The sequence below is a fragment of the Miscanthus floridulus genome, chromosome 8 (assembly GCF_019320115.1).
Source record: "Miscanthus floridulus cultivar M001 chromosome 8, ASM1932011v1, whole genome shotgun sequence".
In the NCBI taxonomy this organism is placed as follows: Eukaryota; Viridiplantae; Streptophyta; class Magnoliopsida; order Poales; family Poaceae; genus Miscanthus; species Miscanthus floridulus.
Window position 1 is genome coordinate 8,300,334 of NC_089587.1, and position 68,099 is coordinate 8,368,432.

The 68,099-nt window shown below is 43.6% G+C and overlaps 1 protein-coding gene, 1 long non-coding RNA gene and 3 pseudogenes across 52 annotated transcripts; 3 read left to right on the top strand and 2 right to left on the bottom strand.

Annotated features, from left to right (window-relative positions):
• Nucleotides 1–10,278: 10,278 nt before the first annotated feature.
• Nucleotides 10,279–24,696, top strand: LOC136475634 (auxin-induced protein X15-like). Of its 50 annotated transcripts, none has more exons than XM_066473200.1 (13): nucleotides 10,279–10,605; nucleotides 10,789–10,924; nucleotides 11,070–12,320; nucleotides 12,924–13,179; nucleotides 13,288–16,217; nucleotides 16,359–17,955; nucleotides 18,042–18,321; nucleotides 18,401–18,497; nucleotides 18,588–18,720; nucleotides 18,817–18,898; nucleotides 19,534–19,610; nucleotides 19,907–23,495; nucleotides 23,691–24,129. In XM_066473200.1, the coding sequence occupies exons 3-4, from the start codon at nucleotides 11,175–11,177 to the stop codon at nucleotides 13,029–13,031; spliced, it is 1,254 nt and encodes a 417-aa protein (XP_066329297.1). In that variant the 5' UTR covers nucleotides 10,279–10,605; nucleotides 10,789–10,924; nucleotides 11,070–11,174; the 3' UTR covers nucleotides 13,032–13,179; nucleotides 13,288–16,217; nucleotides 16,359–17,955; nucleotides 18,042–18,321; nucleotides 18,401–18,497; nucleotides 18,588–18,720; nucleotides 18,817–18,898; nucleotides 19,534–19,610; nucleotides 19,907–23,495; nucleotides 23,691–24,129. The 50 variants fall into 50 exon arrangements, 49 of the variants coding, with proteins under 49 accessions (XP_066329297.1, XP_066329298.1, XP_066329295.1 ...); XM_066473201.1 differs by having other exon boundaries at nucleotides 19,541–19,610; XM_066473198.1 differs by having other exon boundaries at nucleotides 16,359–16,414; nucleotides 16,861–16,904; nucleotides 17,040–17,955; nucleotides 18,817–23,495.
• Nucleotides 24,697–26,358: 1,662 nt separating this feature from the next.
• LOC136468523 (uncharacterized) lies at nucleotides 26,359–26,911 on the bottom strand (annotated as a pseudogene).
• Nucleotides 26,912–28,838: 1,927 nt separating this feature from the next.
• Nucleotides 28,839–38,041, bottom strand: LOC136475639 (protein SEMI-ROLLED LEAF 2-like; annotated as a pseudogene).
• Nucleotides 33,780–36,612, top strand: LOC136475641 (uncharacterized). 2 transcript variants are annotated; one of them, XR_010763232.1, is made up of 3 exons: nucleotides 33,780–35,163; nucleotides 35,261–35,472; nucleotides 36,409–36,612. It is a non-coding gene; the product is annotated as an uncharacterized lncRNA (long non-coding RNA). The 2 variants fall into 2 exon arrangements; XR_010763233.1 differs by having other exon boundaries at nucleotides 33,780–34,834.
• A 9,162-nt stretch (nucleotides 38,042–47,203) lies between the features above and the next one.
• Nucleotides 47,204–49,162, top strand: LOC136471048 (probable cysteine protease RDL3; annotated as a pseudogene).
• Nucleotides 49,163–68,099: the final 18,937 nt, after the last annotated feature.

Sequence of the window (68,099 nt, forward strand, 5' to 3'; positions counted from 1 at the left end):
TATATCAATTAAAAAATAAAAACAAAACTCACGCTCAAAGTCAAAGAGATAAATTATGGATGTTTGAATTTTGTCATCCATTATCTACCGGCGTGCCTATAAAATAGACTGAATAAACAATTAAACATAGATAGAAAACTAAATTAATGAAAGGGTCATTGCAAGACATTAATCATCTCATAGCTTCGGACAATATCGCAAAGCTACTAAAACTGTAACCGTACCCTCACCTCAAACATTGTCCAGATAAATGGATTACAATGAAAGAAATGGATATCGGAGATTTCTTCCAGCCAATATAAAACATTATCTTAGCCGCATCACGGAAATATATATAAAGTAGAGTTTGTGAGCCTGCGACGCCGCGCACTCCGTGACTATGTTAAATTCATAAACTTTGTTTTTTGGATTAAATAAATGTCACTTTAACGTTGGTATTTAATTTTTACAGTATTGTTATCTTATCGTACGATCCGCGTGTTTTTAGTATAAATTATTAGTTATCCCGTAACAACGTACGAGCACGCTACCTAGTATATAGTAGAAAATACATAATAAATTAGTGGTATATGTATTGCTTGGACGATGCTTGCTCATGTGAACAAATCGACAGCCTCCTGACATCGGTATTTTATAGCAAAACGAGGCATTCTCGTCTCGTGTGTCTCGACTTTTCCGTCGTCACGACAAGCGTCTACCCCCGGAGGCAAAGCTCGCGCTAAGCTCGGTGAGGGCAACCCCTCGCTATAATTACCTCGAAAAGTAATGACCCGACCAATACGGCCTCTTTGCAGAGTTCGATCAGGCCAATACGACCTCTTCGCCGAGTTTGGAAAGTAATGTGATGAAGCCAATACGACCTCTTCGTCGAGCTCGGAAAGCAATCTGATTAGGCCAATATGACCTCACCGCCATCGTAAAAATAATAGGATCAGGCCAATACGACCTCTCCGCCATCGTAGAAATAATAGGGATCAGGCCAATACAACCTCTCCGTCATTGTAGAAATAATAGGGATCAGGCCAATACGACCTCTCCGTCATCCTAGAAATAATAGGGATCATAACTAGCTTGGAGTAATGCATCTCACGTAAACTGATAAAGCAGCTCATCTAAACTTGTCAACGCATCAGATTAGATGCTCACCAGGAAACGTAACAACCGGCATGATGCTTGCTTCTCGGCAACTTGATGCAGGAGCAGGGCGCGGCGTGAGAGCCTATGCGTTGGCTTGCTTCTCGGCGACTTGATGCAGGCGACGGCGTGTTATGCGTGACGAGAGAGTTTGGCAGAGGTTCGGCGTGAATGCGTGGAACCGAAGGGGCCCTCCTGTTGGCCAGAGTGCCGGTTTATACAAGGGGAAGGCAGGAGGCGATTGGCCTCCTCGCCAAGCAAACACGTTTAGATTAGATCGAAAAAGAAAGATATTTCTCTAACCAACAGCCCATGAATCAGGAATTTGCTTCCTAACGACTTATCCAACCAGGCCCATCAGCTTAGCATACGTGTGCATGTACACGTACACGATCTGTATTTGACCATAAATCATATTATTAAATTCCATGCGCTCTCCGACGGAACTTCATTAGTAAATTAAGTTCAACGTTGGAGATGCATGGCCCACGTGTCATAGGCTTCTCCACAATTAACAACTTTATAAACACACATGCCTTTGGTATTGCTTCAAAATAAATGGCATATATCATTATTATTTTTTTGATAAAAATAATCATCAAACAGTATAGACTATGTCTATAGATGCTACACAAGTTTGCATGTACCGAGCTCTATTTATTTTTCATCTGGGTGGTTATTCTTGTCTCTCTCTTTCCAATACGACTCATTATTAGTGTACCTGCAAGTTTGCATGTACCGGGCTTCATCGGATGGATATATATGACTGGCGTAGAGAAATATATTGGATATCTCGTTCGGTTATGGGATTGTACGGACGTACGCGGACTCCCGAGATCTGGGCGTAGCCGCGTAGGGGAGCAGGCCGATTTACACGGAAATGTATATAAAGTGGAGTTTGTGAGCCTGCGACGCCACGCACTCCGTGACTGTGTTAAATTCGTAAACTTTGCTTTTTGGATTAAATAAATATCACTTCAACGTTGGTATTTAATTTTTACAGTATTGTTATCTTACCGTGCGATCCGTGTGTTTTTAGTATAAATTATTAGTTATCCCGTAGCAACGCACGGACACGCTACCTAGTATATAGTAGAAAATACGCAATAAATTAGCGGTATAGGTATTGCTTGGACGATGCTTGCTCATGTGAACAAATCGACAGCCTCATGACATCGGTATTTTATAGCAAAACGAGGCATTCTCGTCTCGTGTGTCTCGACTTTTCCGTCGTCACGACAAGCGTCTACCCCCCGGAGGCAAAGCTCGCGCTAGGAAAATATATTATCAATTCGCCGAGCTCGGTGAGGGCAACCCCTCGCTGTAATTACCAGCATCCTGAGCTCGAAAAGTAATGACCCGACCAATACGGCCTCTTTGCGAGTTCGATCAGGCCAATACGACCTCTTCGCTGAGTTTGGAAAGTAATGTGATGAGGCCAATACGACCTCTTCGTCGAGCTCGGAAAGCAATCTGATTAGGCCAATATGACATCACCGCCATCGTAGAAATAATAGGGATCAGGCCAATACGACCTCTCCACCATCGTAGAAATAAGCCATTGTAGAAATAATAGGGATCGGGCCAATACGACCTCTCCGTCATCGTAGAAATAATAGGGATCATAACTAGCTTGGAGTAACGCATCTCACGTAAACTGATAAAGCAGCTCATCTAAACTTGTCAACGCATCAGATTAGTCGTCCTATGCAGGAATGCACATGCTCGCGACCATGAGAGGTGGAGATGCTCCTTTTGCGCTCTCTCTCTCGACCGTGAGAGGTGCAGCAGGGAAGGTAAAGCACCTCACTGAGATTCTCCACTTCTTGCTCTCTCTCTCGACCGTGAAAGGTCCTTATTTGATTTTGATAATTAAATAATAACCTTAGGTGGACTAATATATGTTTAATGTAAGATACACGGGTAATTAGTCCACATGTACATGTAACACCCGGTTTTAAGAACAAAACCAGATACACACCATATGTGAGCCATGGAAGTCAAATCTCACATATAGCTACAAATAAGGGTAATATCAAAAGACAATGCTTAAATATATAGCGTATTAGTATAAAGAATATAACCTCAGAGTATAGACAGCGGAAAGACAATTTCGATCTTCGGGTGAAGACTCTAACTCCACAGGGACAACTGACTGGTTGACCACAAGCTTAATTCCTCCAAACTCTAGCAATCTGGTACCCATCCGGGATTTTTATCCAAATATTTAAAAAAATAAAACAAGCGTAAGTACATGTCGTACTCAACAAATATAACACGGGGTTCATGAGGCTCAAAAGGCTGACACTGATTTAACTGCGATTAGCTTTTAATGAATCATCTTTTAACAATTGAGTAGCAACAAGTTTATTCACAAGCCCATATAAACACATGATCAGGTAAACATGAATAATGAATAGCATAAACAATTAACCATTAATAGACATCTTCATCACCCATATCATTAGTGTTCATCATCTATTCTGTAAGGGTTCCAAGGCCGCTCGTGACCATGAGCACGGCTGATATACCAGTTTTATACTCTGCAGAGATTGTACACTTTCATTGTGAGTCGTGATTTACCCTTTCACCCGAGGTAGCTAATCTCTTGACCCACTTTCAAGGAAGATCGGCAGGATTCATTATGAAGCCTTTCAAAGGTTCGTCTAACAAGTTAGGGCCATTAGATTCACTCAACAAACAGATGTAGAGCCCCCCTTCCCGATGGCACATTGACACGCAGTCTATACACATGGGGATAGATGCCGCACTATACCCGATTCGTCAAGTCATTCTTACGTCAATAAAGGTAACCACTAACAAGCTCGAAAATGTCCTCATACTGAGCTAAAGCCAGAGCCATATAGCCCTCACAACTGTATTGTAAGTCCCAGATGATCACTTACAGATAAGTTCTTAGGGAGAGGAATCTAGAGCACCATGAAATAGCCCAATGCTCTAGCCCCCTTGTTCCATGTTGCTAAAAAGCATCTTTTAGTGTTTATTGCATATACCATTAGTCAAGTTATAAGATCATGATCGTAGTTGAGCACTAGCATCAAGCTACCCAATGCAATACCCCATAGGTATCAAGGCACAAGGTACAAAGTACTAGAAAATTCTTAGTGGTAGTCAAGGTAGACACATGCAGTATGAATTAAGTGATTAAAGGTGAATAGGTAACAAGGATGGTCCCATGCTATACTTGCCTTAAACACCGATCCTTCGGTAAGCTTTAATCTTCAACGTTCTTCTTCTTCTTTTGAACGTGTATATCTCACCGACTGGACATGATCATATAGCACCACACAAACATCCGTGCAATCATACACGAAGCAAACAATAGATCTAAATTAGAACAGTATACCAAACACAATAAACAACAAGTAAAAATGTTTTAAATATGTTCTACACGTCGCTACGAACATACAGACACGAAAAGCACACTAATCAAAACTACGGTGGTAAAGAAGCGAATGCAGGGTTTTATAAAAGAAAAGAGAAGACTATAAGCTTGATTTATGTTAATTAGGAAAAACTATGTGAGTAGCATTAATTTAGATTAGACAAATTATATTTTAATATAAAAACCAAGTTGAGGTTGATCATATTTTATCATATAAATATTATCACATAATTTACTTTATCTTTGCAAAAGAAAAGAAACACGTGAGAACATCTAAATGAGTTTATATGACCATGTTTAGCCTAAACAAAAACATATTTAATATGACATTAATCAAGTTAACAGTTACTTACAAAAGACCGATACTATCCTATTTTGCTTTTATTTAAAAAAAACGTGTTTGCATAAACATTAATCAATTTAATATTTTAAATTATAAAATTCACAAGTATAGCACATGAAGACGTCAGTACTAGTACGTAGATTAAGCCAACAAAAATCTAATGTAATTTGGATGGACTGACATGAGGCCACGTCCAATTAAGATCAGTGCTTGTGAGTAGAAAAAGTACGTCCAGTACTTGGATAAATATAGCAAAAAAAAAGTGTTGAGCTTGTACGGAGCTGGAATAGGCGGACTAAAAATTGCTAACAAATAATATGATCACGATCTGCTCTAGGAATAGATTATAAGGATGCGGACGGCGATTGAGTGTATGATTTGTAGATAGCTAGTATACTCACATGTAAACGGTGGGCAGCTGTGCTCCGCTCATATGCAGATTTGCACGTAAGCATGCATCTGCATGTGTGCTTGCTATGGCAAGAATAGAGGCATGAGCCTGGCTTGCTCGAGGATGGCAGCAGCTGGCAAGGACGATGCTGGTGCCCAGAGGTAGATGGCCGGCGCGCAGAACAGCAAGCATGGCAACATATATGCAAGAGTTGATTTCCCGACAAACAGGGTGGCCAAGCTGGCCATGGTGCTTAGCGGCAGGACGAAACAATGGTGACTGTTCTGGTTGGAGGCCGGTCGGACTCCACGCCGGCAACGAACTCGATCGGGTGCCAAGGAGATGAGAACGATAGCGGTGCTTCTTCTCGACATGGTTTTCTCAGGCTTGGGTTTGGGCGTTGCTGCAGCAAGGTTCACGGTCAGCAACGGGAGAACACGGAGGCAAACATGAATACAGGGCCGAACAGTAATATAGGATCACTTTGAGCAGGACTAGCCTCACCTCGCCAGCAATGAACGGCAGCGGCTCGGCTACACAGTACAGTGGCGATGACCACGACGACGGCGAGAGAAAGAGAAGAAAAAAATCGAATTTACTACACAAGGTATTTGCTAAACTAGGGGCTCCCCTTACGGTAGTTTTGGTGTGCTTTGCCCAAGGGGTTGGTGTATATTTATTGGGAGAAAAACTCCCTACATCTATATCAACTAGCAATATGATACTAATTGATGTTGCACCCTCCACATTTACTAATTGGCCTAAATAATCATTAAAGCCCATTAGTAAATAAATGCATGGCCTTTAGGATTTATTAGGATTATTGCACCTGGGCTTTGAGCGTTGCAAATAATGAGAGATTTATTATTTTCGAAATTAATTAATTTCGTGGATAAAATAATTCTAGAAAAGTCCAGAATTGATATTTAAGTCACGAAAAATACTCCGAGACCTCTGAAAATTTGGAGAAAATTCTCAGAGACACTTTGGATCATGATGAACCCAAATAAAGTATTTGGAGCTCATAAAAATATTGTTGGGAACTTGGAACATAAAAATTAAGGTAAAGGAGATAGGAATTAAATTCCAGAAAGAAGCTGAAAAATTCTTAGAGATAGATATTCGTCTCCTAAACGTAAAAAAACACACATTTTGCACGTAGAAACACGAGGTGCGACTGGCATGAATGCAACAAACACGTTTCTACCTTATGATAGATTTTAATTTAATGAATTTTTTTATTTTCCTATGTTTTCATGAGCACATAAATTCTCAATTAATTCATTTTAGCTCTATTTCTAAAAAATCAAATTTTAGGGTGTTACAGTACATGTGTGTGAGTAACATATACCATGGAGGTGAGAATGGTTCGAAGATGTTGCAAAGCTCACACATACGATGAAGGAGCTCATTGCATATGAGACATGACATTAAGTCATGTGATCAAGATGGAGAAGATCAAGACATGACTTGGCTCGACGGACCAGTTGTAAGTGTGAAGAGTGAGTTGAGTGATGACTTGGCGTCGATGGACCGAAGCAACGGTAAAGAGCAAGTGAAGTCAAGATCGATGAACCAATACGATCACGTGATGATATGAAGTGGATCATATCATTGTTGATCATGTTGATGCATGTGTTGCATGGACATTGAAGGAGATGGAATGGAATGTGCAAGATAAAGGTATAACCTAGGGCATTTCATTTCATCGGTCATAGTCGTGTAGAGAAGTTGAAGACCGGGTTTAGGATAGATGGCCGTACTATTAAGAGGGGCAAACTTGTTTGCATATTGGTCATCTAGTGCCACTTAAATGATCTAACTTTGTATACATGTTAGGATCGAGTGGCGTTGAGAAAAGAGTGTTAATCCTTTAGGAAATATTTGTGAAAAGCTAACACACGTGCACAAGATGATGATCACTTGGTGGTGTTAGCACAATTGTAAAAGGTGCTAGAAAAGTTGAAGAATTGGAGGCGAAACCGGGCTCGGGGTGCTGCCCTTAGGGGCACCGCCACCCCTATGGCGGTGACCGGCTAGGAAGCCAAGAGCAGCGGGTTGCTCTGGGGGCACCGCCACCCCTTGTCCAGTGGCACCGCCACCCCTAGGGCGGTGCCCACCTGGACATGGCCGAGGAGAGCTGGTGCAGGGGATGGCACCGGAAGGGCACCGCCACCCTGTCCGGTGGCACCGCCCCTTTTCAACAGAGAGCAGGGGAAACCAGGACAGGCACCACCGTCCCTGGGCGGTGCACCGCCCTAATTTTCGTGAGAGAAGAGATTTCGGGGTGTTGGCCGGGGTGGCACCGCCACCTATCCGGTGACCGTCTGACCAGTCAACTAGCCACCTGGGCATCTCATGATTTAACGCCGAGCCTTGGATCTATTTTTTAAAATGAGTTGAGGAGTCTATCCATAGAAATCAGAGCTGCTGGCCGTCTTTAGTCTCAAGGCATACCACGGCCCGGAGCTCCCTCCGCGCTGGGTGCGGCTCTGCTGCTTATCTGTTCCTGTTCGTGTGGAAGCATGTATACATGCCCGAGTTCATGCACCAATCTCGTAGCTTGCATGTCTTCCAATAATTAACTTGCGTACGGACTATTTGTTGCTTTGCTGATGGAAATACAGTAATAAACGTAACCGTTTACGTGTCCGCCCATATTCTCTCGTTGATCTGCTTGATCGTCATGCTCTCCGTGTCTCATTCACGCTCGGTCATCGTGGTCAGTCCCGGCGAGAGTCTCACAAGAGTTTCATTTACATTTAATAACCTGTCACATATACAATTTTGATGACATGGTAGCGTTTTAATAAAGAGAGAAGAATTGAGTTCTATGGGGATAAAACTATTTTTGTATGATTACCAACTCTCTATGAGTCACAGAATTAAATGTCTATGAAGCCATCGAATAAAACTTTGCATTGAGAGTTTCATCCAAGTTTTATTTCATTCTATATGACATGTCAGTCTTGAAAACAATGAAATGAACGTTCCAGATTCTAACACACCCGTATTTTGGAAACAGTGTAGAAGAATTTTATCCCTATAAAACTCTCTCTACTTCCATAAAACTTTTATCCTTTTAGAGATTGGCCTGGGACTGACATGAAGGACTTGAATCATCATGGGACCGAGTAAATTAATCCTACTCAGGCTCGGCATCATGATCGTGGTGGACTCGGATTAGCATGGGACCGAGGGTTGCCTCGAGCGCAGCAAATTGATCTGGGAGAACCGCAGACGGATTGCAATTTGGAACCGCACGGTGATGACCTTTAACCTTTTCGTTTGGCTTATAAGCCATATTTTTTTCAGGCAACGAATAATATTTTTTTCTCACAATAAATCAATTAACAGTACTTTTAGCCATGACTTATCAGCCAAGCGAACAGAGCACCTAATTCCGCCTCATTCCACGTGCAGCAGCCACCAGCCAGAAATTTTTCACCGCCTTCGCTAGAACCGCAGCGGCTCTTGACTTGGTGGCTCGCCGAAAATCGTACTTCTGGTTCGAACTTCAACTTCGCCTTGGACATAGATTTTTTTTGATACAATCGCCTTGGACATAGATTGATCCCCGCCGGAACACGATTTTGATTTTGAGGTTCGTCAAACTCTTGGTTGCAAAATTGCCAAAAGCCTCTACCTGGCATAATCCATTTATTAACTGCATATTTCATATTCATTCATTTAATTTGCTAGAGATATAGCAGAACGCTTATTTCTTTTTAATAGGAGATTCAACCTCAATTGCTTTCTTCATTGACTTGATATAATTGTTACAATCGACTTTTGTCATGGACTTTTTCTCTGGATCTGGGTTCTCATCAGAGAAACATTCACAATTATAGAGGCAGCACTGTCGATAATTATTATTTTCTCTAAATATTCTCACAATATGAGATTATATTATATCTTTGCCATTTCTCGAACAAAAGATAATTCATTGTTTTGGGTTCTAAACACTGATGATGTGTGCGCATAGTGTGCGGGTTCCATCTTCATGATGACCTTCTTCGTGAGGCGCATCCTTCTTCGTGAGGTGATCCGTGATTGACGGACGCACACGGACATCCTGCTCGAGCCCGCCGCCGCCGATGTAATGGCCTCCTTGCCTCCCTCCCGTCCGTTCCCCGCGGACTCTGTGCCGTGAGGCGAAGAAGGAGATCATGGTGGCGTCGGCGCAAGCACGTGAAGGAGTCGAGTGACGTGGACTCGCTGGATGCGGGAAGGGGCGGCCACGATGCCTCTCTCAATCTGCTTCTTCCTGGTGCGCCTCGCCGTCTCCGGCGAGAACTAGCTTGCCTGCGAACACGACCACAAGAAGGTAAGCCTTCGATCAACTCCCTCTGTTTCTTCCCAACCGGGAATCCGCGATTGCGTGGGTTTTGGTTTTGGGACTGCTTGTTGTTGCACGCGTTTCTCAATGAACGTATTGCATCTTGATTCTTGTTTCACCCTGTTCGAGTCTGCTGGAATGGCGTCGAAGGGTGCTGACAATACATCATTTGGCTTCAAGTTTGGAGGAATATTTTCTCTTATGATCATTTTTCTTCTGTAAAAGTAATATTTGACATTGAAATATTTATGGTGCCAAGCGCCCAGGGACGCGCCATTATCACAATATGAGAGAAGAGAAGGGAGTAGTGGCGGACCCAAGATTTCAAACTTGGGTATGCCCAAACCCCAAGCTAAAGAAAATATATTACAAATTGAGCCAAGATCAAAGAAGAACTATATCATACATATGAGCATCTTATACATATGTGGCAAAATATTGGGTATGCCCGGGAATACCCGGGCACAACACCAGGTCCGCCCATGAAAGGGAGAGTACATTTCTATACCAGAAATAACCCTAGTACAGGGCAACACTAAAAAAAAAGAGGGAACACTCCACAATCAGCGATGCAATGGTAGGACCCGCCGGCCGAATCAACGGCCAGGATAGACCGTGCACGCGCATATACTTGCGGCGCTGCTTTTCCCGTCCGCAGACCCGCACCCATCCGCTCTTCTTCTTCCGCACCCCTCCCTACCCTACCGCAAATACGCGCAAATCCACTTCTTCTCCCCTTCACTTTCTCCTCTTCCCAAATCTATTCTCCGGAAGTACCTCAACCGAATCGAGCTTCCTTTGGCCAAATCGCGACCCAAGCAGCCAGATCGGCGAATCCATGGCCGCCACCGCCGCCGCTTGGTGAGCTCCGATGTTCGCAGTGCCACCCGTGGACGCTGGGCGCGTGTTGCTGAAGGTCGCCGTCTAGTCGGACCGGGGGCGCTGTGCCTTTGCTGGGTACGCCGTTGGTCCTTGTCTGGGTCGCAGCCATGGTTCGTTGCTTTTTTTATTCGATTTATTTATTTAGAGTTCATTTTCGATTCGATTTTTGGATCTTTGGCCGTTTTCTTTTTCCCTTCTCTTTGGCGGGCGCTCCTATTATCCTTTGCAGGCTGTACAGATTTAACTCCACCGCTTTTATATTCATATTCATATTATATTATTATCCTTTGCAGGCTGTATGGATCTAAGTCTCCGCCGTATAAGTAAACTTGAATCGAGCGTGGGGCATATGGACTCCGAAGGGAGCGCGGTAGAACTGATGGCAGAACAAAATTTTGAATATATAAATATATATAATAAAATAATAAGGTATAGATTTGTTCGAATCTGATCCACATACGAAATTTTTTGGTTGTTGCTAGTATGATACCGATCGGTATCGGGTCTCAATTCCGAGTCGGAGTATTGTGCTTGCCCTTGTATTCTTACTACTTATATACGTGTGGACGCGCAGGGCTGGATAGAGCAGATTGAAGGCAGTCAGGATTAATAAGGACGGATATATGACCAGGCTGGATAGAGCAGATTGAAGGCAGTCAGGATTAATAAGGACGGATATATGAACCAGCCGATCTCCAAACGACGCCGTCCAGTGGTGCCGGACGTCGGCAGTGGCAGCATGATTCCAGATGAGGTGCTGCTGTTGGAGATCCTTGTGCGCCTTCCTGTGAAGTCCCTTGTGCGCTTCAAATCCGTCTGCAAGGCGTGGTGCGCCAACATAGCCAGCCCTCATTTCGTCCGCCTGCACTTGGAGCTTGCAAGAGCTAGCTCATCATCCATGGTCCTAGTCCTCCGGAAGTACCAGCCGGAACCGACGAAGGTGGCCTCTCGGTTTGTGCACATCTACAGCTTCCAGCCAGCAGCGCAGAGCAAGGTCGCCAAGCTCATTATGATGAACAAGCCTTGTCCCAATGGCATCCCACGATTCACCATCCCCCTGCACTGCGACGGACTGGTTCTGATCCCCAGCGTCACAGGGCACATATTCGTGTGCAACCCGGCCACCAAGGAGTTTGTCGAGTTGCCGCCGGGCACCCGGAATGTGTCGTTGGACCAAAGGGTCGCCTTTGGCTTCGATCCTTCCAGTGGTACGTATAAGGTGGCTAGGCACTTCTTGCGCTCATACAGTAAAGGACAAAAACGTACAGAATATGACGTTGGACATGAGGTCTTGACGTTTGGTGATGGCATAGAGACGTTGGAATGGAAAGCCACCATTGATCCACCTTACCCTATCAACGCCAGGACTCCTATTTGCTTGCCAGGATTCTTCTATTGGAGTGCGGTCCAGTCCGTGGCTGACGTTGACCACGGCAAGCTCGCCACAGATGTTATCCTTCGATTCAGCATGCGCGATGATACGTTCACTGTGCACCCCAATCCTCCATGCAGGAGCTGCCTAAGTCCCAATGACCTTATGTGTGAGCTAAGTGGCAAGCTGTGCTATGTCCACTCCCCCTCCCCGTGCGAAGTCTCCATTTGGTTAGCACAAGATGGACAAAACATAATAACATGGTCACTACGTTGTCGTGTCAATCTGCCCATACCAAGGATTCTTCGTGTTTATGCTTGTGCTTCAGCTGATCAAGGCACGGTATTCCTCTCCGTGGATGCCCGGCACCTTTTCAAGTGCAACCTCCATGATGGATCTCTTGAAACAGTAGTCAGTATGCCATATGGCTTGTTGTATGACCACGGGGAAGGGGTAAATTTCGTCATTGGTTCACGCCCTTTTTCGCATTTAATGGTGCCATATGTGGAATCTTTGCTGCGTATTGAACCATGCTAGCCAGTTGACTGTATGGCCCCGTTCGGCTTGCTGAAACTTGGCTGAATTGGCTGAAAAACACTGTTATGGCTGAATTGTTGTGAGAGAAAAACACTGTTCCGGCTGAAAAAACAAGCTGAATAGTGCGGATTATAAGGTAAGCCGAATGGGGCCTATGTTATTAATACCAATAAAAGAAAGGGTATGTTTGAATGCGTCTTGTATGTTATCAATAGATGTGGGTGTGTTGTAAGCTGTTTGTAACAAAATTACTATCCTCTTTTTTTGACAAACAACAATTAATTCATATGTGTTCTCTCTCTCTCTCAATGTTAACACGAGCAACGCTGTAGCACCTGATTCACCAGATGTGTTGTCTGATGCGGAATCAGTAGTCCAAGTGGATGCCACTTTTGGAGTGGGATGTGCAGCAGCCCGAAAATCATTGAGTGTATCATTCAATGTATGAAAAAATGTACTGTGTATTTCAAAGACATAATTAGTCTGTACCATGTAATATATTCATGTTTTCTTATGCAGAGATCATCCTTCGCACCGGGTTGTGGCTACATGACTTTGAGGGCAGTGGCGGAGCTTGGACCTAAATCCAGCAGGGGGCAATCATTAAAGAACAAGGCTAATCTTTAGTTTTTATCAAGCCAAAATGGCTGCAACTAATGAAGTTTACACAAGTTTAGGGGTGGCCATGGCCCCTGTTGGCCTGTGAGAAGCTATTGGCCTGTGAGAAGCTCCGCCACTGTTTGAGGGTTGGATCTACAACACCACAAAAATCATGGTGTGTACCTTAGTAAGAAACTTTCTGTTGTTGCTGTGTTACAAAAAAAAGTGCATGATCTCTACCAGCAGTCATTCATGTTTACGCAATAATGATGTTTTCATGCAGGGTTCATCTTACACAGCAGAATGCGATGAGTCCTTAAAGCCAGCAGTTGGCACGACATATGAGGATATTGAATCAGCCAGAGAGTTCTACAAAGCCTATGCTGCACATGTTGGGTTTCCGGTACATGTCGGTCAGCACAAAGCAAAGAATGGATTGCTGATAAATAAGTGTTTCTATTGCTCAAGGGAAGGGTTCCGTAAGGCTAAAGATGAGACACAATCTGAACCTGTGCGCAGCGGGAGAAGGAAGTGTGAAAAAAAAATCACTCGATGTGGCTGCCTGGCAATGGTTGCTATCAAAGGAAAGTAAGTACATCATAACCACTTTTGTAGAACAGCACACACATGCAATTGTCACACCTAATAAACAACATCTCATAAGATCAAATAGAGAAGTTGGTGAAAAGGAATACATTGTTCAATTTCCACAGGGCTAGCATTGGCACATCAAATGCATACTGTTTCCTTTGTGCCGGCCTTGGTGGGTTTGAGAATGTTGGGTGCATATTGGAAGGACCTACAAGAATTACCACGGGAAGTTAAGGAGTTTGGTAAAGTCATCTAAGGCCAGTCTCACAGCCTGTTCGCTTGTTTGTTTCAACCGGGGCTTATTAGGCATGGTACAGTATTTTTCTCACAACAAATCAGCCGTACAAACTAGCACAAGCGGCTTATAGACCAGCCGAACAGGCTATCAATGGATAGTTTCATGACGTTGTTTCCAAGACTGCCATGTCATATAAAATGAAAAGAAACTTGGATGAAACACCCTCCCTCAATGCAAAGTTTCATTCTAGAGTTTTACAGGCATTTAATTTCATGACTCAGAGAGTTGGTAATCGTGCCAAGAGTACACTGTCATATCATCTAAAATACCTATGTGGCAACCTATTTAATGCAAATGAAAATCACATGAAACTCCCATTGAGACTGGCCTAACGCTCAAGTGTCATCTAACTGCATTTATGGAATAAAATGCATCACCAACTTGGTTGAGTAAAAGTCAGATGAAAGCACCCATCGGTAATATTTCTTAATGGCAATGCAGAGCTCGAGTCGAGTGTGTCTTTTAACTTGTAGTATGGACAAATCATTCGTTCACAACGTAATTTTCATCCATTCAGCTCCTTGCCTAACTTAAGCAGGGAAAGAATCGAAGGTTTCCAAGGCTACTGAATCTATGATACACACTCAGATACTTTTATAAAAATGTAATTTTATTAAGAATTGACAAGATTAATGGAACTGTAACTAAAGAACAATTTTTTTTGTTTGGATTAGAATATTTCACTTATTACATTAGGCCCATGGATTTCTGTCACTTATTACAACTGAACAGTACTGCATGTTCAGTCTAATTCTCAAAGTCCTTGGTGCTGCAGATTCAGGGGCTCACTTAGTAATGTGATTGGTAGTGCAGACCGATACCCTTTCTTCAGACAATTTCTGGAGCAATGTAGTGTGTGTTCCAAAAATTATCTAAGCCTGCAATCACTTAAATAGTCACTTGTCAAATTTTGGAAGTACATGGTGTTGCTGAATAGAGAACAAATACCTATCGGTAAAATATAATTCATAGTCACAACTGATGACGTAATATTGTGTTAGTTACTGATCAATTTTTCTATCCTTTCTTGTGACAACAACCTGCATCATACATGGCTGCTATGTTCTGTAGTGTTTAAAAAATGGTATGAGGATGCCCCAAAAAAGGAATATATTGATACTAGTTAAAAAAATTGGTATGAGGATGCCCCAAAAAAGGAATATGTTGATACGTGCTTCACAAATATTTATGTGGAACCTGGTACAGCAGGAAGGGATGTGAACACCTTTTTTTTTAATTCAATGTGAGCACCTATTGTGGAAAACAAATATATGTTTGGAGAAATCATAGGTCTATCTATCTGCTGTAAGTTCCATTTGTTTGAGAAATTTCTAACTACCTGTAGTGAACTAATCCAAGCCATGGTCACTTACTGAGGATTTGACCTACTTGGAGAAACGCAAACAAATTTCAACCGTAGCAAAATCCAAAGAAGAAACATCTTCTTTCAAGCAAATGTGACTGGAATGTCAACAAGTTAAATGGCTGCATGTAGTGTTACCAAGCCAAGCACCTGCATGGGTCGAGATGGAGGACCAATGCATTATCAGAACTAAAAAAAATCCTAGGACATGGACTCCACTTGCACGACCTCCAAGCTGTTACCCCGAATTCAAATCAACACATAATCCTCAACAGAAGTAGATCTAGAGTATTCTCAGCTCCTTCGATTTGGACTGGAGTGGGTGAGCAACCGTCACCCAGATCGGAGCTAGTGAGCTAGGGCGTGATTGGTTCTCTTGGCTAGGCAGCCAGAGTCTGACTTGAAAATTGTAGTGATAGTTCTTTTTTCAGCCTATGCATAGGGTAGCGCGTGCTCACTCCTCAGCTCATGTTCGATGAAATGCTCCAATGGCTGCATTTGCAAGTCGGTAGTGGGTGCCTCCAGTTACATTGACATGTTCGACCGGATTTCTTGTCCAGAGAGTAGCGTGGTCCTGTTGGTGGCGGACTATCAGCTGCCTGCTAGTTGGATGTTGTATTAATTTTTTTTTTTCGAAAAGCAGTTGGATGTTGTATTAGGATAATGCTGTGGGTTAGTCGAAAACAAATGCTGCAGATGGCTTTTGCCTTGGTCGTATATATACGGAAGTTCACTAGTTTCTGTAAGTCCAACTGTACGAGTTTACATTACATAAGGAAGATGGCTTGTACCATTCTACATACTTGTTAGCATTTTCTGCCCTTCTTATTGGTCTTGTGTTGTCTTTCGGTTCCTTTTTCTGAACAGGGGTACAAAGATGCACTTATGGAAGTCCAGGCTTTAAGAGTGAACTGCACTGCTTAGCTCAAGAGGCGTGAAGCCCTTGGATTGCACATTACAGGTCTTAAGAAATGTTAACCACTCCAGTCATGTCTGCAAGTTTAAACAGTCTCTTGTTCTTATGACACTGTAAATTATGCAATAGCTAGTCATTTACTTACCTTCTTGAGGTCAGGAGAAATGAGTAATTGTTTGTATGCAGATAATGAGCGATTAAGAAGAGTGTACACAGAAACTTTGTTCAAGTTTACCAACCAGGTAGGTTGCTACTATGTGCATTTATAAGGTGGTAAAATGTAGTAGTCAGATGATGTCACAACTAATTTAATTGGTATATTTCAAGGCTCACAAGTACCGTTTTCACCTATGTTCTGAAGTTAATTGAGAACAGGGTCTTCATTCCATGGGAACAGTTTCAACTGATGCTTATGTGTTGTTGATTGCCTAATTCTTCTGTAGTTTGGTTCTTTTTTTTTCGTTTGCTGGGAATGTGGAGCCAGTACAAGGATATGTATTATTATGGGATTTCAAAGTTCTCAACATTTGTTCAAGGACGTTGTGATGTCTAGGAATGTGGGGTTGTTTTATCATATGATATGCACTTTGGTTTAAAGCAGAGCCTATACTTCAAGTACGGCTACATCAACTTTTGCTATACACCATGATATCATCCTTGGTTTAAAAGCTTTTTTGCTTTGCTGTAGGCGTGCCTCAGGCAGAGCTAAGTCCTCTTTCAGTACGGATCCAGGTATCATATAACTATTTATGCAGGGAAAATGGAGCACGTGCTACTTAAAGACATCACTCCAGACTCCATTAAGCAACAATCGGAGTACAAGCAGTCAGATTTTGTGAGAACCTTAACATTGAAACTCCATCGCAGCCACTTTGGATTCATCTGGTGCTACTAGATCAAGGGCCCATTTGGGAGAGCTCCAGCTCCAGCTCTCCCAAACCAGATCCGGAGCACCAGATCCACCGTTGAGCAGCTCCACCGTGGATCTCGGATCCCGCTATTGTTGAAAAAAGTGTTTGGGAGAGCTCCACGGTGGATCTGCTGGGCCGGCCCAACAGCCATCCAATTACAGCCCATGAATGAGTGCTCTTCTTCCTCTCTTTGTCTCACTGACACCTTGGACCCGCGCGCCAGTTTCCTCATCTCGTCTTCCGTCTCGTTTCTCTCACGCAGAGGCCGCGACCATGGCGGGGAGGGCGCAGGGAAGGCGTGCGCGACCGCGGTGTGGGGGCAGAGCCGGGGCGTGTGGCCAGCGGCGGGCCAGCGCATCAGGCGTGAGCATGCGTGGAGCTGGGCCGTCCCGGCTGGACTCGGTGTTGCTGGTGGCGAGGAGTGGAGCGGCCAGGCGCGGGCCGCGCGGAGCTAGGCGAGCGCGGCGGGGCCAGAGCAACTGGCGCGGCTGCGCACGGTGAGGCCGCGGCGAGTGCGACTGGCATCGGGGCCGGCGCGGTGGAGCTGCGGCGAGCACATCCAGGCAGCGGGGCGAGCACTGCAGGGTGAGGCCATGGCCGCGGCGTTGGAAGGCTTCGGAGAAAAGAAAAGAGACTCAACGAACCGTCATTTTTATGTAACGAGTGGCATTGTGGGTAATTTTGTCCAACTCCACAGATCCATGAGTTTTCAGAGCACCTCAGGAAATCCATGGATCTGGGTCTCAGAACTGGAGTTTTGGTGGATCTGGAGTTGATGTGGCGGAGGTGTTTGGCTAAAAAATTCAGATCCGGAGCTGTTTTTTTTTTGTGAATCTGGAGCACCTGGAGCTGTCCCAGACAGGCCCCAAGAGGTAGACATTGCTCAGACTACAGGTTGTACATGTTATACTTTTTGTTGTCTTATTAATAACTATGTGAGTCTCTTATAATACGGCAGGGAAAAGCTATGGCAGGTCAGGTTCCGCAAAGGTGGATCTCTCTCTTTAAGGAACAAGTCAACGAAGATTCTGTGTAGCACATCAAGTAATTTCAGATCTGTAATGGTCGGCCCACATATCGACCAGTAGATCATCCATATATGATGCCATTTACTGCTCATACAAGAGTACATGAGGTGAGGTTGGTGCCAGATACATTTCCAAATTCCAATGTACGCCTGCAGACCAGTTGGGTTGATGTTCTTCACACCCGGATTAATAAAGCTGAATATACCTAAGGTAATATGCCTTACAAACCCTGTTTTCATATGCCCTTCTGCATAGTTCTTACACCTATTATATTAATTCTTCTATGTAGATACTCTTGGAATTCTGGCAGGTTCGTCACACATTAAGAAGCAGAATACTAGCAAAGGCATAAAACCACTACACAATGTATACATAATTGATGAAAAGTATGTATCCTTTGTAAAGCACCTCATGTCCTTCCTACTAAGTTCAAAGATCCTTTGTATGCCAGTCTAATGTTTCTAAATATAATGTAGAGAGAAAAAGGCAGTGGTTCCTCTGTGGGATCAACTGTCTCATACCTTCGATGTTGAGAAATATACATGCAGATGGCATCTAATGGGCTAGTTGTCATCCTTTTTGCTGGAATGACAGCTAAACTATTTGAAGGTGTGCTATGTTATGCCTCTTGAATCTTTCCTATGCACAGCCTATTCTTTTTAGGGATTTCAGTCATTATTCACTTCCCCATATTGTTGACTGTAGGTAACCTCTCGCTGCAAGGTTCCTTCGTATGCAGGTTTTATGTAAACTCCATGCTTCCAGAGGTTCTGGCATTGCAGAATAGGTGTGTATCAATGTCAACTATGTTTCCCTCTGCATGGCCATATACAGTTTCCATGCTGTTACTGCTCTGATCGATGCCCCTAAACTTTGAAAGTGATATAGCTTCACATACCTAGGATAGTATTGCAGATATACATGTTATTATATACTACCTCTGTCCCCAAAAGAATGCAATTCTAGCACAGTGTCACGTTTTAGTACCTTAAGTTTGACCAATTATAAATAGAAAAGTATCCATCTTTATGATACCAAATAAATACCATCAGATTAATTATGAAATGTATTTTCATAATAAATTAATTTAAAGACATAACTGTGAATGTTATTCACTAAAAACTTGGTCAAACGTGACCGACTTTTCGTGGCACGCAACCCATAGTTGCATTCTTTTCAGGACGAAGGTAGTAATTATATTGTTGAGCATGCTCCCTCTGCAACACCTTTGGTTCTATAAGCATGCCCACATGGCATGGTCCAGCACCATCTCTGATTGAACCAACAACGGTCACGGTTGCTGAACTCGCTAAATTCAATAACCCACGCCTTATCTATGTATATGTTTGGTATAAAAACCTATCAAGTTTTTGTATTAATCAAACATGGTGGTACTTGGCTTGCACTGTCACTGGGTGTAAGAAAACAGTAAAGTCACTTCCCGTGGATGGGTACAAATGCACTGGCTCCACATGTACAGGCACAAATGGGAATCCAAGGTACAACACTATAGCCTACCATGCATGCTGAATTTTATGTTACTAGGTGCTTACTGCTTTATTGTGATTTCTATAATAGAAGTAAAAATATATTCCTTACATTATATAGGCTGCAAAATTGTCCTACACAGAAGATATTGTGATTTGTATAATAGAAGCAAGAATGCATTACTAAAATTATATAAACTACAAAAATGTCCTGCACAAAAGATGCCATCATGTCCCTATTTTTTACTTAAACAGGGGATCACGGTTCTAGTTATGATGGCAACTTATATCCGATTCTGTCCCTGCAGGTATCGGCTTGCTATTCTGGTGAGTGATCCCATTGACCCACCAAATGGAGATGAACCACCAACAGTAGAAATGGTCCTGTTTGGAACAACAGCTGAGGAAAATGCACTTATAAATGCTGGTAGTGGTTTTTGCGCCTTTGTTCCAACCCGAATCAGAGGCCTTTATGGAAAACAATATGAGGTAAGGATCAGTGTCTCTCCCCTGTCGTTACAACTTACAAAGGCCAGATATCGCATACCAGGTCGATGCTATTCTTGGTGTTCCTACCATTGCATTGACGGGACTGCCATCGCATGCTGAGAGTAAGTGCATCCTATGTAAGTTTCACAGTCCCCATTGCATTATATGTTGCAGAACTCATCACACCAGTAAAGACATTTCCTCAGCTTCTATTAAAGACAGAAAACATCATAAATATCAGCTAACTATGTTAATACTATGTTTGCCTGTTGTTTCACGATCCTAAGGATGCAGCCCCCCAAACCATTACGGATACATACACCTGATCCTAACAGGGTTTGTCCTCTAATAGGTTCCCATATATAAGCCATAATATCTGTAGGCCTTGCTACGTACAGCTATTTTGCATCAGTGTCCCGCTAGGGATCCCTGTAAGATTACCCCTAACCAAACTAGCAACTGTTTTCTCATGGCCATATTTTATTTAATAATAATTAAATAATTCCTAGGCCCATATTGAATTGCTACGGTGCTTTATAGTTTTAATCCAGTACTAGATTTTGACTTTTGTTGAGTCAACTTAAATAGGTAAACCATGTGTGCACCTATTTAGAAGTTGAAAGAGACTATGGGTGTGCCGCGCGCGCCGCCGCCGAGCCGTGGCGAGCGTGCGTTGCGATGCGTGCGTGCACGTGCGCGATTAATTTTGCCACTCGGGTCGATTACTGGATGGAGTAACGTACGGAGTCAGAATACGAACCGCAAGATGTGGATCCTTCCCGTAACCTGCGGTTCTGCTCGAACGGAGGAACGGTGAGTCGCGGCTATCCGCGCATGGAGATCTGCGGCGCGGCACGGTCCTACCCTCCCGTAACTCGCGTGTGTCCATGGACTTCTGGAACTCCTGTGCTACTTAACTCTAGGCTCCAGCCCGATGCTCTCACGTACTCAACACAACACATAGGCGCCACCCTCTCCGTCGAACCACCACCGAGCCTTCCCCGTCATAACCTCTGCGCGCACAGAGACTTGGGAGAGCAGGCCTCTGGAACCATCGTCCACATCTGCGACACCTGCTCGAGTGTGTGCGGGTGATCAGGTTTTTGGGGAGCGCCGCTGCGACTGCTCGTTTTCCGCTACCGTGACTGCTCGTTTTCGTCGACCTCGTCGGATCTTCCTGGTGCGTGCACGCCATCGTTGATCGTCTTCTTCCTGGTGTCCGTCCGAGTCGAGGAGTTGCACTGCGAACATCTTCATGCATCGGCTGTGGTCCGCGACTTCAAGCAACTTACTATGCCTAGTGAGAAAGGAGCAACCAGTGCCTTGAGCATGGGTCCCTCCGCTGGGTACAATTCCTTACTCAAAATCGTGATACTTAATTTTAGAGTAAGGTGCACTGGCGGTCCTCGAACTTGATCGGCTGTGTCATCCCGGTCCCTAAACTCATAAATCGACCGTTCAAGTCCTCAAACTTGTTCATCTGTGTCATCCCGGTTCCTAAACTCTCAAATCGCTCGTTTAGGTCCTAACTTGTTCGGCCGTACCATCTAGGTTCCAAAACTTCCAAATCACCCATTTAGGTCCTCAAACTTATTCAGTTGTGTCCTATCGGTCCCTAAATACTGTAAACTTGTAAATTCAATATATAATTATAGAACTGTCTAAAACTAATAAATCTAATTTTGTTAGACTTCTGATAACATGTACTTTAAATTATCATTGTGAGTTGGTATTTTCTCAAGTTATCTGACTGCCGAGCTACTCAGGGTTGCTGTTTCAGATTTCATGTATAAAGTTGAATATCTGACAGAAAAGACAGGTGCTATAAGGTCCTTCTTGCCCTTGTATATTAGTGCTAAACTGCTAACATAATTATTCAGTAGCAGATAAGTTCTTAGTTGCTGTGGTGACAATGGCTGAGTCCAGTGATAATAATCATCTAACTGAAGACCCTTTTCATATGCATATGTTCTGTGACCCAATTGCCATTCTTATGTTTATGTGCTACATACACCCCAAGTCCGCTTGAAAGCATCTGCAGTCTACTACCCACTAAACACTGGAAATTTGTTTTTGTCCACATTCATCTTGCAGACTTTCAGTGATGATCTCCCAAAACATGAATGTGAAGAGTGTCATGACAATATGCTTCCCTTGCTAGCATGCCATTTCCGCCGTCCACGAGGCCATGATGCCAGATCTGGCAAATGTGTCAACTTGCTCCATTGCTGATGCCATGGCATGTGCAACCATTTGCACTCTGTTGTTCTGTTCTTCATATCTGCTTTTCGATCTGCTCAGCTGCTAGAATTTCATAGCCCATGTGAGTGACTAATGTGTCAGGGAGGAGGGAGCAACAGTTACTTCAGTTATGCACTCTGATGCAACAATGTGAGTTCACATTTTTTTTGGCCACAAGAAAAGGCACCTTCTATTTTTTTTAAGGTGCATCCTTAGTCCCGATGGTACTTTCTTTTTGTTTAATGTGTGTTCCTGAGTGAGCCAACATTGCTGTACTTCAGAAACTTAAGGTGCATGAACCTCTGATATAGCGGTTGATGTACTGGTCTGTAGACAGTACCCAGGAGGAACTCTTGTGTGAATGTAGACAGGGCTAGATGGGAGAACCATGCTACATTTATATAATCCTTTATTCCTTTTTTGAGTAGGGGACCAATTCTTTCAACACTAATCTAACGTGGATTGTCTGAAAGAATTTATCATGCCGATGCTTCCTTCTTTGAGTAGGGGACCAATGCCTACTTTAGTTATGCAATAATTCCTCATTAGTAAACTGAGCTTGATCAAGTACTTTGAAATACTTTACTACTACCTGAAACATGATTCTAATTGTTCTAATATAGCACATCTCCATTTTCTCAGAACTAACGTATTCTTTTTCACAGGTAAAAGCGTAGCAAGAACTGTGCTTTCAATAGTTGTATAGACATGGGAGATATGAAGCATAACCAAGGTTTGAACGCTGATATTGACCCCATAACCCCCAAATAAAGAAAGAAGATTCAAAGATTAGTAAATGATCTTAAGCAGAAAAAAGGTATCATTTGTGAATGATTAACACCAGAAAGAAAACTGAGGAATAAACAATGTGAAACCGTGTATATACAATATCTGAGCACCTTCTGTTTCATAGTCAAACACCAGAACTTTCAGTGTTAGTTTCGAATGCTACCTAAAGCTTAGGACTAGAGGCGTACTTCTCCAAACCATGAACTGTCAATTGGTTTGCATCAATGATGAGGTTGAAGCAAATCATGCGTGGTGGTTCAGATAAGTAGAGTAGAGTTGGTGCTGATTGCAAACATCTGGGCCCTTTGCTCATCATTAGCAGAGTGGGGGAATCTTTCATCAGTTGGATTGCACTTGCATTCTTCAGAAGTTAGTCAGGTATTTGACGTGACATGGAAAGATCAACTTATTTTTCAAAAAAAAAAGTACAATCGCTGTGTATATAATTCAGGGAACCTTTTAAGCAGTTTCACACAACTGTCTGTTAGCTAATTGTTTTATTTGTTCAGGAAATACGTCTGAACTTGGCACAATGATATTGATGTCACTAAGTTTCCATGTTCTTCCATGTAGGCACATTCCAAACTAATGAAGTATGATGTTAGTGCTGAAAGCAGCTGAGGGCTTTAGAATGTTACAGTTTATACAAGTTTAACCAGACAGTACAATCAGAATACTCTGACCAGCTGCTGTCACATGTGCTCATACCCTTTGCTTTAGTTTATGTCAAGAACGACAACATAAAGAAAACCTGCCCTCAGACTTAAACAAAAGCATCGTATCAAGCCACTGATTAGTACATTCAAACTAACCCGGTGAACATGCTAAGCCATGCTTAGACACTGATCCAACCTCATATATATTGTCAGTAGCACCCAGCAGAGGGAGCAGAAAGCAGAGGCAGAGGGAGCAAGGCAGGTCAAGCAGCAACAAGATCAGAGACATTGTGAGGCTGCAACAACTTCTGAAGAAGTGGAAGTGGCTTGCACTCTCACCAAAAGCCGGCAAGAGCAGCAGCAACCATGGTGTTCCAAAGGGTTTCTTTGCAGTGTGCGTCGGCATGGAGATGAAGAGGTTTGTGATCCCCACGGAGTACCTAGGCCACTGGGCATTTGAGGAGCTCCTGAAGGAGGCAGAGGAGGAATTCGGGTTCCAGCATGAGGGGGCTCTGAGGATCCCCTGTGATGTGAAGGTGTTTGAGGGCATCCTGAGGCTGGTGGGCAGGAAGGAGGCGGTGTGCTACTGTTATTCACAGCCTGGGATCTTATGCAGATGATGAGTTTCTTTCTCAACATCTCCTATTTTTTTTTCCATTCTTGGTTCTTGGTGTTCCATGGAGAAGAGAGGAGGAAGAGTCCACAAATTGACAGGATTTGCAAATTGATACCGGAGGATGAAATGTGGGATTCACATTCTTTTTGTGTAAGATTTTAAAATGAAGGATTTGCTCCAAGCAGATTGCGTAAATGTCTCCTTTTCTTAAGAATTCATTTCCACCTTGTTCTTTGTACTTCAACTTTAACTTTCTTTTTGTAATTGTTCAGAAGTTGAACAATACACACATAATTGATGCATCCTCCTCGCTCACCTCTTTGCAATGATGAGGTGGCAACTATCATCAGTCATTCTGTCCTTAGCTTCTTCGTTCAATATCCAATTTAGTTCAGTTTTGAAAGATAGAAAAGTTCAGTCCTGACTACCAAGAATCCTATAGGGAAGTCAATGCTTTAACTTAAGAGAGCTGTGCCTTAGAATAATATAACTTAATATACCTCTGCCTCTTGCTGCACACAGGTTGCTAAAAAATGATGCTACAGGTCTAAAGCACATTCTTTACTCTTAGGCCCCGTTCGCTTGTCTTAAATTTGGCTTGTTCGGCTTGTTTTTTCAGTCGGAACAGTGTTTTTCTCTCACAACAATTCAGCCAGAACAGTGTTTTTCAGTCAGTTTTAGACAAAATTCAGACCAGCGAACGGGGCCTTAGACTATGTTACTGAGACTCATTAAAGAGAGTTCCAGATCAAAAGAAATACATGCCGTACAATTACACATGGCATGAGCACTAGATCACAAAAAGCATGAAATCTTCTTCACATGTATTCCGACAGATATGCACTTCTCGAGACCAAGTAATCCCCGCGGATAAAAGATATTTGCAATCTTTTTTCAGTTCTGCCAGCTCAAAGAATATTATATCTTGGCCTGGTTTAGATTGCAAATTTTTGCAATCTGGACACTGTAGCACGTTTCGTTTGTATTTGACAAACTTTATCCGATCATGGACTAACTAGGCTCAAAAGATTCGTCTCGTGATTTACAACCAAACTGTGCAATTAGTTATTTTTTTTACCTACATTTAATGCTCCATGCATGCGTCCAAAAATTGATGTGATGAAGAGAGAGTGAAAAAACTTGGAATTTGGAGGTGATCTAAACAAGGCCCTTGTTGCAACTGGAAGAACAGCAGATCTCTGCCATCCTGTTTTCTGAACAAATCCGGACAGCACTTGGACAGATGACAAATGTAGGCTATCTTGGTTCTAGAGCCTGAACTGAAGACAAAGCTGAAGTGCCATTTGTGGAGAATATCAGTTATGTTTTCTTTCAATCAGTTATGTTTTCTTTCAAGGGAAGATGAATTTGAATGAAATCACTCACACTCAACTCAGGATCATCCGGCGACATGCTTGCATGCTCCGTTCCAGAACCATCTTAAGATGATCCACAGACAGTGTCACTGAAAGTGGGCCATGATGGCAAATTGTGTGCCGCTCATATATCACAATTCATAAGCATGACAAGTTTTTCAAATGCCATTAACTATTGTTGTTGATAATATGCAACAACAATAGTTACATTTTTCAAAATGTTGATAAATGTCATTAACTACTGTTGTTGAAAATATCCACAAACAGTGTCACTGAAACTGGGTTTGATGCTCAAGAATATGCAACAACACACAGAAAAAATGCCTTAAATCATGACCGGAAATCTTCATATTAACCACAGGAAAACAAAGAATGAATTATTCCTTTAATTGTTTCATGCCACCATTTTCAGAGCTCTTACAAAACAAACACTACTCCACAGATCGATTATCTACTGCTCCAAAGCTAATGCCTAATGATTTGACTGACTTGATCTAATCAAGTCAGTTTCAGCTGCAAAGAAAGAATCCTTGCATTGCACATCTTCATGGCCTGCAAATTCTGCATGACTGCGTGCATGGCTGCCTGGCTTGCTACCAAGACCTGGCCTTGGGCAATTTGGGCTCGGCCGCCGCGGTGGCTCTGCCGGTGCCGGACCGGGGGCGCCGGCGCGCCACGGCGGACTCGAGCTCGAGCGCGGCGACGGTGGCCTCGAAGTCCTCGCGGCACGGGATGCGGATGCCGGCGGCCTGCGCGAAGCCGAACTCCTCGGCGGCGCGCTCCATGAGGTCCCGGAACTCCGGCTGGCGGAGGTAGGTCGTGGGCACGACGAACCACGTACACGGCGAAGTAGCCCCTGGGCACCGCCGGCAGCTCGGCCTCGTCGAGCAGCGCGGCGCCCAGGCTGTCGTCCCCGCCGCCGCGGAGACCCCGCTCCGCCTCCTCCTGCTTCCTCTTCCTCCCCTGCAGCCTCGCCGGCGCCCGGAAGTAGCCCTTGATCGCCATCATCGCCGACGCCGACGCCGATCCAAGAACGAGACCGCCTGCTCTGCTCCTGATCTTGTCGTTCAGCTGCGCTAGTTGCTGTCTAGCTCCGAGCAGAGATCGATCAGATGGGAAATGGTGGCGTGATCGATTCAGCGCCATGCCACACCTGCCACCTGGTGGATGATGATCAAAACGGAGAGGAGAGGAGAGTGAGGGATGAAAGCATGTGTGAGCAGTGCCTTGGACTTGGAGTGTTGTTTGCAGCATGGGTATATCATGGCTGCATGCAGGTTGGTTGGGCGCGCGCCTTCTTGTGTGGACGGAGTTTGTGCTTTTTTCGAGGATGTGCTTGGATTATTAGCTGTATCCTTGCACTAAACAATGCTACTAGTAGTGTGCATGAGTAATCTACAATCAGCCTGTTCGTTTGGCTGGGCTGGATCGTTGTTGCTGGTTCGTGAAGAAGTACTGCTGACTGATTTGGTGTGAGAGAAAAATACTGTTCCGACTGAAAATTTACGAGCAAGCCCAGCCAAACGAGCAGGATGAATGTGCAAAGTTTGCAATGCTGTATACTATATAGAAGTGTAGACTACTTCTACTTCAATTAACCTGGATAGTGTGAGCTGGGTGGGATACTTGTACTTTTGTATGTACTGATGCACAATGATTTTGCATTTGGATGCACTTTTGTATGTGTTAAGTTTTTTTGGTAAATTTTCCATGTCACATACTTCCCCCTGTGCAACGTTGAGATAAGGAAATGGAGATGTTTTTTTTATCTTGTTTTTTTACTTCTAAAACACAAACTAAGGCCCATTTTGTGTTTTTGTTATTATAACCTTCAGCTGAAACAAAACAGATCCTATATTATAATAATTCAAGGGATCCATGTCTTTTATTTTCTTCGTCTAATAAAAATCATGACAAAGCTTATGTTGTCCCTTAAGAAATAATTTGCGGCAAGTATTTGCTTCATTCATTCATGACATTACGGGTTATTCTTCACTCCTCATATACCACAAAGAAAGCTCACAAATATGAATTACTATGTCTACAACACATGGGACCGTCACCGACTATGGCATATCCGAGATTTAAGATTTTTTTTGGGTGGCATATGAGGAATTATTCCTTGCAATAATATAATTTTCCGTTTCTCTATCTTGCATACAATTGAAATAATGTAACTATGTAAGCTAAAATAAAAATGATCTAAGTATGGAGCTAGATTGACCACGCCATGTATTTATGATATCAAATCAATATCATCAGATTGACCACGCCATGTATTTTTTTATAGTAAACCTATTTAGGGATACAAATGTTAATAATACTATTTCTATAAATATAGTTAAATTTAAGATTGATTGACTCCTTAAAGTACAAGGTGTGGTATGAAGGGAGTATATCATATAAAAGCCCCCTAAAACAAACCAGTCAGCTAGATAAATAAACAGGAGTGCAAGTTAAAAGAGTCTTCACTCGAGTATTATTGCATTACTATATTATTGACTAGGACGCATAAAAGCTATCGAACATAGTAGGACTTGTAGCAACGTAACGTCGATGACAGGGTGGCCGGGAAGCATAGGATGAGCGAGGAAGGGCATTGACGCATTGTTTAGGTTTTCTGGGATACGGTACGGCCGCAAGGATCGCGTATAGTACGGATGGCTCTAGGAATTACGTGGCCGGCCACCTTCCGGGACGTTTGATCCCTTCCATTCCAGCTCAGACTTGTAAGTAACAATGGATCGCTGATGCGACCTTCTCAGGGTTGATGAGCACGACGTGCCGTCCATGCATGTCCTTTAGTTCTTGATGTCACCAATGGAGTGGATGCCTGCAGCATTTATCTTATATATAATTCCATTGCCTTTGCTTTGGAATTCTTCAACTAAACTCTTCTCTCTCTCTCTCTCTCTCTCTCTCTCTCTCTCTCTATATATATATATATATATATATATATATGGTGAGCAAAACTCTTGCCGGCTTCTTAAAAAATCCTTCAATTAAACGAGTTTTGGATTGACCCGAGAATGAAATCAACCCTTGCATTGTCAAAGATCACATGGAAATGCTCTTGTTTAGCTCGTAAGCTCAAGGCAGCTCCTCTCTGTTATATGAAATGAGCACAATATCGTGCCAGTTCGTTCAAAAAGAAAATAAAGCTTGCGGCAGGCAACTTTCTTTGAAAACTTGTAGTCCTCTTTCTTTTTTTTTTCTTTTCTTTTCTTTTTTGAAGGCACGCAGATACAGCAGCAAAATGGCAGCTTTGGCATGTGTGACCAATCAGCTGCCAACCACTGTTACATATACATTCAGTTAGTTAGACGGCGGGGTTTCTGCAGGATGCGGAAATCAGCAGCCAGCGGCCTTGAGGAAGTTGTCGTAGGGGCTGGACGCTGGCAGCCTCAGGAACGGCTGCTGGACGTCGCCACCAACCTGTGCCTCGCCGGCACCGATGCTCTGCAGGAGGAACGGGTTTGTGTTCTGAAAACAAACCGGCAGCAGTTAGCGTCATTCTCACCCATCCCCATCGCATCTCACCCCCGACGATATTTTTTCCCGGTTTACAATCAAGCGCCCGAGGAAACACAAATTACGAGCTTGAAACTAAGCTGATCCACGCACCTGCTTGTCGGAGGCATGGGCTGCTTCAGCGAGGTAAACCTGATTGTCAGGCACGATGGTGGCCAATCAGGCACGATGGTGGCCGCTTGCTTGTTTTGCTTGAAGCTCATGAGCAGAGACATCTTGTGGTGCTTTCCCATCGAAAGGGCCTCGCAGTGGCTAGTCATCTCCTGGAATGGGATGTCTCCGGCCGTTGACACCGAACACTGCCCTCCGGTCTGAGATGACGTGTCATTCACGACCTGTAATGTGCACACAGATGGTGGTCTAAACAAACAAACGAAGAGAGAAGAGTGGAACAATGAACTTTGAGAGAGAAAAAAAAAGAACATACTGTTTCTAGAAGTTCATCGATACTGAGAAGATTTGTTGTGGCCACAGGAATAGCTGTAGCGGTCTGTAGATGAAGAGACTTCCGCAAAAGTAATGTTGTCATTTCTCAGATCGATAAGTTCAGCCTACTCAAAATTTCCATGTACCTTTAGGATGGAAAAGAAAGTAAGACATATATATAGGTGATACACATATACCTCTTGATAGTCGGTGTCATCATCAGAACTTGGCCGTGCAATCTTGCCAGGTGATTCAAGAAAGTGAGCACTAGTTGGGCACATGTCATCAGGGGAGAAATCACATAGCAGTTGACTCCTTATATTCTCTAACTCCAACTGCAAAAGTTATGGGGAAAGTTCATCCACACATTCCATGGTATCAAGTTCAGGCAAATATAAGAAATGCTTACGAAGAATGGATCGAAAATTACATCTGGTAAATCTCTTATGGAGTTCATAATGGCAAAGACCATGGATTCTCGAGAGCAACTATTTGTTAGTTCCACTGCTGAAAGAGACTTCAAGGCATTCTGATTGTCCTCAGGTGAGTCATAGCATGTTGATGGATCTTCTGTATAGTCCTTCACAACCTGAAGTTTGTTCTCATGTACCAAATGAAGGAATGGATCCATCTACAACAGTTGCGGCGCATAAAGCTTAGAACTTTCATTACAACAACAACAACAACAACAACAAAGCCTTTAAGTCCCAAACAAGTTGGGGAGTCAATCTTTCGAGTGTCATTTTTGCAATTTTTTCGTTTATATTATACATTAATAATGCATTATCGTTCTAGTGTCATCAATGAAAGTTCTAAGCTTTCATTGATTTAAAAATTATTAATGTATAATATAAACGAAAAAATTGCAAAAATGACACTCGAAAGATTGACTCCTTGATTATGATGACACTAGGGTAGATGACAAGTGGGTCCATTTGTGTCTATGAATGTGGGTCCAGTGTCAAATCTGCAAATGACCGATGTTTCGAGTCCCATTTTTGCAATCGCCCAATAAACGAAAAAATTGCAAAAATGCACATGGTATGCTTTGCATCTAGAAGAAAAGTAATTGGGTGCAATCGAAAAGTAATTGGTGAACACAAAAAGGTTGTGTTCATTTGATGAAAATCACATTCACTTTTGGGCACTATTCTGCTAATCACGTGCAGAAGTGTGGTGGTATTTGTCATCTGAGCACACCAGCAGATAAATTAATCTATCTGTACCTTATCTATAAGCTTGTCAGATTAAATTCCCCAACTCCTTATCTATTAGCTTCAGTCGTTCAATCTATCATTTCTCAGGAGTCAGAGTCTATTTAAGAGGATAGAACATTCATTACATGATCAAGCAAAAGCATGAATAAATCAAGTCAACCAGTTTCTCAGTCTGTGCTTTTCTCCCCCTATCAACACCCTCCTTCCTATGACATCATTCTGAATCATGTCTATTACTGTCCAACATCACATATACGGATATTTACCCCCCATTATGTAGAACATACACTGCACGTATAATATACCAAACTCTACCAAAAACAAGGAGGCTTGATTGAAGAGGCGGAGGAGTGGAGTTCACTCAGACATACCGTTCTATCATTGAGCATTGATTTACATATTGGGAGAAGAGTCGCCACATTGAAAGCTCTTGAGGCAAAAACAATCATAGATGTAGAGAGAGTAAATAAGGACCGGCGGCGAGATGGTGGCAATGAATCTAAACAAATGGTTAGGTACTTATCAGAAACCAAACTAACATGTACTTTAGTTAACTCTAGGCAAATGATAAATTGCTTCACCTGTTCCTCCAAGTGAATGGCTCATTAAAGAAAATGCAATCTGAAAACTGGGAGCAAGAGCCTCAAAAATTGATGTCTGGAAGAGCAAAAAGGAAAAAAAAATAATAAACAAAGAGAATAATGTTCTCAGTGATGACCATTCCAAAAGAGCATCATGTAACTGAGGATTAAAAGATGTGGTGACTACTTAAAAAAAGAGAGAGCAATAAGCCGTATGAGAAAGATCACGCATGATAATATACAGTATCATCATTTTAATAGAAAAATAATCAAATCAAACAAATTGCAGGAAGAATAGCAATTCTCAGCAACCCAGATAAGAGATAACAATAGGAACAAAACAAATGGCAGCTATAAAAATTAAGTACCTTTGATCCCAAAAACAATAGAAGCAAACTATATGTATGAGCAATAGCTTCATAGTTTTGAGGAGTATTTTTTGGAGAAAGAGCTTGACGCCAAATAGATGAGAGCAGAAGAGTGGCCTGCTGGCTGCTTAGTCTTAACACAGTCATTTCCTGAAAGTATCCAAAAGTTAGATAAAAGGAAGTGAATAGCAGAAAAACTTTGTTCAATTGTTACTAGCCTGTAAATTTCTGAGCACAAGGTTCAACATGCTGGATTTTTTTTCTTTGGAGGGGAACGAAAAGGTTGCTCATGGCAGAACATACCGTTTCGTTGATTGACTCTGTCAAGGGACTTTGACCTTCCTTTAAGGAAGCAGAAGAATATTTCCGAGACACTGAAGAAAATCTGAGGTTTTGTCTCAAGCTTTGCGAGCCTGGCAAGTCATTGGGAGTAGCAGTTTCATCATCAATACCATGCAAAATTCTGTTCGTGCTTCCTTCATGTAAATATTCTCTAAAGGAGTTTTTGTCCCTTCTGAGCTTATCAAACAAAGCAGCTGAAGATGAGAAGACAGATACAGCCCTCGAAAGTGTTCTCTGGAAATCATGCTTTCTACACTGATCTAGGTATTTCAAATTGGGAAAGGGAGAAACAGAAGATGGGACAAGGACAACAGAAAATATGCGGTGTGCACCAACACGTGTTTCATGATCAGGGTGAACCATCGCTAACAGCAATTGATGAAAAAGTGCTTCTGGAAATACCTGACAAGTATGACACAGGATAAACAGTTGAAAAATCACTAAGAATTACTGCTAAAATGAATTCAAAGTTTGTGCTCCAACAACATACCTTGTTCTGATACGACAAATTTGGTATTGAAGCGATTATTTGAGCTGTGCGATAAACAGCTGAGGTAGTTGCTATAGCAACAAGAGGAGTGCGTGATATGTTCTCTAGCATCACAGACATCATGTCAAGAACTGGCCCAGCATCACCTACCTGATCAACAACACCAACTAAGTTGTGATCTCATATGAGCTATATAACGCTATAATATTATGCAAACCAAGCTAGCTAAGAAGTAAGAAGCATAATACTGGCATCAAATTAGCAAGGGAAGAAAAGGTAAAGAGCAGCAAGTACAAATCACTGGTAAAGTTTCATTTGGAGGAAAACTGACCTTTGACAGCTGGATTATGCATTCATCAAAAGCCTTGCGGAGTTTGTCATTCCACTTTACTACCTCCAAATCTTTGCTGCCGAGAGCTAAATGCAGTGTCTTTCTCATATGCCTCACAAGATCACTTATAGCAACCACGGTTGCTGCTGAAGCCTGAGCTCTTGATTGTTCTGCAAGAGCAGCTATCACTTCCACAATGATGAGTTGCATCTCAGGTTGCTCCAGTATGGCCTTGTGTTCAAGATGCTTTACTAGTACTGATATCATCAAATTAATATTTGTCCCTGCAAAAGCCAGTTGTAGCTAAATAAGTAAAGTAGTCATGTTAATGGCAAAGGTTTACTTAATGCGAATAGAGCACCTGAGTTTTCCATGAACATTTGCATGTCCAATAGAACACAAAGTGCAAGACCATTCTTGGATGACCATGAATTAGTATTATCGAAGTGGCGAAATAGGGACTCCATAACTCGGCGGAATGTGGTTGCCTCCCTGGACAGCTTGGCCATGTTATGCACACAGACTCTTGACCAAAAATAAGGATCCTTGGCGTCGTCCCTACAAGACAGGAGTCAGTTAAGAACTAAAAAACAAGAGGAAATGACAAACTTAAGTTCAAAGAATGTTATATTACATAAGCAGTTGAGCTCCTCCATAGTCACTAATTATGCTCTCCCAAGAAGGTATCACAGAAAATATAAATGCAGATGGAGAGGCATGGCCCTCGGTTTTAAGGACCTCTTCCACCCACTGACAACCTGGATTTTCAGTGGCGCTATTGTCACTTTGCACCTTTCGAGGCTCATAGCTTTCCAATACTACTTGGACAACCTGACAATTATAGTGAAAATCAAGTATAAAAGTTTAAGAACACAATATATTATCGCAAAAAAAAAAAACTGCTCATAGCAAAAAGGTATAGCATTCAGTAAACATATAGAAGCAAAAGTGTATCACAGCTTGAAAACATTGAGCAGATCTGCATAACTAAGCAACATTCCTAGGTTGTATAGGGTGATATTCTGACTGTCATACATGAGCAAACATCTAATCTAACCTATGTTACACGGATACGTCCATGAAGGCGCGTATCGCGTATCCAATACGTATCGGATACGGATACGTGTCCGATACGCCAAAGATACGTATCGTCGGAGTATCCGAATTTTAATAATTTTCGCGAATATTGGATACGTGGGCTGATACGTATCGGCCTTATGGGATACGGTCCGGCCCAATAACAGAGTCGCATATCCTGTCCCCGACGCCCTAGCCAGCGATGGCCGCACTCCTTCACGCCCGCGAGGCCGCGACTCGCGCTGCAACACCGCGCGGTGACGGCGCATCCCCCGCTCGCCGCCCGCCTCCGCTCGCCGGCGTCCCTACTCGCCAGCGACGAGCCTCCGCCTCGTGCTCACCTCCCCTCCCCGTCCCGTCGCCACCCCACGCCGGCCGTGCCGCTTCCGCCAGCCCCTCTCCGCAACCCGTCGCCGGAGCGAAGGTCGCCGCGCCGACCGCCAAATCCTTCTCATCCTCCTCCCTCTCGTCCCCATCCATCGCAGCCGGCTGGGCTGGTGCGGAGCGGACGGACGGAATCACCAGCGGCTGGCTCTGGCTCAGGCTCTGGCGCGGGGGAGGGAGGACGGCAGCGGCGGGAGGCGAAGGAGGATCTCGCGGAGGAGGTCGTCGTTGTCCGGCAAGGGCGCTGCCAGCGCCGGCGAGGAGGGGCGGCGGCGGCGCATGGAACCCTCGCTCATTGCGAGTGATTTTCTGACGGACTCTGGTAAATGGTTGGTGGAATATCCGTTTTAGCGCTCCTCTTCCGTGTAAGCTGCGTGTAGCTACCGTTGGATGGCCGATCGACGCTGCTGCGTTGTCGGAGCCGATTCCGCTCCAGGCTCCAGGCTAGCTGCTGCGTTGACGCTCGCCTCGCTCCTCTTACCCGCTAGCTGCTGCTGCTCCTGCTTCCATTTCCCCTTTCCCTTTCCCATCTTTCCACTGAAGAACTGCTGCAGCCAGGCCAGCCGCTGGTGATTCCACCGCAGGAGAAGCAGGGAAGGCAGCCAGAGCCAGTTCAAGTTGGCACTACCCCGTCGATACGTATCTTAAGTGGTTAATTGCAATGTTTTATTATTATCACTTATCAGTTTTAAATAGCAGTTACAGTACTCCTTTGTCCTCTCCTCTCCTCATCTCCTGTCTACCTCAGGGTTCAAATTCTGGACTTGGATATCTGCAAGACTGCAATTGGCAAGGTGATGTACTGGACTACTACTGATTACTGAATACTCAAGTAGTCAAGTTTTAGTAATAAATTGATTGATAGTTGGTTACTTGGTTTTTCTGTGCAAATTCTGGACTTGGGAGTCTTGGAGAACTCGAGAATGGACAATTGAAGATTTGAAGAATGGAGATTGCAAGGTAATTTACTACTTTCACTCTTTCACAATTTTAATATACGCTATTATCTATATTTATTAAAAAACAGTAATACGTATCCGCGTATCAGGTTTCTTAGGAAATTGCCGTATCCGCGTATCCGTATCCTTCCGATACCGATACGCGTATCCGTATCCGTGCAACTTAGAATCTAACAATAAGAAAATAATGATAGTCTGAAGTTTCAAGGACAGATAAGTAAAACAAAGAAACTACAAGAACTACTGCAAGATACTTACGCTATCAAACTCTGATGAGATATGAGAGAGCTCACCCATAAACCAGATCTGTTCAGCATATAAAATGAACAGTATGTTAGTGCTGGAGCATATTTTGGATTGTACTTTGCGTTGCTTTTTGGTTAATAACTACATGTATTGTAAGAAGAATACAAAAGAAAATCAAAAGTGGACCAATCTTTGGAAAGACACAAAAATACTCAACATGTCCCCATTATTGTAATAAATGCAAAAGAAAACCAAAAGTGGACCAATCTTTGGAAAGACACAAAAATACTCAACATGTCCCCATTATTGTAATAAATGCAAAAGAAAACCAAAAGTGCAGCATTAAAAAAAATCAAGGTTGTAGACTGCTAGAATTTCTTATTGGGGTTCTTAGCCAGTTTTAGCAGAACTGTAAAGAAAAGAATGGAACCCTTAGGTATATACCATGAACAATTACCAAGCCAACGACTATAAACAGAGCTTTAAGAAATGCACCTAATTGTGATGAGAATAATCATAATAAGTTTGATTGGGCTATACTTTAACACTGCAAGAAATTTTGCCAAATCGTGGGTCCACTAACAACTTTATGTTTTTTTATCTGAGCTGAAACAGCATCTAATATTACTTGAGGAGAACATGGTAGCATAGTGAATAGATACAATGATAACTTGTTCATCATACTGTGCAGGAGACTTACCAGAGCAGAGAGAGATTGCAGGACTGCTGCACGGAGTGCATTAGCTTTCTCTTCGTCCCTTACTATTTGAGAAAGTTTGCAGAGTCTTGGAATAAGCTCTTCCAAATTGAACTGATATGTACCATCCACCTGGAACCAACTCATGACTCAGTGACTGACAGAGACTGAAATAGCATCCCGAGTATAAACTAGAAAGGTATCCACTGTCCACTACACAAATTGAATACCTGAGTGACAGTGAAATCAAACAAGGTTTCACAGCCAATGATGCACATGTCATCCTGCCTTGATTGATCCAAAAGTGTTTGTATGATGCTTAATAAGCTATTTGCCAGTAACGGCCTGCACTGAGAAAATTCACTTTCAGATCTACAACCGTTTGAAATGAACTTACAACATGCAAATATAGAAGTTACATGCAAAATCCAAACATCAAGATGTTCATTTTTAGGATGAGATGGATCTGATGCATTCTAAAAATGAATGTGAAAAACAAAACTCACATCTGTTCTTTACAAGAGACCAATAGCCTGCGGTATATTAGCACAACAACTTTCACAAAGCCATACTGCTCATTTCTCAACTCCTTGTAACACCTCTTCTCCAAGTAAGCTGTGATCTGCAGAGACACCAATACGCAAGAGAAAGCAAGTGAACTGGAAGCAACGGATTAGATGCAATTTGTAGGACACTTGAGGTGAGCACACCCCCACCTTTGGCACACGATGAGGATTTCTATCAACATACTCGCATAGCTTCCCAATCCTCCTCTCATTTGGTCCGTCATCCTGTGGCAATGTTGATGAAATTAAGCCTGTTTTCAGACAGAATCAACTGCTGCCACACGTAGTATGGTACAAAACCATCCGTGGAAACTATAGCCCATTTAAGGGTAGCCGAGTGATGTGAACAAACAGAAAGAGGGTCATTATGCCATTGTCATCTCCTTATTGTGGAGAGCTAGTGAACGATCGAAGGATTCCAATGATGGAGACAGAAACATAGTCAAATTGGGCCTCTAGGCAGCTCATAATAGGTAATGCGCCAGTGTCAATGCCACACTGGTTCAATTCCTTCCAGCATTTCTACACAATGTGAGACCAAGGCCCCATGAAAATGCAGCAAGGAGAGCCATGGAACTGACATAAGCGGACTTGCGGAAGAAGGGGAACTTGTCAAACCTGTTTCGCGGGGAAGATGTCGGCGAGGATCTTCTTGTAGCGCTTGACGGGCTGCCTGGAGCGGGGACGCAGCGAAGGGCAGAGGTAACAGAACCCACCGCACGCCGGCAGCACCTTCCTCGACACCACCCCCAAGACCGCGCCGTCGAGCCCCATCCCCGCCCCCGACCCTCCTGCCCGGCGGGGCACCCCACCGCCTTTCTCCCGCCTCGACCTGCATTGTGGCGTGGAGGCGAACGAAATGAGGGAACAACCCTCTTTGAATGGAACACCCGGTCGGATCAGACAACGCGGGGGCCATGAGAAGGCGTTTGCGTTGTTTACCTCCGCTAGCTCGCGGGCGCGGTGGTGCGTGAGTAGGAGTAGACGGCGGGGGGGCCGACGCCGTCTCCGATCTCCGCCGCCGCTTCCGACCTCACCTGCTTGCCTCCCTGTCGCCGTCGCGCCCACGACGGCGGAAGGGAGAGGGCGGGCGGCCGCGGCGGTGGGAGGCGACGCGCGCGCACGAGCACGAGCGGGTTTGGTGTGGGGGAATCGAATCGACTCGAACGGAATTTCGAGGAGGGCGCGCCGCGTGCGAACCAGATTGTCCCACCTGTCAGCCGTTTGGTAGCCGGCGCCGGCCGGCTAGCATACGATTGGGCCCACGCGAATGCGCTAAGTGATGGTCGTCCATTCTTTCCTCACTCGTCTGCTTCCACGGCGCGAAGAGCGGGCGGTGCTTGGCGACGGACTCGGCGACACCCTCACGCCCACGCCCACGCAACGCAGGCGCCACCATCCTCGGCGCGGCCTCGGCTCCTAGACACGATCCTGGCCTACGCCAGACGATTTGCTCGCCATGCCGCGGCCCTCCACGACGTCACAATCGCCCCGTGCTCGCGGATGCGCTGCACGTTCTCCTCGACGCTGCGCTGGGCACGCCGCAGGCGCCACCTCCTCTGCCCTGTGACCCCGACGCGCTGGAGGACCTCCTCTGCTCCGGGGCACCAGCGGCATAGGCAAGACCGATGATGGCGCTCAACCACATCTCCAAGTCCGGCTCTACAACAACGTCCGAGGAGTCCGTGTCGCAACTGCTCTCGCACATGAAGCTTCTTCATCCCGGTGCTGCGCGCGCGCTGCTCGAGTCGGTCGGCGCGCTCCTGTACGACGCCACGCTCCGGGACGGCAAGCTGCTGGGGCCGAGCTGGCGCCCGCAGGGCGTCCGGTTCGAGGAGATTGCCGGCGCGCACCGCACGTATCCAGCAGCTCCGCGGCCGCGTCGCCGTCGGCGAGGGGTGCGGCGTCGACTACTGAGCCCTCCTTGGGGTGGAGCGTGTCCGTGTCCCTGTTCTTCCGGGACCGCACATCAGCCAAACTCCAAGGGAGGTCGTGTCCGTGTTGCTGCCCTTCATCTGGAGCACCTGCGGGCTCACCCGGGTGAGGCTCGGCGCGGACGGTGAGGTTCACGTTCCTAAACCTGACGGACACGGTGGGGCTGGCCGGACGTCCTGTCCAGCATACCGTGCGGCAGCGTCCAGGCGAAGGCGGGCAAGTGCGAGGAAGAAGTCCTTCTTGGACCCCTCCGCAGCGTCCTGACTTAGCTTCCTCCATGGCTACGTGCAAGCTTTTCTCTCCTCCACGGCGCGCGGGCGCGGTGCGAGTGTCCTGCAGACGCACGGTGCAGCGCAAGTGGCCTGTGGCGGGACGGGAGGACACGGCGGGGGCTCGACGCAAGTGTCCTGTAGCGGCACGAGGCGACGCGAATGGCCTGCAGTGGCGCCGCGGCGCGGCGCTAGAGGCCTGCGGCGGCTCGGCATGGGAGGTGTCTGCGTGGGACTGAAAGGTGCCCACTCCAGGTGAACTTCCAGCTGTAGCCGAGCTTCAACTTTCGCTCGTGCCTGCCACGGCCGCCTGGCTCCCCGCCTGCACTGATGACTGTCGTCAAGCCGGCCTCTGCGTCCCGAGGACGCTTGAAAATCGTGGGCTCGCGGCCACGCAAGAAGACTGCAGTCTGTAGAGCTGCTGAACAAGGCCCTCCAAGGTCCAGATCCTAGCAACGCGAAACCGAGCGGCCTGCCGCGACGAGCTAATGTGGCACTCCACCGAGCCCCACGACGGTGGCAGCCCTGCCAGGCGCCAGCGCTGCTCCTCCGCCTGCTTGCTTGCCATCGGAACAAGAGAAATAAATATCCGAGTTTGGAAGTTTTGCTTTAAACCCGTGTGAGCCCTTGGATCGAGATTGTACGCTGGAGATGGAGCGAAAGTTACGTCGTGACTTTAAGGAGTAAAGCTGAGTCCGTTAAATCCTAATAATCCCTCAGTTATCTGCTATCACAGAAAACAATGGTCTTATTTCAACAACAGTGAGAGACAAGAGGAACATCCAATCTAAATAAACAAGGTAAAACCTAGAAAAAAAATGTTCATAGCTATTTTGAAGAAGTTGGACAATCTGTTAAAGGTCCATTTTGCATATCAAATTATCCAAATTGGATTACACCATAAGAAACTTAGGATCATATTTTTCTGACTTCGACCAAAATCTCTAACTCTTTACTGGTGTCTATGCCTCACACTCATAAATAATCCTATGCATTTTTGTAATTTCAGAATTAGCAGTGAAAAGCCTTGTTTTGTGCAACTCTAAGGATTTACATCCCATGTCAGAAGTTTATGCTAAAAAGTTGCTTGAACAGGTTTTGATCTTGTATATTTTTGCAGTGAAAAATTTGATTAAGATCATCCTAATTCCTACTCCATTGGCTGATACCTGAAAAAAGGTGAATGGTTGAAAACTGATCACTGAAGGTGGTATATTCTGAAATTACAGGAGGGTGAAGAACTTTGTTAAAGGACTTGAGTTCTTTCAGCTTGTTGCTTCCATAGCTGAGGAAGAAGGTCCTTTCTTTTCTTCATATTACCTCTTGTCCTTTATTTCTTTGGACAATAGTCAACTCTTTCACCTATATTGTCTAAAAATTAGAACCAATCCAACCTATATTTCTTTGGCCAGTACGTGCATGGGTAACTTCAGGTTGTCCAAGACACAGGAACACAGCCAGTCCTAAGAGTTCATTCAACAATTACAGAGTATATCAACTTAGTTTAAACACATCTTGTCGTTCATGCATTCTAGACCTTGCGTAATATTCATAACTTTTGTGTTCGGTGTACCTTTTAGTTTTGAATGATGATTTGTGAATAGCTACCAACCTAGCTAAGGCCAAAAGCTTTGCCTTTACACAGAAATAATATCATCACTATTAGCAACTCCTTGTGTTCCTGTTGTCAGATATAGCTCCTTCCTAAGCTCAGTAATAAGACTTTCTTTTTCCTGAGACGGTGCATCCAACATTTATGAGGTTCCATGAAATCTAGGCCAACCAGAGTAAGGGCGCGTTTAGTTCCGAAAATTTTTGGCTTTTGGCTACTGTAGCACTTTCGTTTGTATTTGGCAAAAATTGTCCAATTATGGACTATTTAGGCTTAAAAGATTCGTCTCGCCAATTACAGGCAAACTGTGTAATTAGTTATTCTTTTTACCTACATTTAATGCTCCATGCATATGCCGCAAGATTTGATGTGACGGGGAATCTTGAAAATTTTTGGTTTTTGGGTGGGATCTAAACAGGACCTAAATAAATAAACAAATAACATGAAGAGACAAGAGTGTATACCTAATACCCATGTTATAGCATCAGATTGAGCCTTGAATGCTCTAAGAACTGAACATCAATATGCTTCTTGCTCAAGCTGATGTATTTGTGTTTCCATATCTGTCTGAGGTTGAACTCTAGCCTAGTATATACAGAGAAGCGCCAATAGTATCTCTTCCATTACCAGTGATACGTCCACTGCCTTTCATGCCTCTGCTGTTCTGATATGATGATGGAAAATCATCATCGGTTCCCTGTAACCAATGCCAAATTTTTCAGTATAGCATTTCAAATGTTGTTACCTGACTAGTTCAAACCGGTGGGTAGGTGCCAATTGCCAGCCTGTCACCGGCACGAACCTGTGCGGAACAATTTCAAAATATACTTTGAACCCAATTGAAAATTCTGTTCATAAAGGTGACTATTTTATTTCTTTTTTTTGAGCAAACCATTTTATTTAAAAGCCAAAAAGATGGCCAGCTCCTCGAAGAGAACCAGACGCCACGTCACCCAAATTATTTCCAACCGTTGGATCTTCGATCGTGCGGCCCAGATCACTTGACCAGATTCTGTCGCGAACGGCTTCTCCCGCTTCTCTCGCTTCTCCTCTGCTTCCCCCGCTTCTCTTTAGAATCCATAGAAGCAAATATATAGACCAGCTTCCGCTTCTCCTTAAAAAAAGGAACCACATCTCTCCCCATCCTCTCTCTCGTTCTCTCCCGACGCGCCGGCGACTAGGGTGACGGCGCCCCCGCGGGCGGCGCACCGGCGGCCCCCTTCCCCTCCGTTCTCTGCGCTGGTGAGTCCCGACAGTCTCTACTCTTCCCCTCCCTCTCTCCCCATCTCTACCAACGCGAGCGCGGGCAGGGCGACGGTGCAGTCGCCGGCCCTCGGCGCGGCGGCGGCCGTCCTTCTCCTCCTCCACGCCCCCTCGCGCCGCACGGGCGGGGCGACCGCGACCCCCACCGGTGGCCGGCGGCGCGGCCACCCCCACCGCTGCCTCCTTCCGCCAATTCGCGTGTGTTCTTGTGCTCTACAAAACCCTAGCTGCGTCACGAGCCGCGGACCGCGCACGACGGCCGATACGGATGCAAGTGGCCTCTCCCTCGCCTGCAGCGCTTGTACATCTGCTATAGCATGCAATTGCCTAATACATCTGTGATTTTTAATGTCTTCATGGCAATACATTTCGGTTGGCACGCAGGTTCTGCTGGTGCTGTGTTCCTAAGGACTTCAGCTACAACGCCCCAAGCAGAAGACTACTCATTAGTGCTTTCTGGGAGTACAGGCAATCAACAAGCAATATTTACTCATCGCCTACCTTTCATCATTTATTATTTGTCTCTTATTTTCTTAAATCCTTTTAGATATTGGAGGATTGCAGTTGTGGGCAAATTTCAAAAAGTGAGCAGCTCACCTTCTACCATCAAAGACCATGGCCGAGTCTTACCAAGGTTAGTCACAATGTGCACCCCTCAGGTTATTTGATGTAATGATGCAATTACATTGTCATTTAGGTCTACACACAAAAAAACATAAAAGCCAAACATGATGCCTGGTTGACCGCTAGGTTTTTCTGTTATACACTAAAAAATTGTTTACGATAAAATGATAAAACTTTAAATGAGGTTGATTGATTATCTTATTGTGCAGTCTAATGCTTCATATTTTTCTTTGAAATGCCTCTAGAATGATTGGGATAGTAATGTCTTCGTGTATATGGAAGCCTTTGCCAACTTCCAGTTTTTCTCAAAATGTTTTATGCATTCTAGCTGCTGTACTTTTACGTGCCTCAGGTAATTCCTTATCGTCTAAAAGGAAAAATAAAAACCAGAGCAGAATGATATCCTATTCTCAGTACTCTGTTAACTGAGCAAGTATCAAGAGAAATTAGTAATACTTATATGCTGATTCTTTTGCCAGCTTAAGCCAGTATGTCCCGCAAGCTGTTTACTACAGTTCTTTTAACAACGGGCAAAAACTCACATGCTTTGACTTATTCATAGTTCACAATGCGTTAGTTGGACAGTTAGTATTTTGTGACATGGTGCACAAAGCTGCTTTATTTGCTGCAATACTGCATCTAATGTCTATTGTAAGCTAGATTAAATTTCGCTTCATAGATATATCAGTGCATCTATCTTTTCTGAAACCTTATTCGTCGGCTATGTGGTTGTTTGATAGTATCATCTCTGTATTTCAAGGCCAAAGGAGCTCACTGATGCTGTTGATTTGATCAGCCACTACAAACTGCTGCCACACCATGAAACATCTTCGCAATGTTGTGCCTTGGAATTTTTTTCGGTGTTATAAATGCAAGGCATTTGGCTAGAGATTTGTTTATGGCATGTGTAAGGTGATATATGTTTTTGGTTTGCCACTGCTACCTCAACTCCATAAATTTCCTTGCACAATGCTGAAAGCCTCTGATTTGCTTGCAGACATTCTAAGCATCAAGAACTGAAGGACTTCTCTTTATCGATTGGGATACTTCAGGTCGGTTGCAAGTAAGTTTAGGATGATTTATTATGATTATGATGCAGAATTTATCATGTGAGTATGCTATTGCTCCTTTGTTGACATTTAAATGACGGAAATTTACAGTAATTTGGTTCTGACCAAGGTTAATGTGTGAATGGTCACAGGAAAGATCTAAATGATGTGATGCAACTAAACCATATTATGGAATTGCATGTCTGAAAGTTTATTCGATATAGTGCTTATCAATTCAGTCAGCATGGAGCCTACATTTTTGCTTCACTGTGTGGGTTTTGTTGTCACTTGTTAGCTCACAGACCTTAGTCATATTCAACTTCATGCATAAATAATTGTCTATGGGTGACCTACAACTGGCTAATGCTGAATGTTTTATTGGGACTCCCTACTTTATTTTGTTCTTGGTGAACTGATAGTTTAAGTTTACTAGACTTTCAGTTAGACAATCAGGTAAGATACTAGATTCACATAGGTTGCCACCTCGTTGTGAAAATAAGGAGAGATGTGACTGCCATTTACTGAATTCTTTCCTGAAGATAGTTCTAGGGTGAAACCATGTGCAGGTTCCTACTAAATAGTTATATCTTCGAGCACCCACATCATGCGAAAACAACGATGCTTGGATGAAAAATGATAGTCTGATGCCTCTACATCTCTATAGAACGGTAAATACTTGGTAGTGATAATTGATCGTCCGAGTTTCTCTTTTCACAGTAAGACAGGAAAAGTGTAGTTAAATTTGTAATTTGTATACACAACCCCGCCATTATTATTTTCTCCAGTTGACCTTATGCCTTCTGTAGTGGTGTCATGAGATTTCTTTAAGGGGGCCTTCTTTAAATACAGCAAAACAAAGATATAGTTTAATCAACCTTGTTTCGCCTGCACTATAACAGAATTGACTGCTGTGTTTCTACTTACAAACAACCGTTGTCCATTTCCTTGGTCCATTTAGAGAATTATCAACAGAATTGTTTCTTTCTCTGCAGAATTTCTCCTGGAATGGCTGATTTGGTTAATAAGCTAAAAGCTAGGAATGTTGATGTATTCCTTGTGTCAGGAAGCTTCCGACAAATGATCAAGGTAGGTCGTGTAATATCATGCACTGGTTCGTTCGCGCTGCCTTACACTCAATTTTTTTATGGTCACATGTTGACCATATTTGAATGTCAATGATGAAGAAAATAAATATCTTTTTCCCTACACTATGGCATATGATCGTTTCTGTGATTTACAGGCAAACCTATTGCCAAATGGACAGGATAATGTCAATGTTCGTTCTGTAAATTGATTGATCTGGACTATGGATTTCGCAGGAACAACTAAACATGTCTTATTCTTAGAACCATGGCTGAGACTGTTCCATTTGAGAAAGCACTGTCAGCCGGCAGTCTTCAATGAAGAGTGCCTCGAGAAGAGGCCACCAAGGTAACGTCGCTTTATTCTAAACTCCATGTTAGTATATATGGTACCCGGTATTTTAATGTCCTTGGTTCACATCTTTTTTTTAGCTATTGGGATTCAACAACACTGCTATTTATCTTTTGGAAATAATGGGTATGGATTTAACCCCCTCTCTGTTCCCCCCTTATACAAAGCTCTCTATACAACAGCAAGTACTTAGTAGCGATAATTGATCGTCCGAGTTTCTCTGCTCACAGCAACACAGGAAAAGTATAGTTGTACTTTATATTCCTATAAACAACCCCAGCATTACCATTTTTGCCACTTTAACTTATGCCTTCTGTAGCGGTGATATAAGATTCCTTTAAAGTTCCACAGAATAGTCATGTCCAAAGGTTCCATCAGCAAGTTCACAACCAAGTTTTTTACAATCCCAAAATTTAGTCCTCTGTTATATAAATTTCACTGATTCTTTTTCGCAGCCTCTCAAAAGAAAAGAGAAACAGAAAAGCAATATGGAAAAAGAAAGGAATAATATTAACTTTACCTAATTCTGCGCGGAAGTTCTCGGCTACATTACAAAGTACACATCGGTATCATCTATAGTTCCAAGGGGTAAAGAAAAAGCAAGTATCCTTATTCCTTAGAGAGGTTTCCATGAAAGATGTCAGGTATACACACACAATGCAAGTTCTGTATCCATACTGCCTGTTAGGCCTGCACTGTAACATTTTCATTAGCGAGGATATGAGCTAACATACTCTCATTTTCCAGAGCTCAAGGTAACTCTGGGGTGATCATGCAACAAATTTCACCGTCGATCACCTGTACAGTGAAGATGCTCCTAATGTAGTGGCGGGCGTATTTGTCGGCTGCATGCCCACAAAAAAATTTAGTAAGATCTTATTTCTTGAGAATATTTAACCTTACATTTTCCTTAGTTATAGATACGCAAATACCTGTACTTATACATGGACCAATATCATTCTCGTTAAATTCTAGATACACCCTATGTCAGTGGTTATATATATTCAAGATGCAAAATATCTGATATGTACCGCACCCATGCAATTGACAAATTCAAATGGCTCTTTCCTACACTGTACAAATCATATTGTATATCTATCATCTATTGATCCACCAAATTCTTTGTGCAACCAGGTGGTGGCTCAACAGAGTATGTGCTACACCATTTTGTGACATGTGCATGACTATGCTTTACAAGCTCAGCATGGACAATGATTCCTGCGCATTAGATCATGAAAGATGTCAGATGGACTTAATAAAAAAAATCTTGTACTAACAAGGAACAAACCTATTCCTAGGCCTGTTATCTGTAAATTAGACAGGCTATTCTACCTTAAACTATCGATCCTTAGCTACAAGTGGAATCATGTAGTACTATGAATAACCTAGATGCTTGTTTATCTGAGGGCTCAAAGACCAGTTGAACCTACCCGGACAAATGTAATATATTAGGGCCCTGTTTGGTTCTTTAGCCTAAAATTCTTGTCACATCGAATGTTTAGACACATACATGGAGTATTAGATATAGACTAATTATAAAATTAATTACACAACTTGTGACTAATTTGCGAGACGAATCTTTTAAGCCTAATTAGTCCATGATTTGACAACGTGGTGCTATAGTAAACATATGATAACGATGGATTAATTAGGCTTAAAAAATGTCTCACAAATTAGTCTCTATCTATGTAATTGGTTTTATAATTAATCTATACTTAATGTTCCTTATTAGTATCTAAACATTCGATGTGACATGAATTTTAGGGACGACTAAAAACCAAACATCCCCTGGATGTTCTCTAATGGTTCTTCGTACTTATGATTCACGTGTCCATGTCCTCTAATGATTCTTTAGCTACACGTGATTTCCAGATTATTAACTACAATACTGTTTGTAGATTCAGTCTCCACTCCAGGGCCCCAACACAATTAGCTGACTGATGCGGCGCGCGAGGGCGCGCCCCTTCCACTAGTTTTAAATAATAATGCTCCATCGCGGTGCACCAAAGCGCAAAGCCCGGCCGGTTTAGTGTCGAGGCCCGCAGCCCACCCACCAGTGATCTAGTCTACCCCACGGCCCCACCACCCCACACTCGTCGGCGTCGTTGGCGGCGATTGGAACAGGATGGGGCGGTGCTGCACGGTTGCTCTCGCGGCGGCGGCGGCGGCGCTGCTGGTGTCGCTGCCTATGCTGCTGGTGTTGCCGCCGGACGCGGACACGTACGAGCAGGAGAGCCGGTACGCGATGTTCAAGGAGAGCCGCTGGCGCATCGCCTGGGCCAGGGCCGACGGGGATACCACATCTGGCCTCGAGGAGATCTACCGCGGGTACGGGGTCCGGAAGGAGGAGCAATCGTACGAGCAGGAGACCCGTCGGATGTTCGTGGGGTGGAAGGCCAAGTACGGCAAGACCTACAGAGACGTCGGTGAGGAGGAATGCCGGTACAGGTTGTTCAAGGGCAACCGCCGCGTCGTCGTCCAGCTCAACGCCGGCGCCGCCGGGCAAAACGTGTACGGCATCAACCAATTCGGTGACCTCACCAACGAGGAGGTCCGCGAAAGCTGCTACCCGGAGATGGTGGATCAAGAGCTGAGCGCCAGGTGACAAGCCGCCGCCCCCGACCCGGACCCCGACCATGGGGAGGCGGATTTGGTACCAGGTAATCATATTTTTTTTTATGAACTGTTGCTAGCTGTTTTTAGTTTCTTTATTATCATTGTTGTTTCTTTACATGTGGTTGATTACCATTTGCATGAAATGGGGATTATGGATTTTGTTTCCCGCTCCCACGTACTAGTCCTCTAATTATTGATTTTGTTTGGTCAACTGCACTAGTTTCTTTCGGTATCCATATGAACACAAGTAGGGATGCCTTCTGCCTGCAGACCATGAGACCAAACGCATATTTCAATGGTGTACCAGTTTGTAATGGCTTCGTATGTGCAAAGAACTCATAAGATTTTGAGTAGTGCCTTGGTCGGTAGACAAGGGAACAATATTCTAGAGCTAACCACAAGTATGTGAAGATTTTTGTTAACCTCCCTTTGGATATGATTGATTAACCTAGCAGTTCAATTTGTATTAGTACTACTAGTATATGGTAACTGGGAATTCCTACTACCCAAAGTTGTATAATTGTGTGATTCTATTACCGACTGGAGTACACAGTATGGAAGAGAATCAAGGGTTTGGTTTTATGATCAATGAGTGTGATAGAAAAACATATTCCTTTGATCAAACATGGACAGACATTAAAGTTTCTCGTCATTTGGACTGAGATAAGCTTAGCTGGAGAGGGGAAAAAATTATAGTGTGCTTGACATGATGCTAAATAGCCTCTTGGTCTTGGAAACATCTAAAATCTGAATCTCGTGTGGATGTTTCTTAATCCCATTGGTACTAGTGTCTGTCTACTCATATATATTCTCATTCGTTACTTTTTACTTGTTTTATATAGGTTGGCCGGTGCATTGCTACGGAACTGAAACAAAGAGAGACCGGAGGTAGCACCATTCCTGGAGATGAAGCACACATGTGGATCTGAAAGTCACTTCTGTTTGTTGCCGGAGAATTTTAGAATAAAAATGTTGCTAATGTACGCATTTCCACCCCACGAACATCCGGTGATGAGCAGCAGCAGCAGCAGCAACCAGAAATTAAAGCGGCCATGGTAGCCAGACTCTGGCAAGCACGTCAGGTGATCAGTGGAGATCCTCCTTCCTCCCCACTGGAATATCAAGAACTACACGGCTACCTTCCTGCAAGCACTTCAAACAAGGGAGTTCAAGGTTCACAAGATCCCAAGAAACTCAATTACTCAAATACAACAGCAAACTCACTAGCGCATCAGGCATTTAGATCACAGAGCCACTCAACTGTATACACTTGTACGGCTCCTGCTCATAGTTCTTATGATTTGTGCCCTGTTGCATTGGCTTTGCAGAATGTAAACCTGGAGCCTTTCATGCTCCTCTCTGTACGATGTTGTTAAGTTAATGAAGCCTGTTATAAAAAAAAACGTAGTACCTGTTCCGTTCCGTACGAGTTCAATCTGGACGAGTCAGACGAATGGACGTAGGAACTGGCCTTTGGTCCGTGGGTGGATGGAGTCCTTTTTTTTCTTTTATCCCTAGTCCCTGCATCTGCATAAGGCCAGTCTCAATGGGGATTACATAGAGTTTTATAGGCATTAAATATGCTGACATGGCACTGTCTTGATGAAGAGAGAGAAGATAAAAGTTTCATGGGAGTAGAAAGAGTTTCATAGGGATGAAACTCTTCTGTTTCCAAAATATGGGTGTGTTGGAAACTAGGAGATGAAACCCCCACTGAGACTGGCCTAACCTCCATCAGAAGGCTGAGGATGTTTACCCATGGTAGGCTTATTCTATTTTGCGGACTTTTATCGAGTTATTATCGTAGGGTATATATCCTTATTTATTTATTTATTTATTTACCCTCGCAAAAAAATATTTATCTATTTATTTATTCTTTTTTCTTTTTTATTCGCGAATGAACACAAAATGGACTTATCGAGTTATCGTAGGATATATCCTTATTTATTTATTTATTCATTATTTATTTACCCTCGCAAAAAAATATTTATCTATTTATTCTTTATTTCTTTCTTTTTTCTTTTTATTCATGAACGAACGCTCAGTTTAATACTTTAATACATGTAGTTTTTCATCTATGGCTATATATGGCCATCGGCCTGGGCCAGACCTGGCCCGCTGGGGTTCGGGCCGGCACGGCACGCGGGCTGCTCGGGCCATGCCGAATCATGCCCGCTGGGGTTCGGGCCGGCACGGCACGCGGGCTGCTCGGACTGTGGTGAATCGTGCACCGTGCCTGCTCTACGGTCCAGGCACGGCCCTATGGGCCAGTAGTCGGGCCGTGCCGGACCGTTGGGCACGACCAATTCTGCGGGCCATGCCAGCCCACAGCCCGGTCCCCTTAAATCACCTCAAAAAATTCATCTAATACAACACTTAGCAAATATAACATTCTCAATCAGATCACAAGCACAGATTATAAGTTCTAAGTTCACAGATTACAACTTCTAAGTTCACATTCACAATCACTCAATCAGATCACTTACCAAATTTCACATTCACAGATAAAAACTGAACTCAACTCCAAATGACCAAATCTAACAAAAACAAAAGACACAAGAGAGACAATTAAGATAACTGAGACACAATTAAGATAACTGAGCTATTTGTGCAATGTTGCCTCATTAAAAACCTTTCTAGATAAAACTTATCCTTGTGAGAAACACTAGAAAGAAAAAAAAAGTACAGCACAACTCTTAATTAAGTATTAAACATGTTCAAAGGTCTCAAGTCTCACAGAAAACAGATACAGATTACAGTTACAGATCACACTTTCAACTCTCAACTCTCTAGATGTACCAGCAACAGCACCTCCAGATGTACCAGCAGCACCCCCAGATGCACCAGCAGCAGCACCCCCAGATGTACCAGCTTCATCTTCATCGAGATATAAATTCTTGAATGAATCCTTCTAACTCTTGGTTGTCAATAGCATGCTATAACCTTCTTTCTCCTAACTCCTGTATGGCTTGCAGGCTGTAGCCCTTTGGGACCTAGCTGCACCAAACTTTCTTTCATATTTGTTAAACAAACTGTAAATTTCAGTTCTCACATCAGCATAATATGAACTGTAATCATAACTAATGTACTCTTTAAGTAATTGCAGAACATTAAATAGATCTTTCATCTTAGCTCTACGATAAAGAATGCATGCAAATAAATATAACAGAGGTATGTACTGCCAGTATTTAAGGAATTTAAGCTTCATAGGATATACAATAGATATTAGATTTTGATCTTTTTCACTTGCATGCAAATGTGAAGCAATATCAAGAAGATGGTGCAGAATAAGTGCACTAGTTGGATAATAAACACCAGAAAGAACAATAGTGCTTTCATAAAATATTTCCAAAAACTCTAATATCTTCTCAGCTACATGTCAATGCCTTGCAGACAATAATTGTGACCCATAATTGGTATTAATGAACACAGAAAAAACATCATTATATGGAACCAAGTGTTTAAGCATAAGGTATGTAGCATTCCATCTAACATCCATATCTAAGCCAAACTTTCTAGGTCTAACACCCTGAGCAATATAGTAGTTCTTGAACATAGCAATTCTTTTATTAGAGGAATTCAAGAAGTTAATTGCAGATCTTAAATCTTCTAAGCAAGGTTTAAACTGCTTTAAACCAGATTTTACAATCAGATTAATGATATGACAAGCACAACGTTGATGCACAAGACTATAGTTAACCTTAGAAGGATCTGTAGGCTTAGGTGAAGGATCAGCACCCAAATAACCAGCAAACAGAGGTGTCAAAGTACTCATAGCCCTAGCATTAAAAGAAGCATTGTCTAAAGTTATAGAGAAAACCTTATCAATCAGACCATACTCCTCAATCACACAAGCAATTCTTCCAGCAATATTTTCACTGGTATGTTTCACCTCAATCAACCTAAAACCAATAACTTTTTTCTGTAACTCCCAATCAGCATTGACATAATGAGCAACAACAGTAATGAAGTCTTCCTTAGCATTACTAGAACAAATATCTAAAGTCAATGCAACAGAGGAAATAGCAGACAAGACATGATTCTTAAGCATATTACGACGTTCAGTAAACAGCTTACTAAGATCTCTGGTGGTGGTCTGTCTAGATACCTTAACAAACCTAGGGTTATGAGCACGAACAATATACTCCTCCCAGGCCTCTGTCTCACCGATACCTAACGGCAGATCAAGCCTAGCAATCAAGCGACACAACTCAGATCTAGCAACATCAGGTTTATAGTCCTAATTATGCACAGAACCATCAGGATTGTAAGCAAGTCTAGACTGAACCCTAGCACGTTGATCAGTTTTTTGCTTACAAGATTTCCGGTGCCTCTTCAAGTGACCAGTGCCAGCACTAGATCTAGCAGACAAAGTACTGTTACACATTTTATAGGTAGCTTTAGTGTAAATCTTAACTCCATTCATAGTCTCATAGATCTCATCAAAATTAGCCCACACAGCAGATTTACGCTTACCAACAGAGGTACCAGTACCAGCAACAGATGGAGTAGAGCTGGTGGAGCCGACCATGGTCCCAGTCGCCATCGCCCCTTCACCACCGACGCCATCCAGATCGATCGGAGCATAGTCGTCTCTGAGATCGATACCGAACAACGCAGCAGCATCGTCACAGGTGTCGTCATCGTTCTCGCCCTTGGGGGCCAGGCCTGGCAGAAGGACGCCATTGTCTTCAGCCATGGCCTCTCTAGCCCCATTCCTCAACGGTGCGAGTGGCCGCCTTGCTCGCTCTATGCCATAGTTAGAGGACGAAGCATCGACTACCGACCTGCGCAAAGAGATGAAGGAGGAAGAGGAATAGATAGAATCAGAAACAATCAGATAGATCAAGATAGAAAAAGAGGGTTAGGGTTAGGGTTAGGGTTTACCTACGCAACTGGAGCTCGGTGCCGGAGAAGACGACGGCCCCCAAGAGAAGACAACACACCGTTAGCAAGGACGGCGAGCGGCGGTGGAGGGAAGACAGTAACAAGAACTCACATAATCACCAAGATCTAGAGGGGTCGAGGGGAGAGACGGAGAGGGAGACAGGAGAGGGGGAGGGTATTAGGGAGGAGGAGAAGGGAGCGGCTCGACGGTGGCAGGCGAATCGAATTGAGGTCACCGGAGTTGGGGGCGGTCACCAGAGACGGCGAGGTAAGAGCGAGAGCGACTCGAGAGGGCGGAGCAGCGCGGGTGGGTGCTTAGATAGGGAATGAGATGACTGAATGATTTCGGGTTTGGTGAGGGAGGGGAGAGGGAGCTGACGCTGCTTATATATGAAGGGGGAGGCAGAGAGCAGCTGGGCCATCGCCTTGGGCCATGGGGAGAGGAGGAGGCGGAGAGTAGCTGGGCCGTCACCTTTGGGCCGTGGGGGAGAGGGGGTGGCGGGCCGCTGTCAGGCTGACTCTAAAAAACTGGGCCATGCCATGCCAGCCCACGGGTGTCAGTGTTTCAAGTAAACACCAACGAGTAAATTTGTGTTATTGCGTGTCTGGCCCGGATGGTGTACTAAAAAGACACAAGGTTTATACTGGTTCGGGCAGAATGTCCCTACGTCCAGTTCACGGCTGCTGCTTGTGTTATTAGCACTAAAAAGTTCGTAATAGGGGTTACAAATGGGCGAGAGAGGGATAGGTCCCAAGTCTCTAGAGGAAAGGTCGAATTGGTGCTGAGGGCTAGATCGTTGCTTAGTTATGTGTTCGAGGTTCGATGCTAGTGGTTCTGCTATGAGGCAGCGTGATGCGTGGTACGATGATTCAATCCCTCCTCTTAGTGGGGTGCCCTGCTTTCCCTTTTATGGGCCAAGGGAGAGCATGGATTACAAATGGGAGAAAAGAGGAAAACGAGGGGCAAAGGAAGTCCTTCAAGGATGCCGGGTCTTCCTTTCCCTCTGTGCGGGCCCCGCTGACATGGTAGGCGGTGACAGGGACAACCCCACACTGGGCGCATGTCTGCCAACCCTAATAGGGCCACGCTAGGCATCTGTCTGCTGACGATGCCATGTCCTAGCATTGTCAGCGGGTTGTCACGTCCAATCCTGCCCCGGCGGGCGGCGCGACAGACCAAGGTGCTGATCAGCGCCATAGAGGGAGTAGGCGGCACAGTGACCGCACGTCTGTTACTGTGGGTGATGCGAGTTTCCTTCTGGACCATAGTGGTTGTCATGAGCTTCCGTATGGATCCGTGCCTGAGGGCAAATGACGGCGCCCATAACATTGTAAGGCAAATATTGATGCCTACAATACTGTTTGGGCTCTAACATGCCTGGAAGGTCGCAAAGCACCCTTCTGTCATATCCTGACGGTACTTTCCTGTAGGTGTGTAGGGTACGGTCCATGGTATTGTGGTTGACTTGAGTGCCTTGCCTTATCTGCGCGCGCCATTATAAAGGAGTCGCGCGTAGACGTCGGGCGAGGCGGAGCCGGTCCTTAGACATCGGACGAGGCGGAGCCAGTCCTCAGACATCGGGCGAGGTGGAGCCATCCCTCGGGGGTCGGGCGAAGCGGAGCTAGCCCCCAGACGTCGGGCAAGGTAGAGCCATCCCTCGAGGGTCGAGCAAGGTAGAGCCAGCCCTCAGACGTCGGGCAAGGTGGAGCCAGCCCTTAGACGTCGGGGGAGGCAGAACCAGCCCTCAGACATCGGGCGAGGCGGAACCACCCCTTAGACGTCTGGCGAGGCAGAGCCAGCCCTCAGACGTCGGGCGAGGCAGAGCCAACCCTTGGGGGTCGGGCGAGACAGGACCCGCGGCTGCAGCGCCCACCAAGGCAGAGCCAACCCTCGAGGGTCAGACGAGGTAGGGCCCATGGTCTCGGTGGCCGGACAAGACGGGACCCGACAAGCGTGGCCGAACGAGACAGGACCCGACAAGTGGTGTAGTCGCGCTCTTGATCACGCGGATGAATCAACGTTGATGGTCATTAGCTCCTCCTCTTTGGGTACCCTAGTATTGGTCCCCGACAATAGGCCTGGGGTACGGCCTAGGCCCGGTCTGCTGTACCGGGCCGGGCCATGCTCGTGTCGGGCTAAAAAAGTGGGCTTCGTGCCGTACCGCCATGCCTCGGGCTGCATGGACATTTATATCTATGGATGTCAACGTACTCTATTGTTTGTTCTTTTTCTTCTGAGGTAATCTTATCGAGTTATTGTAGGATATGTATATCCTTATTTAAAATTATTGTGGAATCCGGTCCAGTTCGCTATACCCATGAGCCAGCGCCCCTCGGGCCCAAGTCCACCTGAGCCCACAACATACTAAGGTCTTGAGCCTAACTCAACCCAAAAGACTATCGTGATAGGTGAGAACTGCTCCCATGAGCCAGCGCCTTGTATGTGGTGCTTCTCCACCACCAATTACCGATGTGAGACTAAACATAACAATCGCCTCCCCCCACTCCGTCACACATCGGGCCCAACTCTTCAAATCACAACCCTGTGTGATCTCCAGAAGACGTTCTCCAGACCCCGAGTCCAACGCTCCATGTCACACACAACCCATGTGACCTCTGAGACGTTAACTGGCTCCCCCATCACCATGTGACCCTTCAGATTTTCTTTTGCAACCATGGGATTAAACCTAACAATTTTGACTGCTGCGTACGGCTAATCGTCCTGTTCGCTTGTTGGTTTTAGCCAGGCTTATTTAACCAGCCAACTGTGTTTTTCTCTCACAACAAGTCAGCATCGACCAGTCCAAACCAGCCCAAAAATCAACTAGCGAACACGCGCGAATGAGGATTGACATGCAACTTGGCCCGATGCACTGGTGATGTGTAAGCAAAGGAAAGTGGCCATCAATTTTGAATTTCTAATGTATGCGAGCTGGACTTTATGAAATATTTTATTTTTGAACTATATAAAAAGTTGTCATATATATATATATAGACACACACACACAAAATTGAGGGAGTAACTGGGAACGAAAGGGAGATGCATGCTCTCGTTTTGGACACTATCCGATCCCCCGTCACCAAATCTTGTTCGTAATAAAAAATATGCATCGAACGTGTCCAGATAACCTAGTACATAAGGAGCGGGGGCATGTGCTCCCATTCAAATTTGGGGTTTCTAAAGAAAATATACCTTCTTTCGTCTAGCCACGCTCCCATTCAAATTCTGGGTTTCTAAAGAGAATATACCTTCTTTTGTGTAGCTATAGAGGAATTCTTGAGAATGTAGTAGTTGTAGTCGTAACCGACGAGTAATAGCTCGTGATCGTTCTCAATAGTTCCACTGCACTTGTCCCGGTACGTACACGCCACCTTCGTAGTCTGTGAAATCTTTGTTGTGTTGTGGTCTCCGACGGCGATGGAGACGACGACGGGCTTGACCGAAGGTAACTGCTGAAAACATTTGGAACTTGTCGAGGACCAGGGTGACACCTCCTCAAACCCTCTCATGATTAGGTCCGTGCGCGGTGTGGCGCTGGCCTGGCATGTACCATCGTCCATTCCCTTTAAGGGAAGGGTAGGAGGCCGACGATGCCAAGCCATTCTTGCTCACATACTGGAAAGCTGGATGGCGAGGCCGTCGCCTTTGCAGCCTCGCTCACGTGCTCTGATAGCAGTTGCATGGCTAGGCCCTTGTTGTTCACCCCTATGATATGATAGTGTGGTGGCTCTCCAATGTGCCCGTCTTACCATGATGATGTCATTTGGGTCTGACATCTTCAGTTTGACGTAGGTGTAATGAATTTCACGTAGCACGGCTATCCTACGACCTAATTTGGAAACTCTAATCCCTCTGGCATCCCAAACTTTTCCTAGGTGTCTAATCTATGGGGATATTATTCTAATTATCATTCTAGTTCTTAGTGGAGGGTTTTCCATCCCTGCGTTTTGCTCCCCTTGCTTCCAAAAGAGCCCTAAGATGGCATGGTACGCCCCTAGGAAGTTCGCCACCAGGTTAATTTTCTCGAGAGGAACTGCATGCTTGCCCAACATGACCCCATGGAAGGGCCCCACATGGGGGCTAATACATGAGCGTGGAATGCCCACAGTGAAAGTGAATCTAGCCCTTTAGTGGGTTTTGGATGATTGAATGACAACATGATTAAAGAACTAACCCATTTGCTAAGTGTAGACAGGTAATAGGTTATCTCACAGGTACTTAATGAAAGCCAAAATGATGTGTTGTTGTATAAACAATCTAGTTTAAGCACAAGACAACAATGCAAATGGAATTCATGCAAATGCTTGTTTATTGTGGGATTTCCATGAACTATGTGAAAGCAAGCTCATGAGTATTAGTTAATGAGACATGAGGGATTGCATATGGAATGGTCTCATATTTGAAGCTTGCTAAATTGAAATGAAAAAGATAACAATACATATGAATGGATGATTCAACACAAGATGTGACTTAATGGCTTGAGATGGTGAAGATAGCAAGGAAAGGCTTCGAGGTACTAAGCAAGGGTGAAGGGCAAGCGACGGCTTAGCGGCCGAAGAACCTAGCTAGGGCGAAGAAGAAAGTACTTGCATTTAGTTGAGGTACTAATCAAGCTAAGATGGTCATATTGATGTGAAGGATCAAATCTATATTGGACAAGTTGATTAAAGTGACTTGAAGCATTTGGAGTTATTCATATTTGATGAATGGAATCAAGTCATGTGCTCAAGATGGTTATGCTCAAGTGACAAAATCAATATTGACATGTTGGCACCCTCACTTGATGAAGATTGAAAGACACGGCATCAATTTAAAGAAGATCAACTCAAAAGGTTTAATTTCATTTTTCTTTTGATCTTGAGTTAATAGGTATGCCGTACTATTAAGAGGGATGCAAGTTTCGGTGGTCTGAGAAAGATAGAGTGCTCAAGCATAATAATTAAATCAAAAGAGAGACACTCTAGCACTTCACGAGCACATAGAATAATTTTCTGTGACTGTCGGTGTCGGAAGTCCCGACGTAAGCCGGAACTCCCGACTGTCGGAAGTCATGACTCTTGCCGGAAGTGCTGACTCCCAGCCATAGCCTGCGCGGTGACTATGGACGTCGGAAGTCCCGACGTGAGTCGGAACTCCCGATAGTCGGAAGTCCCGACCCAAGCCGGGAGTCCTAGCATCGTTGGTTCTACTGACCTGCTGACTGTGCACGTCGGAAGTCCCGATGTTCGTCAAAAGTTCCGACGTTGGCTGTCTCGAGTGGACTTTGACCTCGCATGAACAGTGTTTTCTTCATACGTCAGAAGTCCCAAGATCTGCGTCGGAACTCCCGACGTAGATCTGAACGGTTAGATTTTGCCTTGGAGTTTATATACCCCTCTCCTTTCTTCTAACCGTTGCCCACTCATTTCATTGCAACGAACACTCGGCCAAAACAGCCCCCAAGCATTCTAGGCTCGCCACTCTTCTCTCCTTTGCCTCCAACTTCAATTCCTAAAGGGTTTGAGTGATTGGAGAGTGGATTGAGTGAGAAAAACACTTTGAGCAAGCTTGAGCACTTGATTTCTTCGTCAAGCCGGTTTGATTTGCATTTGTTACTCTTGGGGATTTTCCCCTAGCCGGCGAGACGTCGCCCAAGAGCTTCCATCTTGTGGAAGAGCCTTGGGAAGTTTGTATTACCCTTGATTTCTAGTGAAGAAACTCAAGTGACCTTTGTGGTATCCTTGAGTGAGGCAAGGAGGTGGAAGAGACTCCGACCAAAGTGGTCACCTCAACAACGAGGACGTAGGAGCTCCTTTGTGGGGCTGCTGAACCTCATGATAAATTCTTGTCTTCCGCGTGCTTGTTGTTGTTGTTGTGATTTGCTCGAAATTACATGTATTTGGTTGTCTTCCTCTCTCTAGCTATTTCTTAGGGTTTGGGCCTCGATCTACGGAGTGGTGGCTTATCAACGTCAAGAGAGTGACCCAACACCTTACCTTACCACTAGGAAGTGGGTTTGTAAGTTATTGGCATCACAAAGTTCATTTTAGCACTTATAGTTCATTTCCCGTAGGGGTCGGAAGTGCTAACTGTTTGCGTTGGAAGTTCTGACCCAAACTGTCGGGACTTTTGACATGTCGGAAGTTCTGACCCAAACATCGAGACTTCTGACACGTCAGAAGTTCTGACCCAAACTATCGGGACTTCCGACATTAACTGACTAGTGCATTTTGATTCAACTCTTTGGTTGCCGCTGTTTGGCTCCCTAGGTTTATCTAGTATCTTTTATATACTTTGTGGCTAACTTGTGAGGGGTTGTATTACTCTAATTTGGAGTTTCCATTTTGGAAACTCCTATTACTAATCGTTTCCGCTTTTAAAGGTGTTGATTTTTCAGAAACGCCTATTCACCCCCCTCTAGGCGACATCCTAGGTCCTTTCAATTGGTATCAGAGCGAGGTTCTCACCTAAAGCTTCACCGCCGTGAGAAAAGGATGTCGACGCCTATCAAGTTGGAGCCAATGCTTCTCCAAAATGATGGTTCAAACTTTCTACCTTGGTCAATTCATGTACTCAATGCTTTTAGAGATATTAGTCCTTTTGTTGAGCATATTGTGTTTGCAAGCATACCTCTTCCTATAGTTGATTAGAGCAACTATAAGAATTTATCAAAAGAGGAAGAGATATGCGTGCAACTCAATGCTCAAGCTATTAATATCATTTTGAGTACATTGAGTGTAGAGGTTCAAGATGAGGCAATATTCAATGGACAACCACCTCCGGAGAGTGCTCATCTCATTTGGACCAAACTCGTCGAGTTATATGGAAAATCCAAATGCGATGATGCACTTGAGGTCGAGTCAATGGAAAATATATCCATTATGTCTTCATGCAGCGAAGAAGCCTCACAAGACCTCAAGAGCGCTGAGCCAGAGCAAGAGGTGCAAGCCAAGGCGACTGCGCTGTCTGCAAGCACATACCTGACGTGTCCAGTATCCCTACCAGACGTGTCTGGTATGGCCGAGGCAGCCGGACAGCAGACAATATATGATGATGAGGCTCAAGCCCAGTGGTGGCCAAGTGATGAGTCAACCTTAGTATCTCATGATACTCATCACTTGTGTCTCATGGCTAAGAAAAGCAAGAAGAAGGCTAGCAAGAAAGATCAAGCCAAGGAGATAGCACGAATAGATGATCAAGAAGAGAGTGATATTGAAATTGAAGATAGCTACACTCTTGATCATCTAAGCAACAAAGACAAGCTCATTCTCATGAAGCTAGTTGAGAAGAATGATGAGCTAGAGGAAGAGACTGAGAAACAAGAGCAATCACTTCAAAATCAAGAAGAGTTTCTCATCTCCAAATTGCAAGAGCTAAATGCCATAAATGAGAGGTATGAAAAATTATCAATTGAGCATGCTTTAGTTACTAACTCCTCTTCTAGTGTTTCACAACTAGAGAAGGAAAACTTTGAGCTCAAGGCAAAATTAGATGAACTCTCAAGCAAATACAATGTGCTACAAGCAAACTATGTTCATCTCAAGTGCTCTCATGAAGAAGTAGTAGAATCAAGCATCATGCTTGAGGTGGCTCATGAGGTTGTGATTACAACGGTAAAATCATCTCAACCTCCCACTCACACACTCACTTGTACACAATCTCAATTGAATATTTCTTGTGCTAATGAGTGTGCTTCTCAAGCAAGCCAATCTTCGATTGAGCAAAAATTTATAGAAAATGTAGAGCTTAAGGAAGAAGTGGAAATGCTAAGAAATGATGTGATTCAATTGAAGGGTAAGGAGAGAGCACAACCTTCTCAAGATAACCGTGTTAACATGGTGAAGAAGCTTGAGAAGGGTTCAAACCTTGCTTCCTCCAAATCCCAACAAAAGAATCACATTTTAAGCAAGGCCAACACAACCAAGAGCAAGAAACATAAAAAAAGACTATGCTATGGTTGTGGAGTGAATGGACATGAGATTACCATGTGTCCACACAAGAGTTGGGGCGACAAGTGTGAAGTGGCCGATCAAATGGCCTCAAACAAGTTGGCCAACCAAAGGAAAAGTGATGGACAAAGAACTTGTCTCCTGTGCAAGAAGTTGGGGCATCCAACCAAGAAATGCCCAATGTACAAGGAGGCAAGAAAGGAAGCCCAAGTTGCAACAAGAAGATGCTATGGATGCAATGAGATGGGCCACAAGGTTGATGGATGTCCATACAAGCAAAACAAGCATAGAGCAAACAAAGGTCGCATATGCTATGCTTGTAAAAGAAAGGGGCATCTAAGCTATGATTGCCCAAATGGTAACATCCCTAAGCCGGACACATTTGTTTATGATAATATGCTTAGGAAGACCACAAAAGGAGTTAGCACTAGCAAGGTGATGTGTTCACCACAAACTAGTACTAAGGCCATTTGGGTGCCTAAGCACTTGTTGACTAACCCAAAAGGACCCAACAAGAGTTGGGTACCAAAATGTGCTTAGGTTGATAATGTAGGTACTTGGTGGTGAGATGAAAGCTTCGGGGTGGTTGAGCAAGCAAATTAAAAATATTCACTCAATCTATCAATCAATTCTTATCATAATCTCATATATGGTTGACCCGAAGATAAATCAATGACCATATCGTTTACTTCATCTCTACCATTGGTAACAAGTACCTAAAAACCTTATAGGATAGCCACTTTGTGTTTAGTGCTTAATGGCTCACAAATAAGCATATTTGTGAAATAATTGGAAGTGACTAATTAGTTTCATTTAATAATTATCATGTTTGCCATGTGATGCTTTTAATGGCTCTCTAGTAGAGCAATGCATTTGTTCAGATGCAGGCATACAAGAAGTACTAGAGCTAAAATGAAGAATCACAAGCAGCACTTCAATTGTTTCTGTCCTGCACCTACCGGACGTGTCCGGTATGGCCAGGGCAGAAAGGAAAAGTGTTTATGTTCTTCACATGCCGGACATGTCCGGTATGTCTACCGAACGTGTCTGGTATGGCAGGAAACATAGCACTAATTGAGATGCAATTGAGGTTTAATCCATATGATTTCATATATCCTTAATTTGCTCAGAAGCTTGTGATCTATCAAACCTAAGTGGGTTGTGAGTATGTCTCGATGAAATTTAAATATGGCAAATTACTTTGTGTTGGTCAAAATAGAAAATTGACTCCCAAATTCTTAAAAGAATAAAGTACTTGTTGAAAGTCATTCAAATTACTTGTGGTACTTATTTAGGGGGAGCTCAGTTTCTATTTTGCACCATTGTGGACTAACAAATTTATCTAGCATTACTTGTAGTCCTTTAGATGAAAATTGATTTCATATATGGTATGATTATTTGACAAGTGAGGTCAACATGATGTTGTAATGCCATGTATTATCTCAGTAGTGATATTGTGGACTAACAAATTTATCTAGTATTATTTATAGTCCTTTGGATGAAAATTGATTTCATATATGGTATGATTATTTGACAAGCGAGGTCAACATGATGTTGTCATGCCATGTATTATCTCAGTGGTGATATTGTGGGCTCAAGGCAAAGGTATGTATTTACATACATGCATTGTAAGTGCATCTAAGGCCCTTTATATGCTAGTGTGTGCATTTGTGTGATATAGGATAGATGTTTTTCAAAATCCCTAACTAGCATATGTAGGTGGTGTTGTTTTTGAAAATCATGTGGTTTTTGGGTCTTTGTGACCTAGTCATGTCATATTGTGATTATTGCTATCCTTGGTTGATTATTTGCCTAATCACATGTGACATGGTTCTCTCAAGTCCATAAAAATCCCTATGTCCCTCTAAAATCTCTCTCAAGTTTTGAAAATCATAAATTTGCTAAATATTCAAAAAAGAGAAAATCAATTCTTGGCTAATTCATGTCCCCTAAGTGAGAATCCTAAGCCTATTTCAATTGATAAAAATATTATACCTATGAAGGTTTGTTATGGTACCTTATTGGTTAGTATTAAAAAAATCCACTATTCATACTAAGGCTATGCCTAAGTATGTTGCGTCTAATATGAGAGGACCTAAACTTGTTTGGGTACCATCGAAAAGTGGATGATCGTTTGTTGGTACCATGGTATTGGAGACTTGATTCAATGGAATTATTATTGTTCATCTTATGTTGAGTCAAGTATTGAAGCCTAGTGCAATTCTATCCTAATGCCAAGTCAAAATTGAGTGAAGTCCATATACTATCAACATACAAGTGTCATATTCAAGTTATGGAAATTTATTGATATATTTGAAGGCCTGCAAATAAGTGGAGTTGAAGCTTGCAAACATGATCATAAGCTATCAAGGTATATCTCTTGTTGATCAAAGTTTATTTGGGTGCATATGAGTTAATTGAATTAGATATATATGCATATGTTGCTTGCTATGAGATGTTTGAATGGATTAAATGCTTAAGTAATCAAGTTTGAAGTTGGCTTGATTGGATATGTTCATAAGATTTCTTCTAGTAAGTGGTTTGAATGAACATATGTCTTGTGAGAGTATTCAAACAAGTTGATTTCAAGTTTGGTTCAATTTGGAGAAAAATAGCTCAATTATTGAAATCTGTCCAATATTGAAAATCTGAGCTAGCAGTGATCATAGACATGTTTAAGTAATCAAATCTATTTGTATTGGCTTGAAATTTGGTCTGCATGCTCTAGACTTATGGTATTAGTTGCTGTGCAAATTTCATGAGATTTGGATAAGTGATACTTCGGATTTGGAGTAGATCTTGTCAGCTATAGTGCAGCAGTTTTCAGCATGTAGCAGTGTGGAAAGATGTAAAATCTGGTAGCAATATAGAAGTCAAAAGAAGCTCAAATTTTTACAGCTACTAGAAGACTTAGTGTGTCACATCTTCACCAAATTTTGTAGTTTTTGGATATGTACTTTGGGAGATATGATTTATTCTTTGAAGAGTACAGAATCTGCTAGGAAAGTGACAATCATTGGATTGATCAAAAGTCACTTAGATTCAAAGGTCCTCAAATTAGAATCATATCTATAAGTGATTGAGGTACCTATGTTTTGGTTTTGGTTTGAGATAGAAGCATGACAAATGATGAGTACAAGACAATTTGTTTGAAGAGTGTATCTGGTACACATTTGGTACTCAAGCTAGAGATCAAGAGCAAGATCAAGATGAAGATGGAGTTTAAGTTCTTGTGATAATTGGAGATCTTTTGATGGAAAGAAAAGGACTTAAAGAAGGATTCAAAGTTATTCATCAAATTAAGTCCAACAATATGGATTAATCAAACAAAATCTTTCAAGTGGATCAAGTGATTTTCTTTCAAGTTATTTCAAGTAAGTATCAAGGATGGTTCTTTGGAGAGAGGTCACTTCGCCCTAGGCTTGGATGGCTAAAATCGAAGTGGTAATCTAAAGGAACATTTGAGGTACTTGGTTGAAGAAAATCAAGAGATTGGTCTAGAAAGCAAGCAACACCCAAAAGAGAACAAGTCATAAAATTTCAAGTGATATCATGAAATTTCAAGTGGTATTACAAGTGGTGCATCTTTTAGTACTCTCAAGCAAGCAATGATCAAAGAAGAAGCAAGCCAACCACAACAAGAAGAGTGCACTTGATCATTAGTGATTCTCAATTCATATGGGTGAAGAATAGGAATTCAAAGAATTGGTATCTATTGGTCTTCACCAAGCTTATAATTGGACTTCATGGTGCTATTGGAGAAATGAATTGAAATCTATATGCCTATCTTCCTCTCCAACATAGCAAAGGTATCATTGTATTGTGCATGATCATTTTTCATCCCTTACTAGTATGCGGTTAGTGCATATAGTACGTGCTTATAGGATCATGCATTACAAATGAAAATTTTTAGATTCATAGACTACCACTATTGCTTGAATGATTATATGGTCTAGTGGTTAGTGTATGAGTTGTTCATGAGCTAGTGAACCCATGTACTTGATCTATTTTGAATTGCAAACAAGTAATATGACCCACGCCATGACAAAGGGGGCGAGTTTAATACAAAGGGGGAGAGATTAGTACAAAGTTTGAACCTTAAGCACCCTTTGTGCTTTGTGTGACCCTTTTTGGCGATAGATGATAAAGGGGGAGAGTTTAATACAAAGGGAGAGATTAGTACACAGTTTGAACCTTAAGCACCCTTTGTGCTTTGTGTGACAGCTTGTAGCCCCTTTGTCCTTAGTATGTCGTTGTTAGACCTTTGTGGTGATAGATGACAAAGGGGGAGAGAGACTGATTAAAGCTTCAGGATAGGTTCATTTGCTTATCTTTGTACCTGAAGATATGTACTGTAGGCTGTCGTTTCTTATTTTTGAGCTTCATTGATGTATCTTGGATTTGAGATAGATTGTATCATGTGAGAGATGAGACTTACTTATGCTTTATCTATGTATCTCTTCATTCTCTTGAGACATGATCTTTATTTATATTTTAGTGGCTTGTGGACTTGAGAAAATGTGTAATGAGTGCTATGTGTGAATTACATGGGTTATATTTATTTTCATAAGGACTATGCATGCTAGAATGAAAATATTTGATGTGATGCTTTTATATTTATTCTTGTGTGATATATCTTGTCATATGCATCACGGTTTCACTTTGTCACACATACATGCACCCCACGGATGCAATGATTTAGGGGAGTCTCCTATATGTTTTAGTATGTGCAATTGACATTTGAGGTCATTTTGTGAATTCTAATCATAAGCACATATTAAGGGTGAGCCTCTCATAAATCATTGAACCTAAAAGTTTAAATGTTTATATCATTGTGTAAGCTTTAATTAAGTTGTCATCAATCACCAAAAAAGGGGAGATTGAAAGTGCATCTAGCCCTTTAGTGGGTTTTGGATGATTGAATGACAACGTGATTAAAGAACTAACCCGTTTGCTAAGTGTGGACAGGTAATAGGTTATCTCACATGTACTTAATGAAAGCCAAAATGATGTGTTGTTGTATAAACAATCTAGTTCAAGCATAAGACAACAATGCAAATTGAATTCATGCAAATGCTTGTTTATTGTGGGATTTCCATGAACTATGTGAAAGCAAGCTCATGAGTATTAGTTAATGAGACATGAGGGATTGCATATGGAATGGTCTCATATTTGAAGCTTGCTAAATTTAAATGAAAAAGATAACAATACATATGAATGGATGATTCAACACAAGATGTGACTTAATGGCTTGAGATGGTGAAGATAGCAAGGAAAGGCTTCGAGGTACTAAGCAAGGGTAAAGGGCAAGCGACGGCTTAGCGGCCGAAGAACCTAGCTAGGGTGAAGAAGAAAGTACTTGCATTTAGTTGAGGTACTAATCAAGCTAAGATGATCATATTGATGTGAAGGATCAAATCTATATTGGACAAGTTGATTAAAGTGACTTGAAGCATTTGGAGTTATTCATATTTGATGAATGGAATCAAGTCACGTGCTCAAGATGGCTATGCTCAAGTGACAAAATCAATATTGACATGTTGGCACCCTCACTTGATGAAGATTGAAAGACACGGCATCAATTTAAAGAAGATCGACTCAAAATGTTTAATTTCGTTTTTCTTTTGATCTTGAGTTAATAGGTATGCCGTACTATTAAGAGGGATGTAAGTTTCGGTGGTCTAAGGAAGATAGAGTGCTCAAGCATAATAATTAAATCAAAAGAGAGACACTCTAGCACTTCACGAGCACATAGAATAATTTTCTGTGACTGACGGTGTCGAAAGTCCCGACGTAAGCTGGAACTCCCGACTGTCGGAAGTCATGACTCTTGCCGGAAGTGCTAACTCCCAGCCACAGCCTGCGCGGTGACTATGGACGTCGGAAGTCCCGACATGAGTCGGAACTCCCGACAGTCGGAAGTCCCGACCCAAGCCGGGAGTCCTGGCATCGATGGTTCTACTGACCTGCTGACTGTGCACCTCGGAAGTCCCGATGTTCATCGGAAGTTCTGACGTTGGCTGTCTCGAGTGGACTTTGACCTCGCATGAACAGTGTTTTCTTCATACGTCAGAAGTCCCAAGATCTGCGTCGGAACTCCCGACGTAGATCTGAACGGTTAGATTTTGCCTTGGAGTTTATATACCCCTCTCCTTTCTTCTAACCGTTGCCCACTCATTTCATTGCAACGAACACTCGGCCAAAACAGCCCCCAAGCATTCTAGGCTCGCCACTCTTCTCTCCTTTGCCTCCAACTTCAATTCCTAAAGGGTTTGAGTGATTGGAGAGTGGATTGAGTGAGAAAAACACTTTGAGCAAGCTTGAGCACTTGATTTCTTCGTCAAGCCGGTTTGATTTGCATTTGTTACTCTTGGGGATTTTCCCCTAGCCGGCGAGGCATCGCCCAAGAGCTTCCATCTTGTGGAAGAGCCTTGGAAAGTTTGTATTACCCTTGATTTCTAGTGAAGAAACTCAAGTGACCTTTGTGGTATCCTTGAGTGAGGCAAGGAGGTGGAAGAGACTCCGACCAAAGTGGTCACCTCAACAACGAGGACGTAGGAGCTCCTTTGTGGGGCTGCTGAACCTCGGGATAAATTCTTGTCTCCCGCGTGCTTGTTGTTGTTGTGATTTGCTCGAAATTACATGTATTTGGTTATCTTCCTCTCTCTAGCTATTTCTTAGGGTTTGGGTCTCGATCTACGGAGTGGTGGCTTATGAACGTCAAGAGAGTGACCCAACATCTTACCTTACCATTAGGAAGTGGGTTTGTAAGTTATTGGCATCACAAAGTTCATTTTAGCACTTATAGTTCATTTCCCGTAGGGGTCGGAAGTGCTTACTGTTTGCATTGGAAGTTCTGACCCAAACTATCGGGACTTCCGACATTAACTGACTAGTGCATTTTGATTCAACTCTTTGGTTGCCGCTGTTTGGCTCTCTAGGTTTATCTAGTATCTTTTATATACTTTGTGGCTAACTTGTGAGGGGTTGTATTACTCTAATTTGGAGTTTCCATTTTGAAAACTCCTATTACTAATCGTTTCCGCTTTTAAAGGTGTTGATTTTTCAGAAACGCCTATTCACCCCCCTCTAGGCGACATCCTAGGTCCTTTCACACAGCATCAAGGGTGTCGATGTAGAGGATGTTGACTTTGCTCCCTCTATCCATAAGCACCTTCGACATGCCCTTTCCCATGACAACAGGGTCGACGATGAGTGACTACCACCGGCCTAGTTGTGGCACATGATCGGGGTGATCTGAACATGATGGCGGACTCCGACCACTTGAGGTATGAGGGGACCGCTCGATGGTGTATAGACGTCACAAAAAGCGAACTTAGGTGCTTCTCAAAGTGCCCCGCGGGGGCTTGGTGTGTTGCTTGCCGGGGAGTTCGGGCCCAATGAAGTCGAGGCCACGCTGCTCCTTGCCCCTCTGTCGATCACGGCACAAAGAAGAGCCCTTGCCGTCAATGGTGGCGACTATAGCCTTGCCTCGATCAAG

Coding starts and splice junctions, on each gene's coding strand:
- LOC136475634 (XM_066473173.1), top strand. CDS start 11,175: ATGAACCAGCCGATCTCCAAACGACGCCGTCCAGTGGTGCCGGACGTC. Junction 12,321..12,923: donor TGTATGACCACGGGGAAGGG/GTAAATTTCGTC, acceptor TTTCTTATGCAG/AGATCATCCTTCGCACCGGG.